The 72089-nt window shown below is 41.4% G+C and overlaps 4 protein-coding genes across 5 annotated transcripts in view; 2 read left to right on the forward strand and 2 right to left on the reverse strand.

The window, feature by feature from the left end:
• The first annotated feature begins 13978 nt into the window (after positions 1-13978).
• Positions 13979-16101, forward strand: six6a (SIX homeobox 6a). Its single transcript, XM_030771138.1, has 2 exons — positions 13979-14550; positions 15936-16101. The coding sequence occupies exons 1-2, from the start codon at positions 13979-13981 to the stop codon at positions 16099-16101; spliced, it is 738 nt and encodes a 245-aa protein (XP_030626998.1).
• A 16977-nt stretch (positions 16102-33078) lies between these two features.
• six1a (SIX homeobox 1a) lies at positions 33079-34838 on the reverse strand. The gene is made up of 2 exons (XM_030771127.1): positions 34279-34838; positions 33079-33373 (listed from the first exon to the last, which is right to left on the reverse strand). Exons 1-2 carry the CDS (start codon positions 34836-34838, stop codon positions 33079-33081), a joined length of 855 nt encoding a protein of 284 aa, XP_030626987.1.
• An 11403-nt stretch (positions 34839-46241) lies between these two features.
• On the reverse strand, positions 46242-52834 carry six4a (SIX homeobox 4a). Its single transcript, XM_030771015.1, is given in 3 exon segments — positions 46242-46873; positions 47814-48547; positions 52035-52834. Coding segments are annotated over 3 exon segments (2166 nt in total).
• Positions 52835-54123: 1289 nt separating this feature from the next.
• Positions 54124-72089, forward strand: part of mnat1 (MNAT1 component of CDK activating kinase) — a 23963-nt gene continuing 5997 nt past the window's right edge. Inside the window, exons 1-7 of one of the 2 annotated variants that reach the window (XM_030772730.1) lie at positions 54124-54240; positions 57766-57918; positions 58431-58504; positions 58648-58751; positions 58884-59024; positions 59131-59259; positions 67047-67168. In XM_030772730.1, the coding sequence (XP_030628590.1) occupies positions 54152-54240; positions 57766-57918; positions 58431-58504; positions 58648-58751; positions 58884-59024; positions 59131-59259; positions 67047-67168 (812 nt within the window). In that variant the 5' untranslated portion in view covers positions 54124-54151. The remainder of the gene's footprint in view (positions 54241-57765; positions 57919-58430; positions 58505-58647; positions 58752-58883; positions 59025-59130; positions 59260-67046; positions 67169-72089) is intronic. The other variant, XM_030772731.1, reaches the window with a different exon arrangement.

A 72089-nucleotide genomic window follows, 5' to 3' on the forward strand; every position in this document is an offset into this window, starting at 1 on the left:
CACACAAACACAGAAAAAAAGTCTTCTGATTTTCACTGTTATGAGAAATTTCAGTTGAAAGCCTTGAATCCATTTGTATTTCATCAGTTTTCTAAAGGATATGTGGTCTCTAGTGTTCTCTCAAACTGTATTTTTGCCAGTTCTAAGAGACAGTTATGAAGAGAGTGGTGTTATTTTATTCTTCTGACTGAATTTCAAATCTTTTCCTCAAAGAAAACTTGACTAAAGCAGGAGAGCTTGGGCAGATGGGAAAACTGAAGATTATCAGAGGGTGGATCTTACTAAAGCTCCCACATTCTGAAGGGGTTTTGTGTGTGTGTGTGTGTGTGTGTGTGTGTGTGTGTGTGTGTGTGTGTGTGTGTGCGCGTGTGTGTCTGTGCATGCACTTGTTTGTGTCTGAGAGAGAGAGAGATTGGCTTTGAGCGTAAATACGAGTAAGCTGACATGTTTATGTTTGTGAGCCTTATGTTTGTGTTGATTTGGTGACAGCCCCCTGAGTGGGGGAAGCAAAACAAACAGTGCCTGTCTCCCCCTTGTGCTCTGTCCTTGAGGACATGCACAAATGCACACACATACATACACACACACACATGCACACGCATGCACACACACACACACACACACACACACACACACACACACACATGCACACGCACACACGCACACACGCGCACGCACACACACATACACATACACAGAGACGCACACACAAACATATAGACACTACATAGAAGTGCTCATTTACTGTCCTTGTCAAGTAATGTCTGGGGTCTGCATGCTTTTGCTCTTTCTGAGCGGCTGCCCTCTTCCCCTAGGGGCTTTGTCCTGCTCACCATTATGGGGTACAGAGAAAAAGGATCCCTGGTCAATAGGCAGTGGAGTGGCATGAACCTGCCGGCCCCAATTCTTTACCGTACCCCACTCCTTAGTTTTCTACACACACACACACACACACACACACACACACACACACACACACACACACACAAGCTGCGCACACACACACACACACACACACACACACACACACACACACACACACACACACGCTGCACTAAGAGCCAAATATCCTGGTGTAGCAGCTGCACACACACACACACACACACACACACACATACACACACACACACAGCAGGCATGGTAAATTAGAGAGAAACTGCGGGAGGTGGAAATGGGCAGAGAAGGAGGGAGACCTGTTGCTAGGTGACTGACAGACAAGGGCTGCCAGTTTGATTTTTTTCATTCACTGCTGGATGCTTCAGGGCCCACTTGTTTCTGTTTTTGTGATTTCCTGTGTCTCTCTCTGTCTCTCTCTCTCTGTCTCTGCCCCCCCCTCTCTCTCTCTTTACCCTCCCTATGATGTATTGCTGTCTGTCAGTCATCTGCTATCTAGGTAGGATGTATGGAGAGAGAAATAGAAGTATGGAGTGATGCAAAAGCAGATTTGGTGAACTGGCTCTGCTCTGGCCTGTTTTCTGTTCCAAAAAAAACTTCAGAATAACAAAACCTCAGCACTGCCACTATTTTTGCCATTCTATGGTTTCAGGAGACCAATAATACTAGCAGAGGAGTCTACCTTCATTTTCCTTGCAGCACCTAACAGAGCAAGTAGGTTTTGACCAGACATTTCACAACCCAAGCAGATTCTGGAACCCCTCTCAGTTCTCTTAGCTCAGCTAAACAGAATAACACTACCAAGTTTAGGGATTCACATCGTCTCCTGCAGCTGAACGCTGATGCATGTGGACAGGACAAGTTTCATCCGCCTTCCCCATCCAGGGAGGTGCCGTTGGAAATCAGAGGCCTTCCCTTGCAGAAAAAAAGTAAAAATTTGAGTCTGTATGGTTGTTTTGCCTTGGGGCATGTATATTCTTCTCTCTGTGGATTTCTGTATGTGAGAAAGAGAGTGGGTATGTGTATTTTTGGGTGAGTGAGTTTAGAGAGGGCACAGTAATACCTAATGCATCCATCATTTTTACTGTGTGTGTGTGTGTGTGTTTCACTTCAACTCAACTCAGCAATTTAGTAAGCCATCCTGTCAACTCCAATTACCACAGTCCCACACAGCACCCACACAGTGACGACAGAGAGAGAAAGTGAGGGATGGAATGGAAGGGAAAAGTAGTCAAATGAAATGGACAGAAAAGAAAAGGTGGAGGAGGGAAGAGTGACTGAGGGAGGATGAAAAGTGATGAGTCAGGCCGAGTCAAAATGCAGCCAATTCTCCGAACTGGCCGCCAGTGAGCCGATCATCTTTTGCGAAGCTCACAGGGTCAGGGGTTATTAGTGGGGTTATTATTTTATGGGGGAGACGTCAACAAACAAAACACAACTAAAGATGTTGTCATCCACTTTATCAAAAGTCGTGTTTTGACCTTATTTTAAAAGAGCTCCAAGCACTAAAGGAAAACAGAGAGCGAGAAAGAAGGTGGCTGTTGAGAATAGTGCTCAGGGAGGTTTGAAAGTCTGAGTTCAGGTATATATTTAACAGTCTGTAAGTCTGAGACACATCTAAGCTCTGTCTTAAGATCAGAGGACCAGTGCCTGGGGACTTAGCAGATTCACTGATAGAACACAAACACACACACACACACACACATACACACACAGCTTATCCACTGCTAAAAGAGTGACCATGGGGAGGGGATTTCTGCTTTAAAACCGTTCACAGCACGTTATCCTCATGAAGCCACTATATTACTGATAAAAAAGAGTGAAATGGTAAACCTTCATATTTATGTATACGTATGTGTATGTGTGTGTTGGCAGTGGTGCGGGATGGGGGCAGGGGGTTGCGAGGGAAGGAGATCACAGTGACAGTTGATTGCCTCAGTGTAAAGTTTCCCTCAAAACAGATGGCTTTGCCTGTTATCTGATTGGATTAGCCTGTACATCTCTTTATACTGGGACAGGCTCAACTAAAGACTGCTTTAGAAATGCCAGAGTCACTTTATCCCCTCCCCTTCAACTTCTTCACGCTGACGGTTTGGAATCCTGTAAGATCTTTGTCTGTGCCATAGCCTCCATGTCATTTCTTCAACATGTTCTCCTTGATTAGAGGTATGAATGATGGAAGGACACGACTGAAAGAATGGTGTTAGCGATGGCTTAATACATTTATTCATTCACTGAGTGAGTTGGCATCATCAAGTCTGACTGAATTCGGTTGGCATAACTTGTAAAAAATATTGCCAAAGTAGCTATGAAATAGGGGTGCACGGTGATGCAGTAGGTAGTGCTGTTGCCTCACAGCAAGACGGTCCTGGGTTTGACTCTTGGCTTGGCGGCTGGGGTCTTTTCTATGTGGAGTTTGCATGGTCTCCATGTGTCTGCTTGGGTTTCCCTCGGGAACTCCGGTTTCCTCCCACAGTCCAAAGACATGCAGGTTGGGTGAACTGGAGATACTAAATTGCCTCTAGGTGTGAATGTGTTTGTCTGTGTGTCTGCCCTGCGATGGACTGGCAACCTGTCCAGGGTGTTCCCCCGCCTTTCGCCCAATGAATTCCTGGGATAGGCTCCAGCACCCCCGGCGACCCTAACTAGGATAACTGGCTTAGATAATGAGTTGACTGATGAGCCTTGAAATATTGTAAAATATACATTCATAAACCTTCAGCCCTTTACTCAAAAACATTGATAAATAGTTCAAAACATTTTTCATCATTTCTTTTTTGTAACTTTGAGCTGGATGTGTACCTTTGTGTGTATGTCTTTGTCATCTTTTGAGAAAGATTTTAGGTCAGTGAAGAGCAAAATCTCCCAGGTCGTGGCAAGCAAAACTACATAATTTGCAGTTGTTTGAACACATTTTCTATTCAGCGCGTTTCAGCTGAAATTTTATTGTATAGTACTTTTTTATAAAAGACATAGTCATCAGTCAGCTGTATATGATACAAGGCCCCCAAGAGCAAGAAAAACGTTCCCTTGGCTGAAAAAGAAAGCTTGAGAAAAAGCAAGGCCCAAAAAACCTCATCCTCTTTTGACTGGCACCAGGGATCTAGTTATGACTGTATTGCAGGGAGTAAGCAGACAAAAAAGTCTCGAATGAATTGCACTTATTTTTAGCATAAAGAAGATACATTGTAGGACATATGTTATGGAGGTGGAGTGAGAGTGAATCACACTTTAGCGGGGATGTTTAGGCTGGAGTTACAGTAAACGTTCATCCCGTCCCTTCGTGAGGATGCATCCAATCATTTTAATAGTTTAATCTGTAAATTGCTTATGCTTACAACAGTCTGTGAAGAAATGAAACTCTTTTGCTCTGGTGTTCCCTGCCTGTAAATGGGAGTACAGCCTGTCCTCTCCAGGCACTCAGATCTGTCAGAGTTGGCCGGTCATCTATGGCCACACTGTGCTGGCTGAGTCACTGCATTGTGGGCCTGCTCGTCTGTAGTCAGTCATCGTGGTACGCTGTCATTTTAGGGACACATAGTTTTCTGATTTGTTTTGGTATTTTGGTCGCATTAGAGATATTTTTATCTTGGGCTGTAATTTGGTTGGGTCTCATTTCTTGAGTCTGTCCTGAGGCTGTTGGTTGGTAATGTTATTAGGTATTAGTTCACTGAGCCCCATGATCAGCTGGGCTAGGGTCTTCCTTTCTCCGTTCAGCTCATGGCTGTTCAGAACTTTATAGTCATATGAAAGGGGGTAGCTCATTTTCGTGTGTTTCTACAAATTGATGGCTCTTTTTTTGATGTTTAGTTGAAGAGAATATTGGCCTAGTTCGTCTCTGTGGGCATTGTTTTCTGTTATTCTGTGTATTCTTAGAATGCTTCTGCAAAATTCCACACGGAAGGTCGGACGTTTTCTCTATTTCCATTTTCTATTTAAGTCCATTCACAGGCAAGCATTAAGTCTTTCTGAAGTGAATTTACGGTGAAACGTGTTAGTTTGTGTATCCAGTTGTAAATTTGTCACTTGCAATCCCTGTGATCTGGACAATTTTTTAGAAATATTTATGTTTGTGTTTTTTTGTTAGATTACTTTTCCAACATTCTTATTTGTGTTTTTTTTTTTTTTTGTCTGTCAGGACATGGGTCTGTGGGAGACGACAGAACAAGGTCATCTCTCTTTCTATCATCTCTCTCTTACCATCCATTCCTTCCCTTCTCGTGATCTCACCTCTACTCCACCAGTCTCCAGCTCAAAGTTCATTCGTCTGAATCTGCTATCGGTTGTCACACAGCAAGTTCTCTCGTGTTAAATGAATGTTTACGCTGCTTACATAATCTCCAGCAGTGAGCGTTGATATAAGTGTTCATATAATCGCTTTTCAGTGTTAATATACAGTAAATCAACACAGCAGTGTAAGCACAATTACGAATGCACTGGGAAACAGCAGCCCTGCATGAATGATTGGGCACTGTAGGTTTCAGGGACTGTAAAATAACAGAAATAAACTCTCTCATTGCATAGCTTTAAATTCAGGCTGCACTCTCTCTCTCTTTATGTGTTTTAATCGTTTCATGTCAGATGCTGCTGCTGCTGCTGCTGCTGCTGCTGCTATAGCCTATAGGTCGCTGTTTTATTTAGTCAATGCAGTATGTGTATGCCAGGATCTTTACCTCACGGGTTTTGGTCATTTGCACTATGTTGTACACTTGTCAGATACTTGTTAGCTGAGAGTAATAAACATTGGGGGATAAATAATCTTTTTATAGTCTGTTCAGTTTTTGCTGTGTTGTTTTAATGTTTCATGTTGCCCAGTCACTCAATGGTCAGATCACAAATCAGTGTTCATTCGCTTGACTGGTCTTAAGATACAGTACACCTTGTTAAGAAACTGTATATGTGTATTATGTTTAAATCTCAAGCCTGATCATACAAATAATATTCTATTTTAGTATTATAACAACACTACAATTAATTGTGATTTTTTTGGTGGTGGTGGTGGGGGGGGCATTACTTGTTAAACAAAATGTTACCTTCAAGATGTCATTCATTTAACAAAAACAGTTTGCATAAGGTATATCTACAACTGTAGTTTTCATCATAGGGTACCTACTTTGCTCATGTTTTCAATGCTAAGAACAAATCAGGAGGACCATAAGGAGAACCTTGGAGAGATATTTTGGGGAGACTTGAAGAGATATTTTTATTTTAGTTGAATCAACAATTTAGAAGGAATGTTGAGTCATTTTGGAAAAAGCTGAAGTCCCCAGATATGTAATGCAGCACCCATTGCTCTCTATCCATGCCTGCTACTGCACTACTCAGATTAATAATGAAACAGAAGAGGGGTGTGCTTGTGTGTGTGTGTGTGTGTGTGTGTGTGTGTGTGTGTATGTGTGTGTGTGCGTGTGCATGTGTGTGTGCATGCGTGTGTGTGTGTATGTGTGAGTGTGTGTAAAAAGAATGTTTGTGTGTTGCGGATGCCTGTAGGGTGAAAGTGAGATGACTCTTGACTGTCAGTTGTGATCACTGTCACGACATCACTCCCAAAGTCTGAGAAAGTCAGTCTGAGTCGCGCGCACGCACACACACACACACACGCACATACACTCACACACACAGACACACACACACACGCACACACACACACACACACACACACACGTCTGAGATAGAGAGAGGACCCATCAGATGGATTGTGACATCACCCTGATGGTGTGTGACGTGATGAAAGACAGACTGTACCCCCCCCCCCCCCGACTTTCCCTCCACAGAAATACAGACAAGCACCCACATTGACAGGACCTGTTACCAGTGACCCACATGTGGCTGCAATTGAGCAGCCCCGTATCCTGATAAACATACACACATGCTCACGCTGGGCAGCGGCCCTGTCTCCGTTCGTCTGTTTAGAATCCTCTGTTCTCATTCTAATGTGATGTGTCAGGCTGGCATTTGAAATAGGTGCTGAAAATGCCTCTGATGACAAACCACGAGAGGGAGGCTTAAAACCTCCTAAAGAAACGCAGCACAAGGAGAGCTGACCTTGTAATCCATACATACACATGCACACTTGTGAGTCTGGAGTGAAGCGTGTTGTCAGCTCTTTGTACAAATACAATAACACTTCATTAGTTCTATGCCATAGCTTTAGTGCACTGACTCATGAAGTGTAGCCTTAAAACTTAATGTCCGTATGACAGATGGGCGTGAATCAAACACACATTTGAAATATTTCACCAATTACCCAGACTCCAAGACGTGTCTTTCCTGTCCTCATCACAAGTCTTAAAGGATAGGATAAGTCATTGTTTGATTAATATGGGGCATGTATGATATAAATGGTTAATCATTAGTGCTGCTTTGTCATTCATTCTTATCGGCGCTTCAGTAACAAACACAAAGAGAGGAAAAAAAAAAGAAACAAACAATCAAACAAAACAGACCAGTCATTCATAATGCTCAAATCAAACTTGACCCTGACCCAGAGAGAGAAACACTCCTAGCTTCCGCTCTAAGAGTGTATGATTCAAACCATGTGTCCTGATATTTCATTTCAGCTTAATCTGTCGTCTTCTTGATGTGAACGGGGTTGCATTTTAAACAATCTCAGTGCCGTTGGGGTGTCAGTACCTCCTATTCGAAAAAGAAAATGAGAGAGCCCAATGGCTTCCATCAGAGGATTCACGACTCATTGTTCGGACTATAATCTCGTAATGAAGGATAAACTGTATTGTGTATATAGCCGGTGGACATTATAACCAAAGCAATTAAAAGGCTTGTGTGTGTCACTAAGGGGACTTTATAGAGTGATATCTGACTGCCAGATAACGGTAGGCTGTGAGAGAATTGAGCTTCACATACAACTTTCCTGTACGTTGAGCTAAGAAGATCCGCTGTCTCCGCTGTTGGCTCCATGCTGTCTCTCTGTGCTAAGATTGATCCTGCAAACACAGCCTCTGTGGAACAGTCCAAAAAGTATCATTGCTGGGTAACTGTTAAGAGTGAGGAAAAACTAGCTGCCAGTTTGCCTCTGTTTTGGCCCAGTGTTCTTCTCTACATGACTTTACTGTACATGCGTCAGTATTGAAGACCATCCAAAACCAACAGGGATGCTCATTCGTATAGTCACTGTTGTATTACACAGTTATTGCAGATATATTACATTCATCATATGGCAAACTGCCTGCGACTGGAGGTCCTGCCCCGGGAGAGAACTGTCACACAATGTATATGTGAGTGCGCGCTGTAGTAAACTCACTGTGGAGGAGGAGCAGTGAGATGCAGTCTGAGAAAGAGCAACCGTAGCTTAAGGACAGACCACCAGAGGACTGAGACAAGAGAACAGAGAGAATGAGAGTGATAAACATACAGCGATGGACAAGAAGGGAACTGATGTGAGAGGACGTTGAAAGATACATGTGAGTTTGTGTATGTGTGTGTGTGTGTGTATGTATGTGTGTGTGTGTGTGTGTCAGCGCGTGTGTGTGGGCGTGTGTGTGCGTACACTCGCCCTGACTGATATGGTTTGACTCCTGTCACCCGTTGGTGTCGTCAGAGTGCATGAGGCAGAGTGAAGGAGACAGCCTCAACTCAGCTTACTAAGGGACCACTTTCAGCATCGATAGGGCACAGACACACACATATACACTGTCAGACCATTTGACTTCCTAAGGACATTCAAAGCCCCAGTGAAGAAGGGATTTCAACACAAACCATTTTGGTTGTATTGTCGGTCACAAAGTGGTGTATTGATCCATTCTGCTTGACCTCCCACGTCAGTGAGTCCAACACCCCCATTTAATACTGTCTCAACTGACCATATGATACCAATGGGTGGAGCTCTGATACCCCTGATTCAACTGTAAACCAGTTATTGAGCATGATGTGCTGATGTGATGATAAGAATGATATATCTAGATGCTGGGACACGCCCTTTTGCGGTGTACTTAAACGGTGAGATTTTTCTGGTATGTTTGTCTTTTATGTACCATTTTCATGTGCTAGCACCAATATGTGCAATGTAAAACCCTCAAGTCTTTTGCTAGTTTTGTATTCAATTTGCTAGGGGAAGGCAGTCCTAGTGTTTTACTATTAAGACACTTTAGCTAAAATTTCACTGTAGCCCACATTAATGAGAACACAACTATGCAAACATTACAAAATTAAATCACTAGATAATTACTGTGCAACATATTTGTGAGTAACTATTCATTTTACACACACACACACACACACACACACCACAGTCACACACAATAAATTGTGCCAATATCAAATAAATACTTTTGTAAACTAAATCACATACAAGAAGGTAAACCAGATAACATGTCACTGGATGTATATGTGTGTAATCTTATTCTTTGATTAATTGTTCCAGCACAAAATGACAGTGAGGAAAAATCTAATTTTGTGCAGAAAATACATATCAGCCCTCATGTTATACAGCCCTTTTTTTTATCTGTCATAAACAAATTTGTGGATACTGTACTGTTTTCCACTCTGTGGCATCACCACTTTAGATGAAGCAGGTTGACAATTCTGAAGAGGCTGAAATCACCAGACTTGTAGTGCAGTACTCAACCCTCCTTACACAGAACTGCTGCTGCTCTGTTCAGACACCACGTGAATGAGTAATGAAGTAGTAGTAGTGGTGTGTGTGTGTGTGTGTGTGCGTGTGTGTGAGAGAGAGAGAGAGAGAGAAAGAAGGGGGGAGAGAGTAAAACCCTGAATGAAAGTATTCATCATTGTCTGTTGGCATGGATGCACTGCTAAGCTTTGCTGGATTTAGTTAGGAGGTTATCAGAGAGAGCAGGGTCACAGGGTCATTGGTCAAGAGGTCTACTCTGTTACCGCAAATCTGCAGATTACAAGATAACAGGCAATGACACCACTGAACTTGAATCTGATGGAACACCATACACACGTACACATAAACACACACATACGCACGCACGCAAGCATGCCCGCACGATAACTTGACCTGGGAATTTATCTCATCCCGTCTGAATGTGAATTCAAGAGACTCATGATCGTTTTGTGTCGCACACTTACGTATCTAGGCCACTAGAGTATTAGTAGTCAGAGACATGATATCTTAATTAGAAAGTTAATCCCTCGGCCATGGCAGACCAAGCAGACTCAACTCAAACTACTGCCGTGCACGATGACTTGGATTCAGTTCGATTATTCATACAGCCCTAAAGTAAACTGTAGCTCTGATGGCCTGCGTGGGATGTTTGTTTATGGCATGGTGATGAGGAGTCAGTGACTCTAGATTTTGAAATGAACGCGTGCTGTGGTGTGCTGCAGGGTGACCGATGGCTGTTTTGAAAACAGAGGACATGGTGATTCAGAGGTAGTGACTAGCAAAAAGTGGCAGCTCAGTTGCTGCACTATGTCTCCTAACACTGACTTTAAAAAAAAAAAAAAAAAAAAATTTCTCTTCTAATTTTTGGGGTGAAATACACATTCTCCATCTTAAAACTTATATTTTGCTTTCTTGATCTGGACAGTAGGTAGTTTGGTTTTGGTTAGTACTGATGTGTTGATGTAGACTAGGGGTTGGTGTTATCGTTTTAACGCCTTTTGTCACTGCAACAGTGCTTCGTAATGACATCGTCACATAGCACAAGACTGAAACACATATCTATTATTCTGTTAACGATAGGCCCATGTTATGAGCCACTCTTTACATAACGTAAGACGTTTACTTGAGATATGCACGCATGTATCGAGCAAGATAGCCCAGGCATTTAAACAGGCAACAAAATGCCCGAAAATAAAATGATCAAAACCGCTGTTTCATAAAAACATCAAACAACGATTACAGCCGTCGTATTTCTGTATTATGCTGTTTTGGTAGTCTCCAGATTAGCCGTGGCATCTGTCAAATTTGGCCTCTTCAGTTAGGTTACTCCATTTCTAAACCAATAAGCCCCTCAGAAAGACTAGCATCAGTCAGAGAGGAGGGTATCTCTCATAGACACTGTCGTGTGATTAGTGTTTGTAATTAATTAAATCATTTTCGTCTGTCAACTGTAGAACAGAAACTAACGGACATATGGGTGCCTTGGGGAGGGTGCGGGATTACGTGCGTCACATTATACTGTTAACCGGCCATCACATAAGCTTCAAATTATGCGAACCCAGAGCAGACAACCGTCATAAAACAGTGGCTGGATTTAACAGTTCGCGTGAAAGATAGCTTCTGATTTCGTATTTCGTCACACATTTAAAATGTGGTCTCTCTCTCTCTCTCTCTGTCTCTCTCTCTCTCTCTCTCTCTCTCTCTCTCGCTTTCACCACTGTGTGTGTGTGTTAGTTGACACTCGTTGCTGGAGTTGTAGAGAACAAACAAAAATAGTCGTCTTTGTATTGCGACTATCCTTTCTTTTTTCCTGTCTTGTGTGTGAGTATTTGTGTGTTTGTCCCAGTGTCGCCCGGGGATAGCGCTGTCAGGGGACAGGCGTTAGTTACATTATGTTCGTAATCCTTATGCTTTTTGGGCACTGTCCAACAGTCACCAGGGCTCACATGTTTGCACTTGTTTTACATGTCCCCCCCCCCCCCCCCCCCTCATTACATGTAAGTTCAGCGCAACAGAACACTGACATTTGTCGTAGTTTTTAATTACATGGAGTTAAGCATTCTACAGTATCCTCTCCTCAGTTTGTTAATCAACCTCAGTATGGCCAGGTGTAGGCTATACAAATTACCTTAGATTCATTGACTGTACAATTGTTAAAACCCTCCTTTGCGCAGCTTGTGTCGCAGGTTTCATATTTCCAGTGTAGTCGCCCCCGTGATCCTGACTCTCTCAAAACTTTCAAGTATGACAGTTTTTCTATTTACTTATATTCTTACCTCTTTACATATGGCAAGCTTTGTTTCGTGAGACCGTTATGCTGTAGGCACACGTAGAAATTCTTTGTGCGTGAATTTTTTCTTTTAAATCTACAGGTAGGCCCACATAAGTGTGATGTTGTGAACTAAGAACATATTTTCAGAGGTAAAAACGCTGAATATTCTCATAACTGTCATACTGAATTGGAAAAGCAGTGGATTATGCTTTATTGACAATACTCGTCGAGTGATATCCAGACACTTCGCTATTTTTTATTGATGCAGTCTTCTTGGAAGAAAAATATGTCTGTGTATATTTAGGTTAGGATAAGCCTACTCTATTAAATATTTACCGAAGTATGAATATTTCAGAGCTCCCACCTCACCCCTCTGCACCACAATACTGCCCCCCCCCCGCCCTTTTTTCTGCTGCTATTGGTTCGTTTTAATTTCGAGGCCGCTTGGAAATCCTTTATTTATGGTTATTTTTAATGCTCGGCGTTAAACCTGTAATGAAAGGGATTTATAAAGACCATTAATCGTCCTATAATGTCTTCCTCTTTCTCATTCAGAGTTTGAGCCATCTGTTTACTTTTCATCCTCAGATGGTCGAAGCATTAAGTAGCTCTACCTTAAAATGATTAATGACGACTAGTTACCAAACACGTTTATTCTTTTTGACACATAAAATGTAAAATCTCATGAATTTGATCCAGGGATGAAAAACTATTTTGAAAATTTCAAACCTTGCTCATTCTTCTAACGACTGTGATGCGTGCACACACCATAATAATTATCTATTCACAAATATAGTATGCATCTCGGTCCACGTTATTAATGTGGTAGAAGTCCATGTGGTTATTGCTGCGTTGCCTTGCTTTACATTGCGCATAATCCATGTGTAGCTTGTTATGCGTTTGAGGGCCCATAGGCTGTATAAAAAAATGAAAATGAGTTGCTTTCTCGCGCTAAAGGCAAAGGAGAGCAAGTTCCGTCTAACCACTGCCATGAGTCTCCCGTAAATCATGCAAAATCGCCCATGGCGAATTTCGGTTGAACTTGTGTGTGGATCTGTGAAAATAATATCAGGCTTTTCCGTCAGAATGAACTTTACTGATGTATTCACCCATACTATAATGTGACCCGACACTTCAAACCATCTGCGCTATCTATCCGCCTTCTTATTTACCGAATAAGCCAGCGCGCAAAGTGGAGTGTGTCTGATACTAAACCCGCAGAACACAACAGTTCACTGTAACTTATTCACAAAAAGTCCACTTTATAAGCTTTATAAGTACTAGCGTCTAAGAACGTCGCATCACGAAAATTAGAATGATACAACAGATTTACAAATAGCTTGCTGTTCTATATAGGTTAATTTTCGTTTTATGAGCATGATGTATTTCCCTTTCATCTACATAGTGAGAATAGTGGAACATAATGGAAATTATATTTGGATTCACTGGAGCTGTTATCTGGATGTGTCTGTATGTATTTACATTTTATGTTTTCGAGGATACATTTAGATTGCAACATGAAAATCATTTTTCATCGATTCAGAGAAATATCGTGCTTGAAATTTTAGCTGTTGCTGTTTCAGTTACATTTAAAGTACTCAAATTCCTTTTCAGCATTTGCTGACAGGTTATTTTATGGTACCTACATACTTCTGCCACTTAAACGGATGGACTTATGGCACTTTTCAATTATACATTTAAAAACGCCAACACTAAAATATTTATGACAATTAAACGTCTAACTCCGAAAACAAAAGAAGGTCATAATTTCGCTTGACTGTTCGTTTCTACAAATAGGCGCTGTCGCGCGCTGGGTGGTGCTGAAATCTCCTTGCACTGCTTCACGCGTGATTGGCAAACTTGACAGTGATTGACGTGTGTCCATGGCAACCACGCAGCCAGCGTGCCAAGTCCAATAGAAAATCGGGAGTGAAGCTAAATGTCCTTTTTCTCTCTTCTGAAAAACACCTCCGTGCTAGTTTCTATGCTCTCGTGCTTTCAAAGCAACCAGGTTTCACCGCCTTGGCTGCACTAGCCAGCCAGAGGGCACCGTTCCTCACTGGGCTTAACAACTGATCTGTTAACTTTTGGGATTTCCTTTTTGTTTGGATCTGACAGAGAGAGAGAGAGCAAGGGGGAGCAAGAGCGGCAGATAGGACGAACGAAAGAACGCAGTGTAAGTGCGCGAGCAAGAAAGGGTAGGGAGAGGAAGAGAAGCCTCCATGTTTCAGCTGCCCATACTGAATTTCAGCCCGCAGCAGGTTGCGGGGGTGTGTGAGACGCTGGAGGAAAGCGGCGACGTGGAACGACTTGGACGCTTTCTTTGGTCGCTTCCAGTGGCTCCCGCCGCCTGCGAGGTCCTCGGCAAAAATGAGTCGGTACTTCGCGCGCGCGCTGTAGTGGCCTTTCACACGGGCAACTTCCGCGAGCTTTATCATATACTGGAGAACCACAAGTTCACCAAAGAGTCGCACGCAAAGCTGCAGGCGCTTTGGCTGGAGGCGCACTACCAGGAGGCTGAGAAGCTTCGTGGTCGTCCGCTTGGTCCAGTAGACAAGTACCGCGTGCGCAAGAAGTTTCCTCTGCCAAGAACGATATGGGACGGCGAGCAGAAGACACACTGCTTTAAGGAGAGGACGCGACATTTGTTGAGGGAGTGGTACCTCCAGGACCCTTATCCGAATCCGAGCAAAAAGAGAGAGCTGGCGAACGCTACGGGACTAACGCCAACACAAGTGGGGAACTGGTTCAAAAATAGGAGACAAAGAGACCGAGCGGCGGCGGCGAAGAACAGGTAGGAGGGGGCCGTGGAGATAATGCGACGCCGCTCCTGTAAACCCGGACCTGGGCATAGCATGCAGTGTGTGTCTGCAGCAAATATTAGTACAAACACCGTTTATATCATGACAAGTGTGTGTTACAGTTTGTTATTGTGTTTTCAAACTACAGTGAATAACCTGTCCAGTTTGCAAAACAAATCTCATTTAATGTTGTCATCATCCTTTTGTAGCCTATGTTATAGTGTTCAAAATCTCTCCCTCGATCGTTCTCTCAGTGCATGTGCATATGATAAACATAAACATACATCGAGAGAAGGAAAGTGTACATATTTATGAAATCCTTTACGACGTTCGAGCATGATTATAATGACAGGAATGTAACTCATGTAATATTGTTATTCACAATACTTAACAAATAATCGGTACAATAGGTACTGATGTACATCTGAGATTCTTAAGACATATATTATGACATGAAATTCTTGCCAGTATTATCTGACTATATATTCTCCAAAGACGCAAACATTAATACTTGGAAATATGTGTAATAAAAAAAAACAAGCAAACAAACAAAACAAAACAAAACAAAACAACAAAAACAAACAAGCAAACAAAAAACAAAACAACTACAACAAAAAACAAATTTCTATTTGCAGTCATGTTCCATTTCGTATTTTAACCAAGCTTACGTATTTCACGTATTTAAAAACATCTTGTTGGTGGAAATCTCTTAAATCTTTCTTCCCTCGCCTAAATGTATGCATATGAACTAAGACCAATTTCATGTTGCGAAATAAAAGGAAAACAGCAAGTGATGAAATTTAATATAATTCAGATAAAATGTCCCTCTCAAATTGTTTTGTCAATGTTTCGATGATCTTTACTTAGCGCCGTAATAATCTTGATTTACTTGATCCATAATAATCTTTCCGTTGATTTTTTCGAGTTGCGTGTGTGTGTGCCTTTCTCTGTGAATATGTCTGTGTGACAAGGAGAGGAAGAAGAAGAGAGAGAGAAAACTGACATTCAGGGATCTGTGTCCCTGCTGTTTGTCTTTCTGACCGTAACTTTAAATAATCTCTCTGCCTCTTCGACCAGTGGCATGTTTTCGTTAGAAATAGTTCTAATCTCATTTTTTTCCTTAATACCGATTCAGCCAAGTTCGCATAATAATACACCAGTTTTGAGCTCAAGTCTGTTTTTATCATTCTAATTGTTCAATTTTTATTGTTTAGTTTAGCCTCGTAAAAATAATATTATTTTACTGGCTTTTACTTAAAATAGATTGTAACTTTTATTTACACTTAGCGGGCTGTCTTTCTCCCTTTTCTAAGGTTTTGATTCTCGTTGAATATAATCCTGTCCACTGACATATTCACCTGTCCGCTCTCTGTCGCAGGCTACAACAACAGGTCTTGTCCGGTGGGTCTGTTCGGTCGTTGGCAGATGATGACGGCGCCGTAGATCGACTGGGTCCAGCCTCAAGTCCCGAGGCAAGTCTCTCGAGCAAAGCCGCCACCTCCGCCATTTCCATCACCTCTAGCGACAGCGAATGTGACATCTAACGATAGCGTCACCGTCCGCGAAAAACAGCAAAGGGCAGTGACTTCAAATGAGCATACTTACTGTGGAATCCGTCAGAGACAATCTAACAAAAACAACTCTAGTGCCTGCCATTGATCGAGGATAAAGGACGTTTAGGAGTCTGCACAGAAGGGATGCACTGGAATGTCGAAGTTTAACCACGTTTCCTTTTTAAAGTCGTTTCGTTTTGTTTGTTTGGTTTTTTTATGTGGCTTTTTCATTGTTTATTTGATGACTTGCTGGTGAGCAAAATCGAGGTACAGTCCTGACCTGAACAAAGGCGAGAAGCAAGAAAATTCAGTAGCCTATTCAATCTTGCCCCTCTGACAGAGGGAGACTAAATTGAGGCCTCTAACCTCAGAAAAAGATATGTCGTGAGTGGGCCTTGTGTTATGTGTGGGTATTTCATGTTGAAAATACTTTGTATGATATTTTAATTTTACTTTGAGAGTTTTTTTTATAAATAATGTTTATTTACTTATTTAAAATATTGACTGCGTTTAGACTCGGTCTTGATTGCGTGATGTTTTTGATATTACCATTGTGCACAGATAAAGCAGTAAACATGTGCGTCGAGTGAAGGACGTGTCTCTCAGTAAAAGAAAAAAGAAAAAAAAACGTAAATACAACGTAAATAAATAACTGTTGGTCAAAATATTTTCAAACGCGACTGGTGATTTCATACAGTGATGAAGATTTATGAAATACTACGAGTATCAAATTAGACACATTGGGACTATGTAGAATATACACACAGAAGCTAAATATGCTCTCGACGACTGTGTTGTGGTAGCCATCTATATATAGATTCACAAATACCGTTTCGCTTTTTTCAGATTGATTTTTTTTGGAGATTAGTACCTTAAAATAAATATCCAGACAATACGAGGGATAACAGTCTTAGCTTCGCTGACATTTTGGGTCAAACGGAGATCAAATGTGTTGTATGTTTGTAATGCCACTCCATGTATCCTGACACACTGTTGTTGTAATTGGCCAACATGCTTCCCATCACGTAATGCAGTATGACAGCGCAAGGTCAGCAAAAGGCCATGACAGAAAACGCAACGCTCTCTATGACAAAAACCCAAGCAACGCCTCTACGTTTGCGGAAACAGGAGACCAGTAATGGATGCATTTTAAGGCCCCTTTTCCCGCCTTTGTGTACACCGAGCAAAGCCCGTAAATATTACAGTTTGATCTTATTTATCGCATTCATTTTCCGTTTTAAAATAACACCTAAACAGTCTGGTGTGTCTTAGGTCTGTCTGGAACAACAACTTCGCTCCAAGGGTTTTTTTTGTTTGTTTTGTTTTAGTTCTCTTAATTTTTTTGTATATTTTTTACACCCTGAACTTATTAAATTAGGCTCGAATAATTGCTGTGGGAGCGACATGGAAGCCTATTTACACAGCGCAGCCAAAATCAAACTGAAATTGTATGGAGTTCTTATGGGCCCATTACCGGCTGGGAATGCACATTGACTTGTGCTCTGCTTAATGGTCTATATACATGGATGTACATGTAATGTCTCTTTTCATTTTGTTTGGGCAATCGGGCAAAGAAGAGACTGCACAGCACAAATGGAATAGTACAACACAGCGCTTCTGTTTTTCCAACTGCCTCAAGAGTTCCGCCACAGCGGCGCACCTGGACTTAACCTCGCGCGCCATTAATTAGCGCGCCATATGAAAAGCGCAAGCTGTATTTTTCTAAAACCCCTTTCAGTCCAAACAACCGAGGCCAAAAGGAGTTTTTCACCCCGAGAAGAAAAAAAAGAAAAATAGAAAGCAAAGCAGGGGAATGGGATGGGGGAGTCCGAGGCTTCACTGAAAGAAGGGGCGCAAAATGGCTGAATATTTCCGTTTCTATTGAGTTGAGGGGCTAGCAGGGAGGGCTCGGAAGAAAACGTCTTTTTAGCAGTCAATAAGGTTGTCAAACTGGTCAACGATAATCAGCACTAATGATGAGGTTTAGAGTCCCCAAGAGAACAAAAGGCTCCTCCCGGTGTTTTGTGAGAGAAAGCGGCGGCCAATTCGCCCTTTCCCTCAAAGAAAGAACTTGGAGTCGGTGTAGTTTGCCCGAGATGCGAAAATCAAAACTTTCTTTGTTGTGTGTGTGTGTGTGTGTGTGTGTGTGTGCGCGCGCGCGCGCGCATATATGTATGTATACACGTATATGAACATACACGTGCACATATATAGATATACCCCTTGTCTTCATTGTCTATATCGGCCACATTCGTTCAGAGATAAAAATGCCCATATTTGCATCCGTTTGTATGGTATTTATTTTAATAGCTACGACATAATGCAACATAAACGCAGGCCAGATTACAACGCACAAATTCGTAAAGAACCCTATTTCAGGTACATAACCCTACATCAGTTAATGAATTAGTTAACTGGTTAATTACTTAACTAAGTAATGACTGTGATAATGGATGTCTCAACTGACCTGGTACTGTTGCCTTTTACTGTTACTGTTGTAGGAGCGACCTCAGTATTTTGACAATAATTCTTTGGTCTTTTTCATGAAATATGACTTATCAATTGATTGACTATCCAACTTCAAATTATACTGTTAGATATTTAAGGTGATCAGAAATCAATAAAGATATTTAAGATAAAGTTATTAGCAGCATTGTCGCACTGTCAATCGTTTTAAATCTAGCTACTATTAAACGTCCACTAAGACGGCGACTACTACTAAGTGGTACGATCATTTTTAGAATATAGTACATGGAGGGTTCAACGCATGGGTTATTACTGTAACTAATACTTTACCTTTTACATGAGCTACTGCTGCTGGGTCTGCTGCTGCTACTCCCTATCTCTACAAACTAAAGTAGAATAATAAATAGCCTTTATTAGCTCTAAGCCATGCAACGGAATAACTGTGGTAGCATGTAAAGCATGATGAAAAGACATTTTTAACCTCAACAGACAACAAATTGTACTGTTACAATATGCACAACAACAACAACAACAACAACAACAGAAAAGATTATAAAAGGACCATATCACGCACGAGCAACTGCAGGTTACACAAATCACCGACACAGAAACTTAAAATTCCTGTTTTAGATATGCAGTCCATATAATGTTAAAAAAATTGTATCTGTTCTAGGTGTGTTGTATTTCTGTATTTATTTCTGAAATTTTCTATAATTCTCATCCGACTCTTTCCCAGCGATGCTGGCTTTGTAGCTGTAACACGGTGCGCATGACATGAAGACAACAATAGCTTGTCTCCATCAAGCTAAATGGTGAGTAGAGAAACAGCCATAATAAAAACGTTATGGCAAAACGTTAAGTTATGGCAGCTGAATGATACATTTGCATATTTACTGAAGACGTGTGAACATCAGCACATCATTTTGTTGAAGGTTCTCGAAAGGATCAAGTTTCCTTTGCGAGACACGGCTCATCGAAACACGCGGCCCTATAAAGTCGCTACTTTTCCACAAATTGATATGATCAGAAAATTCACGTCATAGGCTACCGTCTCTACCTTGTACATCCCCAGATGTGCCTCTTCCTGGTTGACATGGGCCTTACCAGGCTCTTTAGAATAAGCGGTCAGAGGACGTTCTCCCACACATTTATTTCGATAACCCGCCTACTTTGTTTTGGATAGAAACAAGTGAATCTAAAGGTAACGACTATCACTTCTGCCTCGTCAGAATGCCCAAGTGACCTGTTTCAGTAACCGCTCTTGAGGAAGTTCAACGCACCCTGCTGAAAATTACATAAACTACCAAAAGGCATTACCATTTCAGAAATTAAAAAGTTGTGAGTTCATCCTGCTGTTTGGGGACTCTTAGAGAGTAGAGCAAAGGGGAGTTCAGTCCTTGTTTCATTTAGCCAGTAACCTAGTTTTCAAATGTACATTTTCCACTGCCCATTGAGGCAATGGTGACACCCAGAACAACTCACTGAGCCAACATGGACCAAACTGAAAAAGGACCGAGCTAATTAGGGCAGGAACATAAAAGGTTCCTGTCAAGTTCCGAAAAACGACAGTTCATCTCATTCTGTGTCAGGGATATTGACTACCTTTCCCCATTAAGGTCGGTATACAGGATTGTTCTCAGACAGGTCGTCCCAAAACTACTTTTCCGTACCAGGCGTTTTCATATAAGATTGACAGAGGAGAGCCGTAATCTGCTGTGCAGCGGCATTATTTTCAATGTGTACATGTCGACCTCTAGTGGCTAAATATGATGACGCATGACCTCCTTCCAAAATCGGGACGTTCACTGTTTAAATATTTAAGATGTCCGCACATTATATTCTAAAATAAAGTTTTAACCAAGGAGACAATCCGTGCATAATCTACCGCTATCTGTTACCTTTTATCTTCTCTATCTTAAAAATCACGCACTTCAGTAACCAGGTTTTCTGTTGGATAACAGCAAAATGGGTTACTGAAAGTAGGCTCTTTCACACCCCTCAATCATGTGCTTTAAAACACCTCAGGCCCCGGACACGATATATATGTTTCAGTGAAAAGGAGACCAGCTTCTTTAAACTGCAACCTGCATAAAACAGTCGTTTCAGCACCTTGGACAGAGGCACACGGCAACATTCTCTGTATTCAGTGGTGAGCAATTATGCAGCTTTGAACGCCCTTCATAGACGAATTGAAGTGCAAATGAAATACTTTCACATTTCCACAATATAGCCACAGTATAGCCTAATGCAAAACTTTAATGCTAATCTGTTACCATTGTCAAACTAGTCAAACTGAAGAAATTTCACTTGAGTGAATTGACTCCTAACTGGTCATTTTATAATACTTTAATATAATCTCTTGGAGACTGGTACAAAACAGAGGTCACGGTCATCAACATGAATAGGATTTCTCATTTCTCCTAGGTTGTCTCAGCTCCACTCGATCGTGTTCTGTGTTATTCCCGAGGTCGAAGCAAAAGTTTGTCTCGCATAATTGACTTCCCCACCTACTTTTAATCAAAATTTCATTCATTCAGTAGATTAGGCTTTGCATTTTTCCAGACGAATCAATTTTCCATGTCTAAAATCGTTTGCCTGACATCTTGCAAATCTATCACATGCTAAAGCATACAGTACCAGTGAGGATTGACAATTACCAATCCCCCGTGACGTCGAAACCGCGGGCTGATCAATGCAGACATCGTTAGGGGATTTTGTGCTACTCAAAGAAAGCTAATGTAAACTTTGATCCTCTGTAAATTTCGTCGATTCAAACAATTATTAGAGATAAGTATTCATTGTTTTGACAAGTGGTTGTCTTCAAAAGCGGTCTGGACAAATTGTGTGAGAGGAGATAATGTCACAAAGGAGCAATCAGGAGCCTGCAACTGGAATTACGGCACATATCGAGGGCACATATCGAAAAACGATAGCCAGCGCTCGCGGAGCGAATTAGGGTCATTTCGAAAAGTTTGAAGATTGTTGACATTTTAAGGCTAGACAGCATATCTCAAGGCGAAAGGAAAGCGAGGTTTATGTATAGCTCAAGTATTTCTCTCTACAGATGAGGGGGAAGGCCGATTTACAAGAAGCTTCTAACATATGAACGTGACTGCATATGTGGAGACAAAATAGCTTTGAGTTTACCGTGAAAATCGTCAGACCTTTAATCGACTCAAAAGTTGGTTAATCAACCATTAAAAAAGTAATTGTATTGGCTATAGCCCTGTCGTCGTGAAGAATAAATCAGTGCCATATTGAATGAATAGTAAGTGCCATTTTAAAAGATTTTTAAAACGATGTGGAATTATCATTATTATTATTATTATTATTATTATTCCAAATGTGTTCGAAATGTACTTTTTTTTTTTTTTTTACTAAAGCTACAGTGCTCTGTGTCAAGTACTTTTCATGGACAAGCGGTCTTTGAAAAAGAAATAAAGCTCGTCTTGCGATTATGAACCTTATTATGCTTTTATAGCGTCAGCGACACTTTGAAATATTCAAAAGATTCTAAACTGACAGTTATCTTTAGAGAAACCTGGTTTACAAAAACGCATATTGAAGTCATTCTAAAGCAGTAATTTAACGGGACGAAGTTTCAATTTCGGACCAGATATGGCCATTTGAGGCGGGGTGCAGAGGTCCACCCTAAAAGAAGATACAATATAAATGACATTTCGGGTATGTTAACGTCATTCAGCACAACTCACAACAGCTTCGGTAACCTAATGAAGGTGGTTTAAAGGGCAAACACAGAAACATTAAAGAACATGTATATTCTCTCCCGACAGTGAGGAGGCATTAGTGGATTTAGAGAGATAGTTGGCTGACTGCACATTGATCCTGTTTTAAAAACATCCTTTATGTCAGCAAAAGGACAGCCTCCAAGTTAGATCCACCACTGACAGGGTAAGCCACATATTACAGGATACTTCTGGAAGAAAGGAGAGGGAGGAAGACATACTGCATGGGGAGAGGGAATGAGTACAGTTCATAGCAGATGGTCAGACTTTAGAAGACTGATTTACTAAGCTTTTTTGGACAGGTAAAGAGGAGAGGAGTAGAGGGAAAGAGCAAAAGTGGGAGAGAGAGAAAAGTTATCAGTCTCTGTGTGCAGTATGGCACTTTGGTAGTGTGGCTGAGGCTACGACATTGTTTCTTACTAGAGGAGATGATTGGTGGACTTCAGACAGTAAAGAAACTATACCTTCAGTGGAGACATCAGGATAGGAACTGTGTGCATTTGTATTTTTGAGACAAAAGAAGATCATTTTCATTTACTTAAAATGTGAGTGATTTTCTACTTTCATGCTTCAACTTCCATTTCCTCCACACACTGTCTTGGCCTGATTACACGGTCTTTGAATTCCACTCCTTCCACCGGTAAAAACCCTGCATCTCTCTCTCTCTCTCTCTCTCTCTCTCTCTCTCAAGTCCACTTAATGATAATATTCAGCATAAATATCGTCATTAATCCACATAGAATCCGTTTCATGGGCTTGTAATGATGAAAGATGGACTCTAGAGGCGTCGTGAACAACATAATTCAGTTCTCTGAAAACTGAAGAGCAGTGGACATATTGGTACAGTAATGAGAAATACAACTACTTTAATCCACTGACTTTATTTACTTAACAAAGCTAATAGTGTCTTAGATGTAGGCAAACTGATCATCAGTTCAATGTAATTTACGAGTGTAAATCTTTCTTTCACTCTTTTAAGAATATGATAATTGAAAAAAAAATATTCCTGTGTTTAGGAATAGGAAGAGAATACATACCATGAACAAACAGGAAAAGAGAAGGTGACCTAAAAATCAACAGGTTCTTTGCTGTCACATACCATTACCAAAAGAAATTTTGACTTGTTACAACACTTTTGCTTGCAGTATGTTTCACCACAAGATGGCATAAGAGACCAGTTTATCTGACAATGCTGTAACTAGTGAGGCTGAGGCCATCTTGCTTTATTTTCACTCAACAATATTTCACCCAGTATATATACAAAGAAATATACATTTATACATTTCTCACACATAATCTGCTGAAACAGTGACTATGAGATTATAGTTGTTATTTCTAATAAAACGTCATACTCCCTGTGCATGAAAGTTGGTTGGCAAATGGAGCATAGCGGTCTTTCTGTTACCTCTGTTGCTGATTTCCAGAAACATTTTGGAAAAAGTCAATCATAAATCTCAACAGACCCTAAACAGCCCTTGATAGGTCCAATGTGTGTGTGTGTGTGTATGTATGTGTGTTTTCCTCATTCAGGCTTATTAAGGACACTAAATGTCAGTGCAGGCAGAATGTGGAGTTGTTTTGCCATGGGAGTAAACGGGGGAGGGGGCAAACTGCCGCCATAAACGGTGAGATGAGGTCAAACCCACAGATGTGTTGTCCATTAGCCGGCCCTCTTAACACCCTGACCCACGTGTCATCTGGGGATTGTGTGTGTTTGTGTACGTGTGTGTGTGTGTGTGTGTGTATGTGTGTCTTTGTGATCAAAGACTTACAGTTGGACCCAGTCTTATGGCCCTTTGCTGAGTGCTGAGTCTGTCATTGACATACAGTGTATATACCATACATTTGTCATTTGTGTGCTATTGTGTGTGGAGGGTTTGTATAGGCATATTTAAGAGGAAACTCATGTCATTATGTATGCATAGGTTTAGATCAGGGTCACTGTGTATAATACATCTATTAGTGGGAACAGTGATGGTGTGTGTGTGTGTGTTTGTCTGCATGGGAGTGTTTGTGAGTGTACACTACTACTTTAACAGCACCTTTTAAATGTACTGTATCTTTTCTCAGGATCATAACCATGATATATTACACAGATGTTGATGATGGTGTGTGTGTGTGTGTGTGTGTGTGTGTGTGTTTAGAACAGTGTAGAGCATGTAGTTGACAGGACTAAATATAACCTCAGGCCTCTGGTTTCTCCAGCTGTCTTGATGCTTAAGGCAGACACCTTCAGCCCATCCAATCTACTCATATGGCAAAGACAGAGATAGAGAGCACAGGAAAGCTTGGCCAGGGAGGAGAAGAGAGTTTAAAAGAGTCATATAGGAATAGAAACAGCCCTTAAATTGATATCAAATGCAAGTATGTTGGATGGCTAAGTTCAGCTGCATGTAAATGCATTAAAATCTGTTTATCTGATACTATCCCACTATCACAAAGATTGAAAACAGGTGGCGATTCTCTCTGAGGTCAATTTTTTTTTTTATCACACATTTCTGCAGAATTCATGACATGACTGGGGTCAAAGCTAAGATGCTCATGTACGTTTTAACAAACCTTTGTGCTCTGAAATCTGATGTCGATTCTCAGTTCAAAATTCTTGTGAGGACATTACAAATACGTACAGAGAACCATAAAAATACTGATAGAAGTGGGGGAAAAAAAGCAGTCTAGGTGCTGATCGCATTACAGTGATTGGTCATATCAGAGAGATCTCCCTTCTGTAGACTCCCATCTTTTGTGTTCACATACAGACTGAATGATGGAGTCCCCCCCCAAAAAAACACAGCATCCTTTTAATGCTTTCATGTCTTTTATGTGTTCAGACAGGCAACAAGTAGGCAAAAGTCAATAAAATGGAGTCCTTTAAGATTATTAATACAGGGTCAGCGCTTCACCTCTGTTTCAACAGCTGTGTGTATTCAAGTATCCAAGGTGCCCACTGAGATGCCAAATCTAATGCCCACCATGCCCATGAACTGGAGGTCCTTTATCCTGTAATCACAGAGATTAGCTGGCATTCCACACCGAGTGTGAACTTGGAATGTGATAACCCCAACAGAGCCGGGGAATTACGACCGGAACAGCAGCACATCCCAAAGGAAGCAGGGTATCAGTTTGTAGGACGAGGGTCCTCTCTTTGTGTGTGTGTGTGTGTGTGTGTGTGTGTGTGTGTGTGATTGTGTGTGTGTAAATCTCCTATGGTATTATGGGTGTTTGTGCATGTGCTGCTGGTGTATGTGTGTGTATGCATGTGCTTGTATGTGTGTGTGTGTGTGTGTGTGTGTGTGTGTGTGTGTGTATGTGGAGAAGGGGCTGAGAATGGAGTTTGGTGTATCTTGCCCTAGGGCTGTGAGGAAGAGTTAATATATCTGAAGGCTGATGTGTATAGAGCATATCTCCTGACCCTAACATAAGCCCAGTCTGTGAGACCACACACAGAGCTACTGTTCATCCATGATACTGTAAGGAATACAGGGAGGGAAGGAAGGACAGAGAGAGTGTTTTGGCTTTATGGAGCGATGGGGGAATATGTTAATAGGAGACAAAGGATGAATGAATGGTTGGATGGATGAATGAAGGGGATGAATACAGTTCACTGGCATTTGGCCAATTTATCAGGGACAGATTTGTCACTTCTTCTATGGACAGTTTTAATAAATAGAATATAAAGAGGATAAGAATAAACAATGGATTGAAAGAGGAATGGAGATAGTTGACTGAGACAAAAGTAGATCACACCGTTACGTTATAATGGATCAGAAGTTTTAATCAATGGACACTTAAAAATATTTGAGAGGAAGGTGCAGAGGACAAGAGTGTACAGAAAGATTGAAATTGAGAAAGAGACATGATAGGTCGCCTTCAGGCAGGTATGGAAAGATTTATAATGTGTCTGTAACTTCCACCCGTACTGCACATAATACCAGGCTCTCTGTATTCAGTATTCGCTCTGTTTCTGAATTCCACTCCCTTTCCTCCACCAAACCCCCTGCAGGTCTCTCTCTCTCACTCTCTCTCTCTCTCTCTCTCTCTCTCTCTCTCTCTCTCTCTCTCTCTCTCCCTCTCCCTCTTTCTTGGTCTCTCTCACTTTCTGAAAATAATCTGATCAGATTCCTGTGAGCAGTTTGTCTGTGTTCAGGGAGAGGTCCAACACAGAAGAGATCGTGTTACTATTTTCATTTCCTGAGTTTCTTTTTTTTTCCCTTCTTCTTTTTTTTTTCCAGCTATCTAGAGTTTTTATCCTGTTCTTGGGCACAAGGGTAGAGGAAGCGGGGGCAGAAAGAGTGGATGCGTATGTGTGGAGGGGAAGGCTCAACTTCTGGCTGCAGTTACTCATCCAACCCCAGAGGAAGGAGAAAAAGGACCAAAAAAAAAAAAAGAGGAGAATGAGAGAACGCACACATGTCATTTAAACACATAATGCTTCTGCAGAGGAACTACAAGAGTTTTTCAACTTAGATGGAAGCAATCTGTGCTGATCTTTGCAACCAAATCAAAAGCATTCATGAAATTACGTTCGCCCAAATGAATGATCAGTTTGGTGTTATGCTTTATTTTGTGCTTGCTCATACAGTAACATAAAAATAGCAGCACTACGTTGTCCTGCAGGGTCATACTGCCACACATGTCACTGTCAGTTTAACTAAATGAAGTACTAAGTCCGTGTAGACCGTCATAAAGATTTCATACATGGTTGTTCAGTTTCTAACTTACAGTGAAATGATCCCATCAGTGTGACGATGAAACAGTTAACATTGACAGCCTTGCCCCTTTTCTTTTTCTTTTTTTTTTTTTTGGATGGGACGGCCTTTTCTTTTTTCTTTTTTCTTTTTCTTTTTTTTTTTTTTTTTTTTTTTTTTGGAGGGGACAACCTTACCTTGATAGTCTCACAGAGACCGGTAGACAATGTGAATGTCTTTCACTCACTGCCAATAGCCTATCATTGTGTCAGTTCACAAAGCTTGAGTCTGATCTGCTGTTGGATTGCAAAACACATCTCCAAGGTCAGGGGGAGGTAAATATTCAGTTCCAGTATCCCAGACAGACATTCTCTGCTTATAAACTTAAATTTCGTCATAAAATATCTTCAGTAACGCTTTCCCATCCAAGCTTCCCAATTAAGATACCAAAGTCTCTCCTTTTTTTGGCTTAAGTCATCTGAGCTTCGGTCCTCAAAAAAATAAATGATTTTACCTGACACTTCCTTGAAAGTCACAGAATCTCATTGTCTGATTCTCCGGGGTTTTTCTCACCTGTTGAGGTATAAAATGACTCATTGTGCTTTGATGGATGTGTCTGAGTCATTGAGTGCCAAAACCTGTTCTCAAATAGAGCGCTCCATGATTTACTTTAATTCATAATTTCTCTTTTGTGTTCAAGGGTTAGTCACTATCCACTGATTCGGGAAGCTGTTTACACACTGGTGAATGCATAGTAATGATGAACCTACAACAAAGTTTGACAAGACCTGTCCCTATGATAAGCAATATGAATATATGATTCTAAACCCTAGTTTAAAGTTTCTCCGTCTGTTTCACTTCAGAAGCGCAATGATGCAGACAAAGGCTGAAATAATACAAATGGGGAGTGCTACAGTGGTTTAACTGGTTGTCTGTGGTGACGAAGGAAGATTGTGTATATTCAGATACAAACAAAAGTAATGCGGAGAAACTGCCTCCTGTCTATGTTTTCAGGCACTTCCTGTGAAAACACACATGCACACACACACACACACACAGACACACACACATACCCACATCTGTTGAAAGGTGAGTCAGTGCGTCTGAGTGAATATGTCCAACAGGGTAGACCTGCCACAGTTTTGTCTGGGAAAATGTTGCTAATGTACCTCTGATGTGTAACACACACCCACAGTCACGCACATACACATACACTCGTACACACACACACACACTCAAAGTGTTAGTCTGCCTCTAGGGTCTAGCTGGTTGAAGTGTTGTCAGATCCATGCATCATTGGTAACCAAATCTCTCCCCCTCCAACCCCCTCCCTCTTGCTCCCATGCGATCAACTTGAAAGGCTCCTTTTGTGCCTCACCCCCCCCCAAAACCCCCACTTTTCAAACCAGCTCCCTCACCTCCATATACCCTCTCTGGACTAGTCATAGATCTGTATGTTTGACTCACATGATTCATGTTTGGGGCTGTGGATATTTGCAGCCAGGTACTGAGGACACCTGTATATTTATGGTTTCTTATGATATGTTAGTTTTTCTTCCTCCATAAAAATATAATCAGCGTCAACAAACCACTGAAAATGACAGGTTCTTGCTGAACATTTCTGACCCCCCCCCCCCCCCACGAACACACACACAAACACACAAACACACAAACACACAAACACAGAGTAGCCTCAAGAAAAAAATCATCCTGGAGAAAGCATATAGATTCCATTCATATTGAGAAATATTGATGCGGTGTTTTCATAACCCTACAATGAATTCCTGTCATAGAAATGTAATGCTTAAGAGTCAAAAGTTACTGTATCAGAGTACCTCATATTTCATATATCTCAGCAAGATTCAGAATACCAATGAACTACAATTAAATGCTAAAAATATTATTAGCAAGAGAGTTTTGACAGCACAGTATTTGATACTCTTCATCAAGCTATTTTTTTTTTCACTTTTGAGTTTTTACCTTCAAACTGCTCTGTCAGTGAGTATGAAGTGTATTCCACTAACTATGACAGTTGAGCTTTTTGGGGTTTTTTTGAGGAAAAAAAGGGTATGGCTGGAAACAATGAGAGCTTGTAGACTCTTAACCATGGCCTCATGTACTCCTGGTTTATCCAGCTAAAGATGCAAAGCGTCAAATCTTTAAACTTACTTATCATAACCAGTGGAACACGTGAAATAAATGAGCTGTTTTTTTAGGGTGAAAACTCAATGGTTAAAAAATGGTGAACATTTTTTAGGGTTGAAAATGACGAGCTCTAAAAGGGGAATGCTGACAGTTTCTCAATTGCTATGACACTGTGGCCAGTATACCTGAGAGAAAATTTTGATTCCAAATCCTATTATGACAAAAATATCTTATCCAACCGTGCTGAAGACCAGCTAAACCGATTTCAGAGTGTACAATCAAACTTGTTGCCGTATGCATTTCTACTTCAAACAAAACAAGCCTTACTGAAGTTCCTAGTGGAATAGTATACTGGGTGCCTCCTGAGTGAGATCTCTTCAGCTATGTTTAGCTGTTTCCTTTGTCCTGTTTATCTGATTGACAGCCAGCAAAAGTCAACAAAAACACCTTGATCATTGGACTTATACTAAAGCTGTTAAGCTCCTAGAGAAAACATGTTTTTTTTCCCCCTGCCAAATCAGAACCAGCTTACAGTGTAAGTTCATCATGTGACACGTACCGTACAGCATCCAGTGTAAGTAGAGCTCACAAGAACTCTTGTTACATTCAACCTTTCAAACTGGCTCACAGATGACTTTCAACTCTGAACTTCATCACCATAAGTAAGTCAAGCTGAGCCAGAAGTCCTTGTTTACAGTGTTATACGGCAACAACATCAAGTGTTGTTTCATGTATTTGCTATCATTTTCTATTTACCAACAGCACAGACTGCTCTCTGAAATGAATATAAGAAATCAGCTACACATTAAACAAAACTAAATTTTTTAAAACCAAAAATTTTTGGTGAGGACCAGGTGATTTTTTTTCTGGCTCAAATTCTGCCCGTGCATCAGCTGTCAGGCTTAAACAGTAAATTTGTAGGTGCATGTCAAGGACAAAACCTGTCGAGTTATTCTATGTGATTTGCCAAGGGCTGGAATTGGGGGTTACAAAGTATAAGAATTTGCAAGTATATTCTACTTTGTCTTTTAGCATTAATTCGTTAGTATATGATTACTCAACACAACCCAGTTATTTTGTGTTTATGTTATTTACGATTTTTGATTGTATATATCACGATCATACCATTCAAATTTTAGACGTTCGCGCGGATTCTTGTCCATAATGCATATTATAAAGTTATTTAGCTATATTCTCCACATCATCAGCCTACCTCTATTGCTCAGAAAGTCCTTATAAGGAAAGTAGACATTTTGAAATGTGTTTTGGTTTGTTCTTTGTGACTCATTTCTCCTATAAAAAGAGACTGGCATTATAGCCAGGCGTTCTAGGCCTTTGGCCTCGGCGAAGGCCACATGAACGTGGTTTTCCAAGGTCGTTATGAGTTTCACAAACGATGGGCAGCCTGATGACTGTCCGGAGATCCGCGCGGTCAGGCGCAGTCTCAGGACATTGGATGCCTCACGCGAATCCATCATCACCGTAACACACGACCTACTGTCTAATCAGGGAAGAGTGTTCTTTTTTAAACATTGTGGTTTTCAGATTTGCTGCCTTTGTCTACAGTTATTTAAAGAGCATCTTTTTTTTTCAAGTGGAATTAATCGATTTCGGTTACACAAGGTTGCGTAAAGTGACTAAAATAAAAGGTGTTTGATTCATCCAATGTCGGTTGCTGACATTTATTGAGTTTGATATCTGTCGTTACTTATTTATTTTTAAAAATAAATTTCATTGAGTATCGTTTTTAAATCGGACAGTAAGACTGTCCTGGGATTTATTGAGTGGAAGTGGGCAAGGCCCTCCTTGCCTCCGCAATCAGGCCTTAATTCGAGCAAAGACTGGTTCCGATTAAAGGCCGGAAATCCTCAGTGCTCTCTGTTCAAAACAATTTACCCTGACACGAGGCGACTGAGGAGGGAGCTAGGCAGAAATAAAATGGGGTGACGAGGGGCTCACCACTTGGGTACGAATACCGTCAAATCACGTGAGAAAATATGTTGTGAAACACTGTACAGATTTTCTTAGTGCTACTATTCAACTGACCAGGCCCTTTCTGATTATATCTAAAAGTTACAGCTCTGGCCATACACATACATTTGTGAAGAAATAGCAGATTGTAGGTGATTACCGAATTTCGATATTTTAGAATATTTAAAGCTGTTCTACATCTAATTAATTGGGGCTGTAATGATGACGACGATAATAATAATAATAATAATAATAATAATAATAATAATAATAATAATAATAAGAGTAATGTTAACAATAATAATGTTGCTGGCATTTTTAGTAGAACTGTCTTTTACTAGCAGTTGAATTAACGAGTACTGATTGTTATTTTGATCGTCTGTGCTTTCGTCGATGATGTAATTTTTTTTTAATGATCTGATAGATATTGTAAATTCCGATTTACATATTCATAGAAAAATGCACGATAAGCCACACAATACGAACTAAACAAGAGGAGGATATCAGAGCAGCAAATATTTCATTAATTTATTAAACTACAGCATCATGCAGCATCAGAAAACAGCCGCTCTCAGATTGAGATATGCCTTCAGCACTTTTTCAGCTGCCAAAAGATTATTATTATTATTATTATTATTATTATTATTATTATTATTATTATTATTATCATTATTATCATTATTAATATTATAAGCGTATTATTATTATTATGAGTAGTAGTTGTGTTAAAGAAAGAACTTAAAATATTTCCAATGTAAGACCCCTCTAGTGTGTGCATCCTGCAGATGGTGTCAGTCACCGGTGGCCCAGAACCGACAGAATAAGCGGAGAGAGAACAAAGTAAACACACACACACACACACACACACACACCGGCTTAGGCTCTCACTCACACAATGCTTACCAGTGCTCACGGCTTCATGGACGAAACGCCTATAAACATTCTCCCAACTAGGCCAGACTATCAACGCTGAATTTATTTTTTCATGCAGGTCGTAGCTGAGTTGAAAGGCCACAATACTGTTATTGGTTCAGATTACCAAATCCTACTTATTCACCTCAATTCTGAAGCTACTCGTCTCCAAGTCTTCTTAGATTCTGATTGTAGCATATGGGCAGAGAATAGTCGCAGAGTTTAAAGATGGCAGCTCCTAGGCCTCAAAAGACCCCTGCTTACAAGTCCATCATTTTTCTTGTCGACATTTCAGACATTTCCATTTTTCACTGGAGTCATACACGCTTCCTTCAGGGCCAATGCTGAAAACTGACGTAAGGAACATAGATTAATTGTTGCTCTGTGTAGATAGCCTGAGGTAAAATTTGCCAAGAGGTCGTGTTACAGGCATTGTAAGAATCCCTTTCCTATAGTCTTGAATTTACAACTTTAGATATATAGGCGCAACACGTTTTTCATGACGAAAATCTCAGCTTGTGTTTTACACCTGAAGTGGTCGAATGATTATCGGCGGTGCGCAAGTTTTAAAGTGGAACACGTGGAATGATTTTAATAGAATACTAATAAATTCTGAACTAGTAAAGTATAAAATGAAGCATAATACATATTCGTCGTCTTGTACACTTTTTATTAGAAATGACCTGACGCCGAAACTGTTCCTCAGAAGATAATGTACCTGTCCTATGGACGCCAAAGCAAGACATTTTGTATAAACTTAACATTGAATTTTTAAATTACGCAGATAGATGGCATGTCCAGTTACATATAGCAGAATGATAAGCACCCTCTCAAGTGTTGCCTTCAATGATAGCAGATATTTCATGCATTTATTCGACCTGTAATCTCACATTTATAAGCACGGAGAAGCGCGGCTTTCGTAAGTATCGCGATTAACCACTTTCCCAACAGAAAGTCCGTCTTAATGTTAAGATAATTTCATAGATATATTAATAGTAGACATACGGATCAGTCTTTTCCCTTAAGAACATTTTAAAAGCGTCCTAGGACCCCAGGTCGACGAGGCTTGACGTTAGAGGCCCCAATAGAGAGTCCTGGAGCTGGTGCGGGTGTCCTTGCATGCCGTGTACCGACTGTGCGCCACTAAGGCTGTGCAGAGGGTAGGAGGGAGCACTGGGATGGTTCATATTTCCCTGGAGCAAAAGCACAGAGTTCTGGTCTGGACTTTGCGGTGGAGAGAATTCATCCTCTGAGCTGGACATGAGAGATTTCCCGCCGTCGAGCGGAGAAAGCTGGTTCTGTTTATTGTTGCTGGTGTTGTTGTTTTCGCTGTTCTCTCTGAGGGTGAGACAATTGAAAATCAGAAGCTGTTTGCCTTTTTAACCTCATTCCTGTCTAATAGCACATTTCTTGCTCAGCACTCATTTCAAACAACTCAAATGATTTGCTGTAGTCTAAAAAGTTACCCCAAATGATAATTATCACTCTGACCGTCTTAACTTTACATCAGACAAAATACCTCACGTAATTGCAGCGTTGGCTGACATAACTCAATACAACAGCCCTACTATAAACATTCATTGTTCAACAGATATTCCTTATGTCTCTCCAAAAATATCTTTTTATTTTTATTTTAATTTTCAAGGACACGTCATTTTTACGAGGTTTTTATTATAAACTGTGTTCCCGATTTTAGAAGTTGCCTCAAAAATGCAAGCTATTTGATGTCAAATAAGAGATGGGTGTCCTTTCTACTATTTCCATTCGCTATGCAGTTATTGCTAAGTTCCCTTTCAGAGTGCAATTCTTCTGGATTTTTCTAGACCTGACTTTGGGCTTTCTCTCCGTTGCGATTAAAATACATTTGAAGTGACGAGGAGATGTTCCAGTAAGTAAATAACTTACACGTTTGTTCAATTATTTAAAAACAAATTTCTGTTGCTTCAGTTCAGAGCATAGCCCAATACAGTACAGCTTTGCAGGGACAACATATGGACAAAACCAGAGGAAGAAGAAACACTCCGTAATACGATCAGAATTCTCTTTTTGACAAATACATAAATGCACAGCTGGACTTCGGTGTAGTATATATTTAGACACATTTGAAATGGGTTTTTTTCGTATCGATGCTTTTAAATATCTTGCAATTTCCCTCAAGCATGACAACCATATTGCGGAATTTTAAGCTAAATTATTCCTTATGTATTGTCTTATGTTCATTTTTCAAATGCAAACCAGCCTACCTTTCTTTGGCCTCGGCAGCCCGGTCTCTCTGTCTCCTGTTTTTGAACCAGTTGCTGACCTGTGTTGTGGTCAGCCCTGTAGCCTCGGCTAGCTCTCGTTTTTCCCGTGGGGACGGATAGGGATTGTGGGTGTACCACTCCCGCAACACGCCCCGGGATTTCTCCTTGAAGCAGTAACTGGTCTCTTCTCCGTCCCAAATAGTCCTTGGCAACGGAAATTTCCGCCGGACACGGTACTTGCCCACAGCTCCCAGCGGCCGGCCACGGAGCTTTTCTGCCTCTATGTAATGCGCTTTAAGCCACAGCTGCTGCAATTTGGGGTGGTTGTGCGGGGAAAACTGGTGACTCTCAAGTATCTTGTAGAGCTCACGAAAGTTGCCTCGATGAAAGGCCACAACGGCCTTGGCTTTCAAGACACTCTCGTTCTTATGGAGGTGATCGCAAGCAGGCAGGGACCAGAGGAAGCGACCGAGCCTCTCCAGGTTCCCTCCTTGCTGTAGTACCTCGCACACGCAGGCGACCTGCTCTTGTGTGAACCCGAAGGAAGGGAGGATTGACATGCCGTTCGACCACCAGTTACGCTTCACAATCCAAGATGCGATATTCCTTTCGAAACGAGATACGGACAAGACCACTTTGTTTTGGGGGCTTCTTGTATCTCCTTATTCGGAAATTGTTTTCTGAATTTGACACTGCGGTCCGCCCGGGCGATATCCACTCTACCGACCTTGCTCATGAGGAGATACGGATGTTGATTGTTGGGACAATTTGTTCCTGTTGGAGGTATGACAGGCTCAAAGACAGCACAGCGCCATTCGGTGATTGGCTCGCCCTGGTCTGCCCTATAACCGGGCAGCGGAGCAGAACTGCGTCTACAGCTTCGTTTCCTCCCCGGAGGACGGACGTCAAGGCCTGAAACCGGAGACCCTCTTAAAAGACACACACACACACACACACCCTTCTAAAACCACCTACACATCACGTCCCTTTTTTCTTACCTGTGGGATTTAAGCACAAACTAATCAATTATTACAAGTCCTTAAGGGCCATTTTCATTGCGTTTATCAAGACCCTCACGGGTTTTGCATAGTTAGTGCCCACATTCATCCATGCTTATTCTCTCCGTTAATTATTTATGATTGTTAAAGCTTTTAGCTCATAGCATACACACACACACACACACACACACACACACACACACACACACACACACACACACACACACACACACACAGCCTTTACATTTTTAATATTTTTTAAATTACATTTCACGCATTTACAAGATATGATGAATCCAAATGTTCCTTGGATACATTCAGACAAGCAATGGTCGAGTAGGCAACTTAATTTCAGGAGATGTCAACATAACGTCTGATGTTATTGTTCGCCATCATATTCAGACATACATCCAGATTACATATGCGTGGGAAAAGTTGATGCAGATCAGATTAATAAAATTAAAGGTGGTTTGGTTCTCATGGGTGATTGAAGACGTGCTTGAAATGTCTGCAGTATTTATAGTATCGTATTATTAGCCTATCTTTGCCTTCGCATTTATTGACATTTTGTTTCGGAAGTTGTGTCTGAAATTATAATGTCACAAACAAAACTAGTCAGTGGTCAATAAAAATGAAGCATAGAACTAGTAACAGATTGCTCCTCTCCTAAGTAAAGCAAGGTATTTTAATAGACAGAATTTTCTGTGCCCTGATTTGAGAGAAACACGCCTCTCTCTCAAAAAATACGTATCTACTTTCACAGGCTTACATCACATGTCAGCGTTTAAGCCTATTTGAGGAAAGACATGCACAGATTTAATTTAGGCTATTTGGCATAGGAGCGTTTTATTTCCTGAAACAGATTTGATATTCTCCGTTTAACTGTTTCAAATACTTTAAAGTAAACCCCAAGTTTAAGACATCTCTGTCTTGTTTTCTAGACACAGACGAAGCCTGTTCATGGACTTTCATACTTCATACCAATTTCTCACAGAAAATCCATTTTCTCCTGCTCTGAATTTGATCCTTGTCCAGCAAACCGGACCCGTTCTGTACCTGTCACAAGAAAATCAATGAAATGTTACTATAAATACGACAGAACAGAAGCATCCAGAGATATAAGCCCAGCACCTTCAATCTATGGGATCATCAAACAGCAGGAAGTCCAGTCATATTTGTCGTGCAAATAGGAGTCCACTTCGCAAATTTCTGTTTAATTTCGATTTCATTTAAAACTGTAGTTTATTTTGGTGTTAAGTTTTGTGTGAAATATTTATCAGGTAGATTCTTTCACCTTACAATAATTTCATACTGAATTACAACATTAACTGGATTACATTTTGTGTTTTGGTTTCTTTCTTTCTTTTTTTTTTTTTATATTGCTTTTCCAATTTTTTCCGATAATTTTTGTTAGAGGTTGATTTTAAGATTTGGTCCTGAAAACCGTACAATACAGCTAATCCCATTAGCCTATTGAGATGAGAGACAGACCTGTATATTGAATATTGTATTGTTAGAGCCTTTTGGCAGTGTAAGGGTGTCTAGTCTGGAGTTCGTGGACAGGCGGGAGTGGGAGAAATCGTTTTCACTAGTGCTGAAACATAAAACCGGTCCATTAGCGAATGACTTTTTGTGAGTGGCAAGGTCTTTGCTGCCCATTCGCTGTTTTGAAGAATAGATCATGTGTCTTTATCTCGACCAATATCGGTAACGTGACACCATGGCAACACACACAACTGGAAGAAACGGCCAGAGGCTATTGCCTCTTTGTCAAATTATTTAGGCTACTTCCCTGTCGAATCTTTATTTATCTGCTCGTAATTCAATTGAATTGATGAATATCCCACTTGCCCCACCACTTATTATTGTTTAGCGTAATCTTTAATTTGTGCTCTGTGGTCTCGGACACCTGTAAAAACAGACGAATAAGCGCGTGTCTCTAAAAGGATCTCCTCTCTCTCTCTCTCTCTCTCTCTCTCTCTCTCTCTCTCTCTCCTTGTTCTAATGGTTTATTTATTTTGTTCCGCCCGTCCGGACAGCAGCCACAGTTTATTCACTTGCAGATGTGAAATGAAACGTAGGATGATTTATCTGCTAAAGCCAAACGTTTCCTCTTCATCCGAATGTTTCAATTCGCCACAAAATTGAAAAAGCAGTCGGCTACAGATAAAAAGTGCGGCGTGAAAAGCGTTTGATAAACAAATAAACTTGTGTGTTGATTTGTTTTCCTGTTAACGTATTAAACTATATCACTTTATGACCTTAATCTCATTCCTGTGGCATTTTACCATGTTTCTAAGTTTACAATGCTCCAAACATCATTAAAGTCAGGCCTTGCGTTTTCTAAGCGCGTAACCTAGAATTTTCTCAAAATCCGTGCCCTCTGCCCCGAGCAATAAACGGGGACTCCGCGCAGTGCACCTCTCGGGTTTCGGTAATATCTACCACCACATTTTACGCTTCCCTAGCCCCGTACGCCACCCCCGCAAAATCAAACTCCTGCACAACTTGCCCCCAATTCCACCGCCCCACCCCCGCCCCTGACTGGAGAAGCCAAGGCGACGTGCCCGAGCTCAGGTTGTGATCATTTCAAGATGTGCTTGTGGACACACACATACACTCCCCCCCTCCCACACACACACACACACACAGAGACACGCGTACGCGCGCGCGCCGCTTTGCCCCAAAAGTTGCAAGTGAGTGGCGAGGTGCCTGCTACTGCATATACAACCCCTTCAAGACAAAATAAGATGAAGAGCGATGCATAGAAGAAAAAGAGACACAAATATATCCTAAGCAAGCACTTCATAAAAATGTCACCATCGCTCATGGCCAATCACCCGTGGGCCGCTGTGGAGGTGTACATTTTTCATTAAGAAAGGAGAGAGGGCGTGGGCTGAAATACACGAAGTCGTCAAACCCGAGGCCTAGTTTTCATACATGCAGCAGCAGATGGTTTTTACTAAATCGCAACTGCTTTTTCAGCTGTTACCTGAACAATGCTGATACTGTTCAAATAAGTGCAAATATACGGAATGTGAGAAACACGTTGAGGCTTTCAAAGTGAATTTAAGTACTAAACTTGGGCGAGGAATAAACGGCGATTTTCCAAGAAAATAGAGATTCCAGGCATATTTACAGAGGGCTCCAAAACAACACTTCTTCTTCTTCTTTTTTATTATTATTATTATTATTATTATTATTATTATTATTATTATTTGACATCATCCAGAGTAACTATTGTTCTGCATAAACAATTGAATACCTCTATATTTCTTTCTAAAAAAATAATAAGTTTAAATAACTTTAAAGAGATCTTCCGAACACCATGCAGTGTTTGTAAACGAAATGTTTTAAAACCAACGAAAACGTAAAGTGCGGGCTGAGATGAGTTTAATGCAAGGAGAGTTGTAATTATCTGCTTAGCTAAATGTTTCCTCATGTTTGAAAAATGAAACGGTGTTTCTGAACGTCACACACACACACACACACACACACACAGGTCTATACTATATTATGGCCACTTACAAGCCTCACTCACCCACCAAGTAAATATTAAAAGCCTAAAATATGAAACTATATTTTTGACCAATTATTAATACGTGTTAATTTCTCTTTAGTTAAAATATACATAAAATTACTAGCATGCCTCCTTACTTGTGAAAAACAGATAAAATTGTTAATATAAATATGCAGTTATGTATTTGCTCCATTAATTTTATGTATTCCCTGAGACACCTTACATTAGTCTTAATTTATGATAATTCAGCTCATTTAAAAAATGACATATTGTATCACAGAGAGAGGGCGCCAGTTATTAACAACAGCGACACTTCTGTAGCGAGTAGAAGACATTTGAATGCATTCGAAATACTTAATGGTTAGAAAATTTCTTTATTGGTCCGACAAAATAAGGGGCAGGCACACTCAAATTTCAGTTTTAAAGACTCACATTTAAGTTCTTGCAGACTACTCTGTAGCAGTTGGCTTGCACATTACTTTCTGATTATGGCTGGCTACTCCTCTCATGGAGCAGTCGGTCTCCGAATCATCTGCCGACAGCGTAAATGTCAAAGAATCGTATCAGTGTTTCTGCTGCTACTATATGGTGTGTGTGTGTGTGTGTACGCGCGCGCGCGCGTGTATTTGTGTGTGTGTGTGTGCGTGTGTGAGAAAGATGTCCGGGAAATCCCTCTCTGTCAGGCCTCGGCATGGCCCTGCCCAGCTGTTGAGTCTCTCTCACCACAATCCAGTTTCACAGGGGCAACAATCTCTCTCTCTCTCTCTCTCTCTCTCGCTCTCTCTGTGCGTGGTAATTATGGCACGCTTTAAGGTCCACGGTCGGTCGTTTAAACGCATATGTTACACATTGCTCACAGTTGAGAGAGCAGACCGTTAAACTATCCGCGGCCGCATATATTTCTTCTCTTTTTCACTCTTTCACACGAGAGAGAGAACGTGTCTACGTACCGGTACACGACTGATAACGTCTCAATCATCTGAGACAACGGCAAAAGATCCAGGCTCGGGACACTGTCGGCTTAAATAAATTACGGTTGTATGGTAGGCTTTACATAGTTTACGGTTAATTTATTTTGACCGTTCTATGGGAAGGTTCTACCTAGAGGAAGTATTTGATGTCTCACCATTCAAAGCAACAATAAACCGATTGTCAAGCTCTTAACCAGAAATGTGATGAGTGAGCTTTATTTTCATACCCGCCGTCTTCTGACCTCCTCCAGGTTTCAGAATTACAGTGGTTGGTCTGAGTAGAGTATTAAATAACATTTTTTTTTAATTTTATTGATTTATTTCTTTACTGTCACTGGCTTAGCAATACAAGGTGTTCTGTTATATGTTGTTCTTGTCCTTTACACTGATTTTGATTGACCGTAAACGACTCTAATCTACTGTTTTGGTTGATGAACAGCATTTGGATGATGTGCGGCAGGATTTTGTTTGTTTAAATTATTTTAAGTGTTTTTCAGATACCGCAGGCACTGTGGGATATGTATCCCTGGCAATGACAATAATGACAATTCAATACCAATAATCTTAAGAAAGATTGGTCGGTGATTGAGACTGAACCAATCACATAGCCCAATAAACATTAAATGACAAATTACCCAGCAGGCTCCTTGATGGGAACTTACATGAAATAATTAAGAAAACAGAGATTGGGATTTCAAACATTCAACATTTGCTCAGAGACGTGGGAATAATCTAATATAACGTCTCCTTCCCTCATCGAGTCACCTTTGACTGAGAAAAATCGTTCTCACTCTTGTAAATAAAAGGAAGAGTTGATTTTCTTTTAATGTTTTGTCTGAAAGTATTAGTGAAAAATACCAGAGCTGAGCTCTCTTCATCTGGTAACAGTCTGTTATTTGTTTTCTTTTCCCTTGTTGTGGTAGTCTGAGTTTTTCTACTTGTACTCCATACCACAGCCCTGACTTACTTTTCTCTCACATATTTCCACCCAAGCATGTTTTAAATGAGATGGAGTCATTTATAAACATACATGACAGGAAGGAGCTCTCTTAAATGAAAACACACACACACACACATGTACGCACACACACACACACACACACACACACACACACACGTACACACACACACACACACACACACGTACACACATACATACACACACACACACGCACACACACACACACACACACACACACACACACACACGTACACACATACATACATACACACACACACGCACACACACACACACACACACACACACACACACGTACACACATACATACACACACACACACACACACACACACACACACACACACACACACACACACACACACACACACACACGCACATGCACATTTTTTTTGAGTAGTGGTGGGTCTGTGGAGCATTGCAGTGCTCCCAGTGACCCTTGACCTCCCATTAGTGGGGGGACGTGGGATGTTGGAGGACTGCAGTGCTCAGGAGGTCAGGTTACATATGGTGGGCAGTCTGCTGCTCCGCATTAAATTTCGACTTTGAAAATCCTTGCAAAGGTCAAAGGTCAGTGTTTTTAATAAGCCTCAGTTCTGGGGGGTTTACTTTTTTTTTATGACCACTCACTTACTATCTGAATATGTTTCACTGTGTGTATGTGTGTGTATGTGAGTGTGTGTGTGTGTGTGTGTGTGTGTTATGGTCAGAGGGTATATATGCATGTTCCATATTTCTGATATATGATAAAAAGGAAGGGCTTGTTTCAGTTGTATTGTTCCCTGTGTATGTGACAAGATCTTTTTTTTTTTGATAACCTGATGTCGGTTCAATTAAAGTGATAATGTTCATATTAAATGTGGCCAGTTGCTTCTTTCAACCCACTGTCAAAGTATAAATGTTTGTTTTGCTAAAAATGGATTTACTTTGCTTAATATTTGCTGTTGGTTTCTGCTAAAAAAAAACATTTGTAATTTATGTCCTTTTAATTTAAAGTAAAACTGAGGTTTCGTCTTTGGTGGTTGCATTTTCTTTAACCATGGAGGAGTGTGTGTGTGTGTGTGTGTGTGTGTGTGTGTTTGTGTGTGTGTGTGTATGTGTGTGCATGTATGTGTATGTCTGTGTTTTCATACGCAGACTGTTTAGTCCCTGTGCGCACGGAATTGTTTATCTGCCAGCAATGCATTTCTCTCTCTTAAATATTACAGGAGGTGCCACCTGATACCTAGCAATCAACTCAGCCATCGTCCTTGGCAACAGGGTCACCTGTGTCAGGTGATAATGCTCCTATTACCGCTCTTTCTGTTTCTTACTTGCTTTTCTCCTTCTTTCTTGCCTTTAACCCTTTGTCTGATAACCCTTTGCCTTCTACTTTTACGCACTCTTTCTTTGTCCCTCTGTCTCTCTCTCTCTCTCTCTCTCTTATACTTTCTGCTTCATTCATTCTGCCTAATACTGCTGTATGTTCTTTCTCCTTTCATGATGCCATAGAAACAAGATCAAGTTTCCCAGTCTCCTCCTTTCTCTAGCTGACTGACTGTCCACCTTTCCATCGTCTGTCTATCCATTTGTCTGTCCATCCATTCACCCACTGTTTTTTTTTTTTTTCATCAGCTCAGATCAAAACTATCCCCAAACTATTCGCTTTTCTTTGGGTCTTACCACAAATTATAAACGACTACGTAACTGGGAAGAAAATGCCAGAATCCACACCAAACCAGCCAAGAACTGCCTTCCACATACTTACAGCGGAGGGGAAGATATTACGGGAAGGTTTTTTGGGGAAGAGGGTTAAGGGTTGATCTGGGCCTGAGCCAATGGGATCAGTTTCGCTTGTGAGAGTATCATTCATTGATTTAATGAAGCAGAGGCGGGGAGACAGCGATAGCAGATAGATCCTACACCTGAAATGAGAACCAACATTGATTTTGTGATTCAGGAAATACAAAAAAGATTGGGATAAAGCAAATCATTTATTATACTACTGCATAGATGCTCCATTTTACAAGAGGGGGTAAAAAACAATTACCTGTAAAATCTAAAAGAGCTGAAACGATTAACTACTATTCACCCTTATCATTTAAGATATTTCTTCCATAAATAGGTCTGATATGTTTTTTTTTTTTTTTTAATTTGTTATCCATATTCTCAGTGTACACGGCAGAATACTCTAGTGTGGGATGGAGACTTACAGGACCCCCCTAATAGAGGAGCCTCAGACATTGGTGCCTGCAGCTGGGCCTCTGGAAATCACATCGCTGTTTATTTGAATTAAGGGGCCTGAGATGAGAGTGAGCCACTAACGAGCACCAGGTTGCCAGGCATGTGCAAACGATCACCGTTGATTTTCCAGAGCCCAGGCCGGCCTTGCTGGATCAGTGCATGCTAGTTATGGCCCATCCCCACACCGTTGGGCTACTTAAGCCTTTTATACATGGGCAAAAGGAGCATGTTTCCTGTCCGGGGGAATTTTTTAAACATCCACCGTAGACATAACATTAAAATCCAAACACGCAGCCAAGACTACAGACCGAGGAAATATATTCAATTATACTGGCTACAGTCGTCGAATTTATCAAAGTCAAGCAAGGTTACAAAAATAATGACATGGACAGACCTTTGTATGTATAAATATAAAGATTTAATGGAGCACTGACTTTACAAAAATACATTCACCTCGTTTGAGAATTCAGACACATTTTTCAAGCAAAAAAAAAAAAAAAAGTAATCCACCCCCTTTCACCACTTATAAAAACCCCAAAACATATGTTTATGGCTGATTTTATTGTTCAGTTTGTTGTCTGGTGAGTGCCCATCCCGCCATCCCGTTAAAGTACCGTATCAAGCTTTTTACCGACAGCTGTAAATTTTAGAGATAAATTAGCTTCAAACTGCACTTTGTCACTTTTGATCAATGCTTAAGATGTCTTTAATGTAGTGATCTAAAAGTGTGACATTTGTTTTTAAATTGAGAGATACATTGTTTGGGGGAGGAGGAGGGGGGGTATGGCATCAGTGGTGATGTAAATAAATTGATATATTATTCTGAACATGCACTGTTGCCTTTGCGTGAGGCACATTCAAGAGAGAGGGGGGAAACCTGGCTTGTCTCCATCAGGAGATTTGAAAATTTTGTGACAGACCAGCCCCTGTGTAATTTGGATCATATGCCACAAGTTTTATTCGGTCACCAGTAAAAAAAAGAAAATAAACAAACAAACAAACAAAAACCGCAACATAACAGGGCACTTGTCATTCAGTTCAAGAGTCTTGTATGGAAAAATCATTCTTCCATTATACTCACTATGCAATGGACTTGGACAATTACAATTACACATGAATAAGGTATAAATACAACACTATTAGCATGTCTCTTTAAATACATATGTACACAACTCACTCACGCTCTCTCTCTCTCTCTCTCTCTCTCTCACACACACACACACACACTCACATGCACACACACAGACAAAGACAACAAATAGACTGTACATTTATATGTACTGCATCTACATATGTGGTTGTATGTTCTTTTGTAGAGTAACTATTAGTAACCTGGTGCTTTGATATGTACCTTTTTTATTTGTTTGTCTGTTTTGTAGATGTAAGAAAGACATAAGACGGCTGACAGACAATACATTAAAAACATTTCCGACCCAATACTTGAGTTAAACTGCTAAGAGTACAAAATAATTATTTTCCTTTAACAGAAATGTGAATCACAGGTTTCTTGGGAGTTCCACAGATCAAAAGGCAAAAGCCAGGCAGCACCATTCTTCCACTTCAATCTTATATCTATATTATGTCAGTGCTAAAAGTACCTGCCACACATGTACACTAGCATACCACCCATGATTTCCTATTGGCTGACAGGGATGTCATTCATTGTCTTTACGTATTGCTTCAGTATAGCTGACATCATAACATCACTAATGATTCCCAAGTGCTCAACTGCAACTGAGCAGTTTTAGTGACACATAACAGATCATGTTATTTAGTAGACTGGAAGGCCAACAAATGCATACCTTCATTCAGATATGCCAAAGGCACATGTAGCAACAGAATTCACAGAAGAGCAGCACTGGTCTTATTGCTGTGAAAGGATATCATTGTTTGTAAATTGTGGAGGTCTGCTCATTGATAAAGTGACTTGATCACTGTTTAAGTGGGTCACATCGTTCATTAAAAAAAGAAATACTAGTGAATATTTCTTACCATACATAGCGTACATCCGCTGAACCTCACAACTCCCATTAATATGCATAAGCTTCTTATATAAGATAAATTACATTAATCAAGCACAGTGATGTTATAATTTAGGTCGTGTTATTAGCAGTGCCATGAAGCCCTTTGCTGTAGGAGTTATATTAAGCTTGCTAATGAATTTTGTAGTTAAATGTAAAGCAAAACCAGCCTGGTCTAATAAATTTCTGTATGAAATCATACAAACATGTGAGAAAAAAGGTAAAAGTTATGTGAAGTACGGCAAACGATATCGTTACGAAAAGTTATGAATGGTTATGTCAGCCCCTGACACTAACCTTAACCGTTTATGACTACTCATATGACCTTGTCCTTAGCATTTCATACAAACATCAAATTTTGCAATTATATTGTACAAAACATGTCAACATTACAGTTAGCAGAGCTAGAACCATTCCTAAGGCACAGTATAAACAACACGTCACACCTGGATGAAGTGTGTGCCACCTCATCGACAAAAGAAATAAATTAAAGTCTCGACAAAAAGAAACTCAAACTTTGAAACTTTTTCCCAGGCCTAATGTAACCCTATACATAATAATACAGATACTTTTCAAAGCCTCCTTATACTGTTATTGATCAATTATTAAATCCTTTTTACGTAGTTTCATTCACTGTGCACATATACAAAAGCTTCTCTTTCCTCTATGGCCTTCAGTGCAGCAGTTGTAGTTGGTGATGATATGGTAGCGGGGATTGTAACCCCCCGCCCACCCCCCATCCCCGCTCTCTACACCTCCCACCTCCCCCCTTTAAGGTGACCTTTTAGGTTTGACCCAGATGACATGGTGGGATTGGAGAACATGGCGGTCACATGAGTGAGGCCAAGCTGCCACCTGTTTGCCCTGCTCAGCTTCTCTCAACAGCACACGGCAGGTGTTGGCCGTAAAAATGCACACTTGGGCTTCACATGGATGCATGATGGATAGTGTGGTATTTAAAAATAAACAGGCGACATTAGTCACTGTGAGAGTGGAGAGAGATTATTGTTCAGGAAAAATATAGAAAGCGTATACTCCCTGTGTTTGTTACGTTAATCCGACTCAGTTACAATCACGCTTCGTTTGCATTTGGACACCGTGCTCCAAAAAAAAAAAAAAAAAAAAAGAATAATTTAACACTTATTGTATAGCGATAATATTTAATGGTTCAACACACAAAAAAAGATAACAACCAAATAAAAAATACATTTTTTTTCCCCCAAAATAATAGCCACTAGCCACAGTTCATAGGTCACATATTAGAAATATCCTCGTCCATATGCACTGTCTGTAGTTTGGCTAGCTCTTTTTCTTCAGCAGCTTCCATTTCTTCACACATTACCCTCATCATGTCATTAACCTCACCTGCATCCACCTTTTCTCCTTCTGAAACCTCAGACAGGAAGTCTCTGTTTAGGGCTGGGGCGAGCACATGTTCTGAGGGGGTCAGCTGAGGGTTGTGACCTCCATACTCACCAACTGCATGATGGAGTCTAGTCGGGTCTGTCTGCACCAAGAGGGGTGTGCTGACTGTTAGGGTGGTGTAGACCTGGGAGGTGGTTGCTGTGGTAACTTCAGACGGACTGTGGGAAGAGGGTGGTGGAGTTGGGGTGGAGTTAGAGTTTAAAGGTGTGGAAGTATAGATTAGTTCCCCACTTTGTTGGAGGTGGACAACTGGATTGTAGGCATAAGCTCCACCATTTTCTTCCTCTCCAACCTCAAGGGGTTCCTGTTTGATAGGGGTTGGTGTTTGTGGGTTACCCAGGTTGTAGAGAACCGTACTGGGCTGCAGGGGAGCCAGGGTCAGCCTATCCTGGTGTTGGGACTGGAGGTTGCAGAGAGAGTCAGCAGAGCTAACTGCTATGCTGGTCAGTGAAACAGCCTCTAGAGAAAAAAAGAGATGAGTGAGATTTTCAGTTTGTTTACAGTGGTAAAAGATGTCAGGAAAGGAGATCTGACTGTCAACTGTAATTTGAATTGACTGGTTGAAGAAAACAAAAACAAATGGTACCCAGTGACTTAAGAACCTGGATTTAATAAGATAGCTTGTTGGACAAAGAACCTTATGTTTTCCTTGACCCCAACTCAGGTTTTCATGATTCAAACTTTATGGCTGTAGTGACAAACATACCCCAGCAAGCCTGGAAATTACTCACTAGTTTAGCTAAATAAGCTTTCATAATCATTTCTCCCAATGCATGCTTTGAAGTGTCAAAGGTGGTAGCAACTACTACAGGTTTCCCATTGTCCCCCTCCCTCCCGACTCCAGTCCTACGCTTCCTCTCTCTCTCTCTCTCTCTCTCTCTCTCCGTCTTTCGCTCACAACAACTGTCTGAAGCATTACCAAGTCATTACAAATGGAAAACAAAAGTCACCTTCAGACTGGCAATGTCCCAGCTACCGACATGTTGTCACCATGTTATATGCTGAGCTATATTTACACAGGTTTACAAAGGATGCTCATACTGAGGCTACTACAAGTGTACCACGCCTGTGTATGTCTGTGTGTGTTTGTTGGGTGTGGTTGTTCTGTGCACTATGCTTTGTCCTAATACACTCAGTTATAATGCACACATCCCCACACAGTGAGGCCCGTAAGCACATATAAAGAAATTCTCAGTCGTTTAAGATGGCAGATCTCTGTTGCTCTTTGTTCTTGGTGTATCATCGAAAGTCTGCGTTTTTTGTTACACTGAAAAAGTGATAATTGCTTTCTCCAGCATGAGAACAGTATTTCTGATGACTGGTTCAGGGGTTCAGGAGTTATTCTAGATGTCTGTCACTGTCAATTTCTAGATGTCTGTCACTGCTCCTTTATATATACAGGAAGATGACCCACCTTGTGACAGTGAAGAAGGTGAGGAAGAAGAGGGGAGCTGCAGAGATGGAAGTCCAATGTTCCCACCGACTAGTGGCACTCCATTGCTATCTGTAACCCCACCTAGCATAGGTACCAAGCTGTACCCACCCAAATGCAGCACTCCAGAGGGGGCAGACGAGTAGGCAAGCAACGATGATGAGTCTTTTTCCTGGGCCACAGCGTTCTGGGTCATCCCTTCCATCTTAACTTCCACCCCTGTCCCATTCATATTGCTCTGGAAGGAGGGGTATGACAGGGCAGGGTCTGTTCCTCCTGCTGAACCGTTTAATTCTTTCTCCACTGCAGCTCCATCCACTGTTGATCCACCTAGCAAGACTCCTGTGCCAGACCTAGGACCTAATGACTGCAGTCCAAGGTTCAGCCCATTGAAGAGGATGTTTCCTTGTGATGGGAGGTAAGCTGAGGTGCCGTTGTGGAAGGCGGTGGTTGAGAGGCTGGCAGATACCCCAAGGTTTCCGTTAAAGACCACACCAGAACAGGGCACGCTGCTGGTTGAAGGCATTTTGATATCGCCGATCTGCTGGATGACCACTGTGCCCTCCAAGGCACCAGAGGAGGAGAGGGCGAGGGGTACATGGGACACCACCCCATCTGAGGAGGAGGATAATGGACGTGGAGACACCTCTTCCTGTCCTTTGCTGCACTCATCCTCTGTGCTATGGTTCCCATCAGATTCACTGAAAAGGAAGTGGGAGGGGCAAATGGAGTTGGGGAAGTGGTAAGTGGGGTAGACAAGGAGGTGGCAGAGAGGGAAAAAAATAGTAAATTCAGAAATGTAATGTAAAATGGAAAAAGTAATTATGTCATGCTTTTTCTATAAGAAGCACAGATCCAAGATACCAAGGAGCCCATTAAAATGCCACAAACCACAGGGCTATGCTGAAAACAACAGATTAGAGTGATGCAATGTATAACTACAGTGCTGAGCTTTTTGTGGGAGGCTAAAAATAATAGCACTCTCGTTTAAAAACCCTTCAGTTTAATTATTAATGACATAATAATGGCAATAAGTATGTTTTGTACATACTTCTCAAAATGACAAGTGGATAAACAGGATTTTTTTTTTTGGTGTGTGTGTGTGTGTGTGTGTGTGTGTGTGTGTGTGTGTGTGTGTGTGTGTGTGCGCTTTTGGGGTAGGGTTAGACATAGGCAAGGAATTACTATTAGACCTCGGACCAGTGAAAAGGGGAGACACCTCTCAGGGGAAAGAGTTAAAAAACCCTCCATTTTCTGCTATTTATAAGTCACAAGAACACAACCTGTAAACCTAGCCAAAATCTCTCCCTCCTGTATGCTGTTGGTTCTGCTATGCTGCTCTTTCATAAAGACAGGAAGTTGCAGACATACTGAAGTGCAGAGAAGACTGGTATCCTTGGCATAAATTTTCCTTATCTGGGGAACGTTGAATATTTTTACACAACTTAGTAAATCTACTGACCTTCATGTAAAATTTAAGAACTATCAGACTGCATAAAATGCTCTGTGAAATATTGGTATTGAATTTGAATTGGTTCTTACAGTTTTTTGAACAAAAGTCCTATTTCTGAACACAACTTTGAAAGCAGCTTGAAAATCACTGAAGAAACATCGTACTCATACACATGATTGCCATTAAAAAGTTCCTAAGTACTCTAACAACCATGAATGATAACTACAGTGATAGAGCCAAAGGCTACTAATGATTCAAATTATTGTTGCTCAATATATAATTTTAGGACTGTTTTAATAAACTGTTAAAATATCCACTGTTGTCAAACATTCCACAATATTTTTAGTATGCTTAGCATTGCATATCCAGCTGTTTTCCTGCCTGTTATGAGAGTACTAAGAATGTAGATAAACCAATAACCCATAAACCAAGTCATAATACAGTGTTTAAATGCTCATCAATCTGAATAAATATGCTATTATTCCATTGTCCGAAACATCTGTATGTGTGGTTAAAATAGATCAAATTATTTGTTCTTTTATGAAACAACTGCTTCAAATTATACACAATAATTTAAGTTCAAATGAGCGCAGGACTAATTTGTACTGTGTAACTTGACACTGTAGCACCCAAAGTCATTGTTGAGTGAGTTATAAAGAATTGATCAGAAAGGAATATATATCCAACATCATACAGATCTTATACTTAAGATCGTATACTTAAATCTGACAGCAGTTATAAGACGCCTCAGAAAGCCTAATTTGCCTATAAGAAAGGGAGGAGCATTGTAGGAGGGCTAAAACCACAAATTGCAGAATTACAGCATGTCCCTTGGTCCCTTTCGGCGTTTTTCAGTCCTAAATAAGAACGGCTATAGGATATAAAGATTCAGACTTCAAAGGGAGGGTAAAGGCGGGCACATGTTAAAAAAAATCCCTGTTGTTTACTAAAAATAAGATCGGCCAGGACCTGTTTTGGAGACGTGCCGAGGCGGACTTCAGTTGCTGTTGTTTTTGCTTAAATTCGAATGTCCAAAATACATGTTTCTTCGCTGTGAAGGAGCAGACCGCTTTGGCTGATTTAATCCAAACAGCATAGACCAAACCATTTAAATCGCTGAAGGTATGGCAGAATTTTGTACTGATGAGGTGAGAAATATGTATAAAGCGCGCCTTCACCCCGCGGAGAGCAAATTAGATTACAGCCTTAATTTCTGACAGCGTTTATCTTAACTAGGCCCTATCGTCTTTACTACCCTAAACTCACACACACACACACACACACACACACACGGAGAGAGAGAGAGAGAGAGAGAGAGAGAGAGAGAGAGCACCATTTGGCGCAATAAATCCCGCGGAGAAGCATGTTAACGATCACAGCATGACTGCACAAATGGTCAGGTTTATTTGAACCATCTTCAACTGAGCTCCAAGTTGCAGTTGACCAAGAAGTTTTCTATACTATTTTTTTTTTTTTTTTTTACTTTTGCGCGCACTTAAACATCGTTCTCAACACGTTTAACGTCCTTCCGATAACTAAGTGATACTGGACCTATGGAACTTCTGCAGTTTTAAGTCAGCTTAAAGAAATGTATCTCTGTTTGCTAAAGAACTATACGTAATCAAACAACTAAAGGCTCGCTTCAGTTTCAGTGCGCTTTCAGATATCACTAAGACAAACTGATATTTGGTTCATTTGTTTTCCTCCAAGTGTTTACCATCTAGCCCTCCTCGCGTCCTTTCTAGCTTTACAATTTTAACAGTTTTTTCCAAGAGGCAAAATTACAGGCACCAAGCCTGAAAAAAGCCCAAGGACAGTGCATTTTCTCTGACTACGTTCTTTGGCGAACACGAGCAACGTATGACATCAGCTTTCTGGGAGTGTAAAAAGTCGTGTGTGTGCGTCTCTCTCTCTCTCTCTCTCTCTCTCTGTGTGTGTGTGTGTGTGTGTGTGTGAGAGAGAGAGAGAGGTCACCTCTTCCTACCAGGTGCACTTGTGCTTTGTTCACTAAAGATAAAACATTAAAGGAATACCTGGTTTGAGCTGAGGCAGGGTGTGTGTGTGTGTGTGTGTGTGTGTGCGTGCGGAGGTGGGCTTGGGGGTGTTTTAAAATGAAGTGCTGAAGTGGAGTTTTCCTATTCCCCCCCGGCTAAGAGGAAAAGTAAATAGTCAGAATGATTTATATGGTGAAGCAAAGCTATGGGCTGAAGCAAACCAAACGAGTCAATGGATCCTGAACACTCAAAATAAACACGCGCGCAGACATACAATGAGCCTTCATATTTGACTAGCAATAGGCTACTTGCAATGTAAATCCAACACTGAAACTATGAGCTTACATTTAAACAACTAACACACAACAAACCAGCGCACAAAATGCCATGTTGGTTTTTGGACAACACCATAGGACAGAATTGGAACCCGATATACCTTGAGCTTCATATTTCAAAACATTAGTAGTACGTACGCTACCTGATTTTCCTCCTTTCTTTTTTTCACTCCAGCTAACTGTATGGAGTCATGTTAATCATTACCTCTGTCATACAAAAAACAAACACACACGCAACGCCGCAGACACAGACACGCTGAAGGAGTCCACAGGTGTGTGGGAAGTCGAATCAACTTTGCAGAGAAAGAAAAGAAGGATGATTTTCATTTACAGTTTATCACCGTTTCAAATGACAGAACTGACATAACAAATATGCTTGGGTTCAATACTTTCAAAATGAATTTACCTTTTCGACAGCGCCTCGGACGGGTTTCTATCCCGTTGTCTCCTATTTTTGAACCAGTTGCTGACCTGCGTGAGGGACAGTCCTGTAATTTTGGCCAAATTCCTCTTCTCCGCGGGAGACGGATATCGGTTCTGTTTGTAAAGGTCTTTCAGTGCGTTCCTTGACCGCTCTTTAAAGCAGTATACCGTCTCTTCGCCGTCCCAGATCGTCCGGGGCAACGGATACTTCCTCCGCAGGCGGTACTTATCCACGGCGCCCAGTGGTCTACCCCGCGCCTTCTCCGCCTCCGTGTACCGAGCCTTGTACCATAGGTCTTGCAAGGCAGAATGACATGACGGGCTGAAACTGTGGTTCTCCAATATACTGTAGAGTTCCTGGTACCGTGCCTGATGGAAAGCCACCAATGCTTGGGCTTTAAGGATACTTTCGTTGCCCCTCAGCAAGTCACTTTGCGGGAGTGACCAAAGGAACCTAGCGAGGCGGTCCACATTGCCACCTTGCTGAAGAGCCTCGCAGACGCACGCCACTTGCTCAGGAGAAAAAGCAAGCGAAGAAGTCGCAGCAGCTACCGCTGCACTCGTGAGGAGGTCGGTATGCGCTGCGACTGAATCCGCCAGAGGAGTCGCGCGTTCCATAGGTGACAACGGCTGTTGCCCTGCGAGCATCCCCACTGTGGTGTCAAGAGCCAACAGTTTGATGCGCTCGTGATTTGGCGAAGAGGACCCATATGTGTCCGCTTGCCTTACATTTTCCTTTTTGATGTCATTCGAAAGTCTGACTTCACTCGAAGAAGAGGACATTCTTTTTTCCCTCTCCAAGCTTCTTGAGTAAGTCACTCCTCCTGGTTTTTGGTGAAGCCGATCAAGTTACCCGTTTGCCATGCGACTGCTATCGGGTGTCTCGCAGTGGACGATAAGTGAATAGGTCTCCGCTTTCGTCCCAACGTGACTTTTACTCTGCGGGATTGTATAGCAAGAAAGGAGAGATGAGTTCTGTGCCAGAGACGCGTGATTGGTTAAACAGGGACTCGTTGGGGAGGGGCGAGCGCGATTCAAAGACAAATGTTTGAAAGTAAGCTGTCTGTCAGAAATGACGTACAAGCTTTACCACTGCTCACCTGCATAAGGTGAACATATTCTGGAAGCAGCGGGCGAAACAACGCTATTATCTGCTCTGCACGATTTGATGTTTGCAATGACTTTTAAGGAGGTAGTCATTCATACAATCAACCAGGCAAGTAGATATTCCTTGACACAGAACAATGCGAACATGTCAGCATGTGGTCTTTGGATGAATGCTCTTTTATAGAGCTTAGCCAAAAACATACATTCAAAGAATATGAATAGGGGAACTGAGTCGATGTTACTCCATATTTTGTTTGCACAGAACAAAACAAACATTAAACATTACTGTTTTTTTCCATTTACAGCTACTCGTGGTCACTACGATTTCCCCTACCAGGCAACTACTATTGGCACCACTAATGGAAGACTAACATTAGAATTTTATTATGTTGATTGTGTAATTTAACATTGTCTGAAGTGCTTTTTGAGAGAGCAAATCGCTTACTTGTTTTTACAGCCTGATGACACGACAATTGTTTACAATATGCTTAAATCAGTAAATTTCCATTTAGTTTTGTGTTTGCAGAGTTGTTTTGTAGAGTCAGTGCAATTTTAGTATTTAACCTATTTTATTTCTGGGAAATGATTATGCCCGTTGCATGGCCAACACGGGTAACGCCAAACTAACATCAGTGGCTCCACCGATTCTTTAAAGTCCTTTTATTTGGTTCGAGGTTAATTTATGTAATTTACGTAAGTAAATTATATAGGTTTGCTTGCTGCTGAAAAGAATATGTAGGTTATATTAAAATTCCATAGGCCTACCCAACATAAGCGCATACGGGAGGGAAAATACCCTACAAACTGAACGTAACGTTGCAACGAAATATACCGGAACTTTTCTTAACTCGACTAGTTTTCAGCCGGAAGAGATTGAAAAAGGTACTGCCTTGCTTGAAACTTCTTTAGCTGTTTAATGTGATTTATGTGTAGCCTACATCGATTGTTCCTTTTCTCTAGACTGCGATTTAGACATTTGTGGTGGATTGGACAATGGACGACCAAGGCTGCCCGAGATGCAAGACAACGAAATACAGAAACCCATCCCTAAAATTGATGGTCAATGTGTGCGGCCATACACTGTAAGTACTTACGGATGTGGCTAACAGAGGTTAGCTGAATGTCTGTACAGTTTATTAAGTGCTTTTAATCTTATTTATCAGTGAATATCTGCTAAGCTGAGCTGCATGGCAACTTACTCTTTATATAGCACAAAACGTCATTTTCTCTTGCATGATTGTATTATTTTGCATGCTCTCACTAAGCTTCACTTTAGTAGTTAGCAGTGCAGGAATGCACGAATGTATCGCTATCTCAATAACGGCCTCTTTTTATTGATACTGGGACAGCGACAGCACAAAACCGGTTATTAAGAATGAAGCACTCCGTTTTTTATTTATTTTGTGTGTGTGTGTGTGTGTGTGTGTTTCTGTCCTCTGTTGTTGCATTGTGGCAGACCGTGGTGTGCCGAATATTACAGCCTGAAAGCACATTTTTTCCTTTTCATTTTTCGCTTGTTCCCTCCCTCTTCCTCATAAGTTAGATTATTGTCCAGAGAGCAGGGCGGGGATGAGAATGCTGAGATATTTTTCTCATCAGATAATTTAATAGGGCACAGCCAAGACTGGTCACTGTAATCTTCTTTGGAATGCTTTCCCTTTGCTGTCAACATCAGGAGACCAAGATAGGCACTTGTCCCATAAACATATGCTACTGTGTTTTAAATCTGCTACATTTTCCCCCTGACATCTGTCTCCTACATGTTCTTAGAAACTTTAACATGATCTGGAATGTAAAAATGAGTATCTCTTCTGAAAGGACTAACTGGTGCTTTCCAGTGTTCTTATCTCTCTCCCCAAACTGTGAGAATTCCTTAGAAACTCTTGATTTTTGGTCCAAATTATTTTAGCAGTGAGTACTAGACTTGGAATAAGTCAAACCTCTTTATCATCTTATGCAGTGTGGATGAAGATATTATATGCATACACAGAATATATGAATATATAGATATTATGGTCTATTACTCAGTATTTCTGAAAATTATATTATGCTGACTTTTGCGTGCTTGTAGCTTTGGGATTCATCAAAAATTGCAATACAAAAGCCTTCATTCCAGACCAGAGCCTGACTGATGTATGATTTTTCAGACCGCTACCGATTTTGATATTTGATGATTTAGAAATCTGATTTTTTCCAGAAACACATGACATAAACATAAAAAAGATTTTCCCTAACATTTATTATGTGTAGTTATGTAAGAGTTCTCATCAAGATAACATGACATAATACAGTTTAAAAATAAACTTGTTTTATTGTCAGAAGTAGTACTTTGAACAAAGGTACAACAAAATATATAAAATTTTTTATAATAGTGCAGTAAACTGATACAGTGTGCTAGAGTAAACGCTGCTGTTGAATGCATCTAATACTAGATGACTGTAGTCTTGTCATATCGGGGATTTGCAACTTTGGGATTCCACACTACACGTTTGAAAGAGAAACTAACTTTGTGTGGCTACCAAGCCATGTTAGATACTTGTTCAGCTAATGTTTATTTACGTGTCCCTTCTGGTTTAATAATTTCCAATGCACCGACTATACCTACAGACATGCGAATCGCAGATATATTTACCATTGCCTCATTTAGGCAGAATACGTTAAACACTGCAGTTTAATCACTCATTAACGTCAGCGGTCTTCCACTGATAAACATGGCATTAACTTGCTTTGTTGGTGACCTAATATAGCAATGGACAGCGTTATAAGCTGCTATAAGCGATGTTGCCAGAGAAAATTTTTAGAAGAAGCGAGGGAGAAATGACAGGACCGTTGTTTGTTTACTTGTAAACTTACAATCAAGTTTGTCAACAGCTTAGTCTACACCACTCAACTATCGTAACATTAAATGTAATTTTGATGTTTGACTGATTGTACCGGCTCTCACGTCACTGCAGCCAAACCAGGCATGGCCGACACGAATGTCGTACCATGGGTGAAGGATCCATCTTCCGTCTCTTTTTTTTAGTTTTCATTTATCGGTTGTTATAAATGCTGATACCGATTTATCTGCAGTTAGCTCATATCGGCCGATAATATCGGCATGTCGATTTATCGGTCGGCCTCTATTCCAGACATTCACAGTTTTGGCTTGTAGAGGGCTGAATAAATTTACACACACACACACACACACACACACACACACACACACATAGATAGATAACATATTGGCTTTTGTAACCTGTGCTTCTAGTCTCTACTTTGTCTCAGAGGAGGTGTTGTGTTGCCAGACTGACAGGTGCTGTATTTGACTAGACTGGAATTGCTGTCTGCTACTGACTAAAATTAAACCTGTGTGTGTGTGTGTGTTTATAGGTTACACAGGGCAGTAGACTGTTTTCTGGTATTTACAATGGCAAGATATAGAAGGGACCAGAGACATAGGCTCTGCATTTTTGGGAGTATACACTGTGTGTGTGTGTGTGTGTGTGTGTGTGTGTGCGCATTACAGGATGGCACATTCTTCTTTGCTGAGAGAAAGAAGTGAAACATTGCTATCTCACTATATTGTGCTGACTATTGTCTGTAGGTGTTACAGTAGAGTTAGGCTGATTAAAGAATGGAATACTTGTTCCAAAAAAGTGGTGTCATGGTATATTATGGTTTATTCAAAATGTTTTCTAAAAGTTTGACAGCTGTAGATTTTCTCTCTCTCTCTCTATTGATCTATCTATCTGTCTGTCTGTCTGTATATCTATCTATCTGTCTATCTATCTATCTGTCGGTTTGTCTGTCTGTCTGTCTGTTGCTAAAAGGCATGAACTTCGATTTGCATCACTGAGCCCAAAACCCATTAGTGTTTTCAGGTACATAATTGTAGAGCATAAAAATCATAGTGCTATGGTTTTTGGGTTATGGTTTGGTATATTTTTAGTACAGTAAAAAAAAAGACATAGTGATTATAATTTTTTTTTTGACCGACAATCACTTTCTCCATTTTGCCAGAGTGGAATTCTGTATTAGGATAATATTCTGGACCAATGTTTGGTTAAAGCTTGTCAAGTAAGTGAGAATAAGTTTGAAGGTACTTAACGAAATAATGTGATGACTAGTGTAAAGTAGTATGCGTGGCATAAACCCTTCAGCTGAACATCATTTGGTTAGTGGTGCATGCAGAGCTGGAAGCCCTCTCTAACATGTTTCACTGTGTTCTCGTGGGTTTGCTCTCTTAGGTGTGAGAGCTGGAAGTCCTGCCTAACATGTTTCACTGTGTTCTGGTGGGTTGGTTCTTTTAGGTGTGAGAGCTGGAAGTCCTCCCTAACATGTTTCACTGTGTTCTCGTGGGTTTGCTCTCTTAGGTGTGAGAGCTGGAAGTCCTGCCTAACATGTTTCACTGTGTTCTGGTGGGTTGGTTCTTTAAGGTGTGAGAGCTGGAAGTCCTCCCTAACATGTTTCACTGTGTTCTGGTGGGTTGGTTCTTTTAGGTGTGAGAGCTGGAAGTCCTCCCTAACATGTTTCACTGTGTTCTGGTGGGTTGGTTCTTTTAGGTGTGAGAGCTGGAAGTCCTCCCTAACATGTTTCACTGTGTTCTGGTGGGTTGGTTCTTTTAGGTGTGAGAGCTGTGTGGACATGCTGTTTGTCCGAGGCTCCGGTAACTGCGTTCAGTGTGATACTCCGCTCAGAAAAAGTAACTTCCGTGTTCAGCTCTTTGAAGACCCAGCCATTGATAAAGAAGTAGAGATCCGTAAGAAGGTCCTAAAAATGTGAGTGAAAAGCTGACTCTGTGTGTGTGTGTGTCTGTCTGTGTGTGTCTGTGTGTGTGTGTCTGTGTGTGTGTGTCTGTGTGTGTGTGTCTGTCTGTGTGTGTCTGTCTGTCTGTCTGTCTGTCTGTCTGTGTGTGTGTGTGTGTGTGTGTGTGTGTGTGCGTGCATGCGCGCGCGCGTGGGCGCTTATGTATACAGATTTTTCAGGCCATTTATTTGTTTGCATATGCAAGTGGACGTGAAAAACTTTGCCCTTGGTTGTGGGAGTATGTGTGTATTTGTGTGTGTGTGTGTGTGTGTATACGTGTGAGAGTGTTGGTGTTTATGTACCATCTGGATACGTTCTGTACTTCCTCTGGTTAAGACTTCTGTTTCAGCACTGTAATAATGTTGTGGGTGCTAATTAGGTAATTATTGCCTATTGGGTAATGAGGCAATTATGTAATTGTGCGTGCAGATGAATAAACTGTAAACTTTACCCCCTCCTCCACCCCGTCCACCCCTCTTCTCAGTTACAATAAGCGAGACACTGACTTTCCCAGCCCCAGAGAATACAACGATTACCTGGAGCAAGTGGAAGAGATTGGTGAGAGATTTTGTGCTTCTTCTTTGTATTTGTCTCTTGGTTTCATGTTATTTTTGTTTACATGTGTTTATATGTGTCTTGTTTTACAAATAAGTGGACCGACTCTCTCACTCTTATTCGTTTTTGTTTTTATCTGCATGTAGTCTTTAACTTAACGAATAACATTGATGTGGAAAACACCAAACAGATGATGGAACAGTACCAGAGAGAGAACAGAGACATTATCCAGAGAAACAAAGCCAAACTGGTGAGTGAGACTGCGCGTGGTACCAGAGTGTCACTGAAGTCCTTCTTGGAGGAGAACCGATACCGATGTGTTGTGGTCAAGCACGTTTGATATAGTGTTTTGTGTGTGTGTGTGCGTCTGTGTGTGTGTTAGACACGAGAACAGGAAGAGCTGGAGGAGTTGCTTTTGTTAGAGCAGAAAGGCAATGAACAGAGGAGACTGGAGACTCTAGAAGAGGAACGGAGACAGTTACAAGCCAAGAGGAAGAACAAACAGGCCCTGCTCGATGAGCTGGTGAGAAACACATACAGGCATTATTACTACATGAATCTGTTCTCCTGACATATATTCAAACACAGTCTTTGTGTGTGTGCGTGCGTGCGTGCGTGTGTGTGTGTAGGAGAGTTCCCAGCTGCCTGCGTCACTCCTGTTGGCCCAGCATAAAGACAGAGCTGCCCAGTCAGAGACACAAATTGAGAGACAGAAACAAGTTGTCAAACCCACCATTTTCTCCACCGGCATCCTTAAGGTGAGCACACATACATACAGATGGAGAAACATGTATCCATTTCACACGTAAAGCTGAGAACAACGTTTAAGGACTTAAACATGTGATACGACTGGTTAATTAATAAGTAAGCTTATAACTGCCACTAACTACTGCTATTTCTTAGTGCTGTAGAAGTAGCTGTGGACTGTGTGTTGATGCTGTTGCCGGATAAATGTTGATCATGTGTGTGTGAAAGACAGTCATCCAAATCCCTCTAGAGTTAAAGAGATGACAGATTCACTTGGTTTCTTTCCATCACTCCTTTGATGTTGGACTGTACCCTCATCCTTTCCTAATGGTGACTATATGGGCTTTCTCCTCTCTTCTCCTCTCCTCTCTTCTCTTCTCTTCTCTGCTCTTCTCTGCTCTTCTTCTCTTCTCTGCTCCTCTTCTCTGCTCCTCTTCTCTTCTCCTCTTCTCTTCTCTTCTCTTCTCTTCTCTTCTCTTCTCTTCTCTTCTCTTCTCTTCTCTTCTCTTCTCTTCTCCTCTTCTCTTCTCTTTTTCTTCACTGCTCTTCTGCTCTTCTCTTCTCTTCTCTTCTCTTCTCTTCTCTTCTCTTCTCTTCTCTTCTCTTTCTCTTCTCTTCTCTTCTCTTTCTCTTCCCCTCTCTTTCTCTTCCCCTCTCTTCTCTTGCACAATACAGAGAACCAGAGGGGTTTTCTTATGTGTTCCACATGGCTTGTGTGGAATGGCAGATGAAAGTGGGTTAAGTCAGGTAGAGGCATGTTGTCCTTTCACTTGGGAAAGGATGACTGATGGCATTAGCATTACCATGACCACCATCATTTTTCAGCAGTGGTGAAATTTTCTCATAGATGCCGATCACTCTTTCTCTTTCTCGCTTCCTCTCTCTCTCTCTCTCTCTCTTGCTTTTTTCTTTCTTTCTTTCTTTCTTTCTTTTTTTCTCTCTCTCTCTCTCTCACTCACACACACACACACACACACACATGCACGCACGCTCTCTCCTCTGACTGAGGAGTCATTAAACACAGACATTGTCAGAGATAAAAGAAGAAACATGGGGGTTGAATGAACTGAATGGATTGTTGAATGGACTGAAGGGGAAAAAGGGGAAGAATGAGGTCAGCAGTGTTGTGTTCTTTTTAGTCAGGTCTTTCTCACTGTGTTAATAGCAAAACCTCAGAGTGTGTTTAGATGTCGGACATGTGAATGTTGTGAATGTATTCAAGTACATTCTGTGTGTGTGTGTGTGTGTGTGTGTGTGTGTTTGTGTGTGTGTGAGAGAGAGAGCTGTCATTGCAGATGACTTATCTGTGTTTTTTCCAGTTGGGGAACGTGAAAGCCTTTACATCTCTGTCTCTGTGGGTGTGAGTGGGGCAGTTGTATTGATATTCTGTGGAATGTGGTACTGTTATGTTATTAACCAATGGCAGTGCGGCTTGTGACGTAATGAACAGGACGAGACATGCTGCATTTGGTCACAGGTACCTGGAATGAATCCTGACAATTCTGCATGCCACTGCACACACACACACACACATACACACACACATACATGCAGAGCATGTTGCCTCAGGTTTGTGTCCTTTTTGGTGACCGCTCTTAGGCTTCTCAGCACTCAGAGACCTGTTCAACCTGTTACATAGAGCACACACACACACACACACATACCCCCACACCCACACACCACACACCACACATAAATTTTCCACAGGCGCATCACTCCTTGTTAACGTGACCATTGCTTTTAGCTTCAGGGCTTGTGTGTCTGTGTCTGTGTGTGTGTGTGTGTGTGTGTGTGTGACAGAGAGAGAGACTATGTCAGAGTGACCATGAATGTGAATGTGTGTGTGGAACTGTGACTATGATTGTGAGTGTGTGAGAGAGAGAGAGAGAGAGAGAGACTGTGACTATGAATGTGTGTGTGTGTGTGTATAGACAGTTGAAGTTAGAGTTGGGTGAATCAAGCGTCTGTGGGCCCTGACCGGCCTCAGCAGGTGGCGTGAGACTTGTCTGTCTCTCTGGCCCTGGCATGTGTTTAATGTGTGTGTGTGTGAGCGTGTGTGTAAGCGTGCGTGCGTGCGTGTGTGTGTGTGTGTGTCCCTGCTGTTGGCACAGGCCTTGGCACATTCAGGGTGGGGTTGTCGGACTTAAAGGGCTTCACACTGTCAGACAGCTGCTACCTCTATAAGGTTGTGTGAGAGAGAGAGAGAGAGAGAGAGTGTGTGTTTGGGGGGGTGGGGGAACAAGAGGCTAGATGGGTATAGTGACTGTGTGTGTATGTAGGAGTATCATGAGAATGTGTGATTGAATGAATGAATGTTATGAGTGTGTGTGTGTGTGTGTTTGTTGATGTGTATGTGTGAATGTGTGTATGTGAGTGTGTTTTTATTGGTGAAGGGGGCACAGACTTTCACACTTGCTACTTGAGCTGCATATTAAGGAAAGGAGAGAAGTTCTAAAGCTCTTCATCCATACAGAAGCCTGTGTGTGTGTGTGTGTGTGTGTGTGTATTATAATTAAAACAGGTTGTTTGTGTGGACAGAGCAGGAGTGGATGTATATCTCAGTTAAGAAAGGTGCTGATAGAGGATTTGTCTCGTGTGTGTGTGTGTGTATGTGTGTGTATGTGTGTGTGCACGTGCGCGCGCGTGTGTGTGTGTGTCAAGGTCAGAAGAGGTGCTGATAGTGAGTTTGTTTTTAGGTGACCTTGGCCAGCCCACAGAGTTGCACAGTCAGAGTTGTGCTGGTGTGTGTGTGTGTATGTGTGTGTGTGTATGTGTATATACTTTTGACAAGGATGTGCAGATTTTGAGCTGGAAAAGGCAGACAAGCTTCTGACTGCCTCTCTCTCTCTCTCTCTCTCTCTCTCTCTCTCTTTCTCTCTCTCCTTTTGTATTAGTTTCCTCTTTTTTGTTTCTCATTATACTGATGTTCTTTTAAGTTTCCAAATCTTTTTTTCTTTCAATCTCTCTCCTGGTCTTTGTCCTGATCCGTGATAACAAAGCAGCATAGCTTGTTCTATGGTCTTTTTCTAACTTATATGATGTACTGAGCCTCTCTCAGGTTGAATTTTCAAAGCAGAAATGATTGTGTGTGTGTGTGTGTGTGTGTGTGTATCTGTGTGTGATTTGTGGTTCTCTTTGCTTTTCTTTATGGTGTTATTTAAAGTGGATGGATTGAGGAGTTTCTCTTTAAGCGTCACATGGGGGATGTTTTGTGTCTCTCTTCCCTCTTGAACATAAGTAATGTAGAACTTTTTTATAAGAACCCTTCACATTCCATTACTTAACTAGCTCCTGCCTCAGTTCTCCTCCGTTTCTCCTTGACTCCAGAGTTCAAGAAAATGAATAGGAATAAAAATCATATTAACATGGTTCATGCACTCTATCTCTCCCTCTCTCTCTCTCACACACTCACGCACGCACACACACAAAAAATGCAAGTAGGCACATGCCCTCGTCTTCGGTCCTTGCAATAACTTTCCACCTGTTTCAGGATATCTGGGTGAAACAAAGTGCTAAGTTATCAGCATTTTTCTCTGTTTGTAAATGTCATTTTGCGAAAAATAACTTGCTGTTTACCAGCAAATGAACTAAGTAACCAAAAACAAATTTCATATAACTTTTGGGTGACTGGATTTTGACACTGAATAAATGCTGACAGTGCCGAAGACAGATGCTGGGTTGGTATCCTTCCATACTGCATGGCTGTGGTGTGTGTGGGTGTGTGTGTGTGTGTATGCGTGTTACGTGGAGTCACACACATTCGGGATTTCCACGGAAGAACACTGTAGCCGTGGTGATGACAGGCTAATCTTGGGAGTGATGGAGGATAGGGACAGAGGGTTTGGAGAACTGTAGATCCCTTTAATCCTCTATGGCTGTTTATAGAACCTGCTGAGTTTATGACTGGATGGCCTAAATGGCCTGTATTTAGGATGGCCACTACAAAACTTTTTATACACACACATTTTTACACTGCCGTTTTCAGTAGGTTTGAAATAATGGAGGAGTGAGTTGAGACTAACATAATGGTTTGCTAATGATTCTTAAAATTAAGTTTGATGGGAGTAATGGTATAGAGTGATGGGAGTAATGGTATTGGGTGATGGGAGAGTAAGTTGAGTTTGATGGGAGTAATGGTATAGAGTGATGGGAGAGTAAGTTGAGTTTGATGGGAGTAATGGTATAGAGTGATGGGAGAGTAAGTTGAGTTTGATGGGAGTAATGGTATAGAGTGATGGGAGTAATGGTATAGAGTGATGGGAGAGTAAGTAGAGTTTGATGGGAGTAATGGTATAGAGAGATGGGGGAGTAAGTAGAGTTTGATGGGAGTAATGGTATAGAGTGATGGGAGAGTAAGCTGAGTTTGATGGGAGTAATGGTATAGAGTGATGGGAGTAATGGTATTGGGTGATGGGAGAGTAAGTAGAGATTGATGGGAGTAATGGTATAGAGTGATGGGAGAGTAAGTAGAGTTTGATGGGAGTAATGGTATAGAGTGATGGGAGAGTAAGTAGAGTTTGATGGGAGTAATGGTATAGAGTGATGGGAGAGTAAGCTGAGTTTGATGGGAGTAATGGTATAGAGAGATGGGGGAGTAAGTAGAGTTTGATGGGAGTAATGGTATAGAGTGATGGGAGTAATGGTATTGGGTGATGGGAGAGTAAGTAGAGATTGATGGGAGTAATGGTATAGAGTGATGGGAGAGTAAGTAGAATTTGATGGGAGTAATGGTATAGAGTGATGGGAGAGTAAGTAGAGTTTGATGGGAGTAATGGTATAGAGTGATGGGAGAGTAAGCTGAGTTTGATGGGAGTAATGGTATAGAGAGATGGGGGAGTAAGTAGAGTTTGATGGGAGTAATGGTATAGAGTGATGGGAGTAATGGTATTGGGTGATGGGAGAGTAAGTAGAGATTGATGGGAGTAATGGTATAGAGTGATGGGAGTAATGGTATTGGGTGATGGGAGAGTAAGTAGAGATTGATGGGAGTAATGGTATAGAGTGATGGGAGAGTAAGTAGAGTTTGATGGGAGTAATGGTATAGAGAGATGGGGGAGTAAGTAGAGTTTGCTGGGAGTAATGGTATAGAGTGATGGGAGAGTAAGTTGAGTTTGATGGGAGTAATGGTATAGAGAGATGGGGGAGTAAGTAGAGTTTGCTGGGAGTAATGGTATAGAGTGATGGGAGAGTAAGTTGAGTTTGATGGGAGTAATGGTATAGAGTGATGGGAGAGTAAGCTGAGTTTGATGGGAGTAATGGTATAGAGTGATGGGAGAGTAAGTAGAGATTGATGGGAGTAATGGTATAGAGTGATGGGAGAGTAAGTAGAGTTTGATGGGAGTAATGGTATAGGGTGATGGGAGGGTAAGTAGAGTTTGATGGGAGTAATGGTATAGAGTGATGGGAGAGTAAGTAATGGTAAAGAGTGATGGGAGAGTAAGTTGAGTTTGATGGGAGTAATGGTATAGAGTGATGGGAGAGTAAGTAGAGTTTGATGGGAGTAATGGTATAGAGTGATGGGAGAGTAAGTTGAGTTTGATGGGAGTAATGGTATAGAGTGATGGGAGAGTAAGTAGAGTTTGCTGGGTACAGGCCTTGCCAAGTGCCTGAATGAACATAATAACAAGACAGTTGAAAACTGGTTTGAGTTGATCAGGAGTTTCTCACTGCACACCACACACACACACACACACACACACACACACACACACACACACACACACTTGTGTGCACAGTCATTCACCTTGGCTTGCCTTTTGGTGTAAAGGTGAGAGGATGATGTTATTATTCAAACAGTAAGCTCAGGAGTTTGGCTGGAACATTGTGGTGCTGGAACACTACACTAACAGATCAATACATTTGCATTTAGACACAGAACACAATGCTGGCGACATTTTTCCACTCAACATCAGGAATGTGTGAGAGATCTTCTGTATAGGAAGATCTGTCATGCTTAAAGTAGTTGGTGTTGACGTGTGTGTGTGTGTTATGGGAGTATACAGTCTGTGTATAAAATTTGTGTGTCAGTGTCTTTGTCTGCCAGATTTCAAGGTGCCCTTGCTGAAGAATGCTAGATGTGCTAGATGAACTCTTGGATATGCATGTGAGCTTTACTGTCTAAGTTTAAGATTGTGCTCCTCCCCACCAACAAACCAGCTCAGGCACTTTGGACACAAAACTCTTCTTTTGCCTCTCTCTCTCTCGCTCTCTCTCGCTCTCTCTCGCTCTCTCTCGCTCTCTCTCGCTCTCTCTCTCTCTCTCTCTCTCTCTCGCTCTCTCGCTTTCTTTTGATGCTTGGTTAATTTCCTTGTCCTTCGAATCCTGTGTATTGTAATACCTGAAGAAAGGGCCGAGGGTCTGTGGAAATCCCCACTCTAAATGCACTATGGCCAAACCCCTAAACCCTGAGGAAAACGTCCTCCAAAAACAATGGGACTGAGACTTGAAGCGAGATCAGATTTCCAGTAGGTACTCAGGGACCACGCCCCTAGCTGATTGTCCATATAGAGAGTTAGGTCTCACTGGCAAAACTCCTCAGAACTCAGTGTAATTGATTAGAGCTGAGAGGGTTGGTCTTTTGATGTTTTCTTTGATTAAAGTTCATCCTATTTGGAAGTGAAACTAATGGTAGAATGAGTCGTGTAATATTGAAAGCTGTTTTGACATTACACGTGAAAACGTGTGTCTAGTCTCACTCTTGCATACACAGTCTCTCACTTGCGTAGTTACACAAACTCATGCACTCTCGCACAGATCCTCTCCCTTACTGACTCACTTTTTCACCCTCACTCCCTTTCACCCACTATTTAACTCACCCTACCCTTTCACTCACTCACTCACTCACTCACTCACTCACTCACTCACTCACTCATTCTCTCACTCATTCTCTCACTCATTCTCTCACTCATTCTCTCACTCACTCACTCACTCACTCACTCACTCACTCTCTCACTCACTGGCAGAAGCCACCCTGGTCTTTTCCCCTCTCTCTTTCTCTGCACAGTTAATCTCTCTCATGAGTTATTGGTCTGTATTTGGCATGCTGTGTTCTGTATTAATGCATCATTACTACCTGCTGCTATGCTGGCTTTCGTTTGGCCTGTTATTGGTATTTGCTTTGGGAAATCTGGTTGGAGTCTTTTGGAGATGACTTTTAAAACTCCTAGGATCTTCCCACCTCAAAGCAGGGCCTGCTGACTCCAAGTTTTCTTCGCTGGCTCAGTTTAACTCTTCGCAGCACGGCTCAAAAACTTTTCTGCGGTATTGCTTAAATCGTTTCAGATTGTCTTGCACTTTGCTATTGTAATCTAACACCAGTTGTTGAACTCTTTGTAACGGAATACTTACGTGGTGTTTATTGATAACAAAATTACCAGTGTTCTTTCATGAACTATGATATCGTTAATTTATGGCAGTACAAACAGTTGAAAAATACAGGTCTGCTGTAAGTAAGAATATCTAAAAATATATGTTAATATTGTAATTCAGCCGTCATTTTCTACGAATTTTTATTTTTTTCAAAACTTATTTTAAAACAAACATACACAGACATGCTTTTATGTTTAGTTTGTGTATTCATTATATTTTTGTGCTTCAGTTATTTTCAGCTGATGTTGAAAGTGACTGAACTTAATAGACCTAATTCCCTGGCCATCGTGTAACGCAGCTTTCTGTACACCGACACAACTATGTCACATGCTCAGTTTTGCACTAGACTGACATAAAGCGAAATGAGAAAACTAAATTATACAAATCTATTTCTCTCTCTCTCTCTCTCTCTCTCTCTTGTCTTTCTTAGGGTCAGACGGTGTCTCTGGCCCCAGTGGCTCGGGTAGAGGAGGTGTTGTACCTCTATGAGCCCCTGCATATTGACACACACGGACCTCCTGTGCCACAACTGGAGCAACTGGGCAGACAGGGGTAAGGAGTTACCTATGATGTTATTACAGTTTTATAAACGGTTTATTACATAACTATAAGCCAAAAACATTGGAAATGTAATAAAGTAGCACCTCAGGCACAGTCCTGTAATTAAACATGCATAAAACTGTTCTTCATCGTGACAAGATATTTTATGGAGACTATAAAGTTTGTTCGTTACACGTGAAGTTTTCTGCGCTCCGTGTATCTGGTGTGAAGGTCTGATTGGTGTCCTGGTTTTGCTCACTGTGAGGCCTACCATTCTATTAAAGCAAGTCTCTGTGAGCTGTAATGGGGCTGCCCGTGTGTGTGTGTGTGTGTGTGTGTGTGTGTGAGTGGGGAAAGCAATTAATTTTCATTGACCTCTGCCATGTTCTCTGTTTTCCTTGAGTCCCAGTCCTTCCATTGGACAGTCTGTCCACTCACACACAGAGGAAATACCCCTTGAGGCACACACACACACACACACTCACAATTAAAAAAAAAAGGCAACTTTGCTGCTGAGCCATTTTGAATTTGCTCAAGATGCAGACAGAGAAGTTCTCCAAAAAAGAAATATTGCTCAAAAGTTAAGCAAACTGAAAAAGGCCATGCAGTGGCTTGCCTTCAAACTGGTTTTAATGATGCAGAAGCAGTGTATTAATCTAGTTCTGTGTTGTTTCACTACCCCTCATTCACCGCTTTCATCCATCATATTAACCCAGTGGCTCACTCATGCCACAGACTGACGCAAAAGCTTTATGTGCAGTAGGTTCATTCTCTCTCTCTCTCTCTCTCTCTCTCTCTCTCTCTCTCTCACTCTCTCACTCTCTCACTCTCTCTTTCTTTCTCTCTCTCTCTCTCTCTCTCTCTCTCTCTCTTGCGCTCTCTCTCTCTCTCTCTCTCTCTGTCTCTGTCTCTCTCTCTGTGTGTGTGTGCATATTTAAGGTTACTGGATGTGGCCTCAGAGATATTGGTAATGGAATTTGGGGTGTAAGCAGTGAAAGCAGTAAGCAAGTGAAAGTCTTCTTACTGCTTAGTTGTGAAATTTGTGAATTTGGGCGTGTGTTGCGTCCCGAGTGAGTGAGTGAATGAGTGAGTGTGCGCGTGTGCATGTATCCATGTTTTTGGGAGCTTGATGCCCTCTGCTATATGTATGTGTATGTGGTTTGTGTATGTGCACTCAGCAGGGCAAAAACTGTCACATTTATATAGATGATTCTCCCTAACACAGACAAATCAACCACAACTCTCAGGGTGCATCTTGTGAGACAGGAAATGTGCTTACCTTTTCTGCCATGTATGCACTTTCATGCCTCAGCTGAGCGTAGTTCATTCACATAGACACGCGCGCATACGCACACGCACACACACACGCACACACACACGTGCGCGCGCACATTCTGATACATGCACGTAAACCTCATTTCTATTCAGTCACAGAATAACGCGATACACACACAGAAATCTGAACAATCACTCTCATCTACAAAGTCTCACAGGTCTCCCACCTCAAAACAAACACACAATGTGTTTTATTCATGTGGCCTGGGTACACGGAAATCCTCAAATCCACTAGGAACGCACACACACACATACACACAACACACACTCTCACGCATTCTCTCTTGGACTCACACATTCACTCCTTGTGACTCCTGCCCGGTAGAAGTGTGTGTGATGTGGTGGCAGTTGAAAAGCCCGTTTAAAGAGGAGGAGAATGAAAAGAGGCATCTGGGTGGATCGCTCTCCCTTCTCCCTTTCTCTTTACCCCTCTGTTTCTTTCATCTTTTATTTTTTACCTCTCATCTTTTCATTTCAGACCGTGACTTTTGCTCCAGTCTGTCTCCCTGTCTTTTGAACCATGGAGAACAGGGGTGTGTGTGTGTGTGTGTGTGTGTGTGTGTGTGAGAGAGAGAAAGAGCGAGCGAGGGACAGAGAGCATGGTTATTTTAAATAGTGCTGTTTGTCTTGGTCAGAGTTGTAGCTGACAGCTGTGCCTGTGGGGCTGTGTGTGTGTGTGTGTGAGTTTATGTATGTTTTAGTCAGCGAGTGCTTGCGTTACATTTGTGTGTGGGTGTGTGTTTTGGTCAGAGCTCAGGTTGACAGTCAAGCCTAGAGTGATTTATCTTGGATGGGACAGTGTTTTTTTGAAAGTGGGTGGGGATGGGGGTGGGGGGGTGTGTGTATTACAAACGTCCCTGCTCCCAAACCCCCAGCCCCCAGAACTAACCTCTCTCTCTCTCCCCCTCTCCCCCTCTCCCCCTCTCTCCTCTGTACCTGTATAAATAAGGGTTGGGTTGAGTTCTTTATTAAAGACAGCTGTGTCAGTATTGGGGGAGGAAGGCAAAAAAAATGTCCATTCAGCTTCTCTGATGCCCCTACCCCCATCTAAAACTCTTTCTAGTCACCTTCCCTTGGAGTATGTGTATGTGTATGTGTGTACGTGTACGAGTGTATATGTGTGTGTGTTGTAGCTGCAAACTCACGTTGACAGGGATCAGATCAGTATTGCTTTTTTCCTGCCAGCCCATGTCACAGAATATTTCCTGTGATAGTCTGGTTGTGTTTAGTTGTGTGTGAACATGGGGGAGAGAGAGAGAAAGTGACATGATATAGGAAAGCGTTATCCAGCAGATTACAATGTCTTTTTCTTTTTTTCTTTTCCTTTTTTTTTTTTTTTGCTTTTTTTAATTGTCTTCAGATATTAATATGTGTATTTTGCACATGTAAGAATATGAGCCCTTGCGTGTGCCCTTGGACATGCGTGTGAGTCTGGGTGTGTGAGTGTGAACATTCTGAAGCGTGTGAGTTATACACACTAACGTTTCGAAGTGTGTGAGTTTGTGCTCACCCCTGTCTACACTCAGAGTGTGTGTGCAGGCCATTAAAGACCAAAAGTTGTCAGCAATCTTGAAGAAAGAGTGGAGGATGAATTCTTGGGACAGAGGAATGTAACTAGGAGGGGAAAAAAAAAGGAAGAAATTGGCGTTAGGGAACCCAACCCACACAGATACACACACGCGCACACACACAAATTCCCTCAAAAACCTCAAGTGCTGACAATGAGAATGAAGCAGTGAGGTTGTTTTGGTTGGCACAACTGCTCTGAAATTAGCTTCGCCTTCCAGACAGAACCAAGCTAAAAAGCATTTACGCAACGTGCCAATGCGGATCATGTGTTTGAGATTTTTGGGGGTTTTCTTTCCCCCTTTTATTTCTCTCTATCTTTTCATCCTTCTTTAATTATTGGAAAAAGTGAGGTTGGTGTCAGGAAGCTATCATCGGGGTGCGCGGTAAGAGTTCGTCTCTCGTCGCCGTGGCAATGTTTAGGCTGGAGGCGGGGCGAAAACTCAAGAGAATCCCTCTCTGTTGCTATGCAGGAAATTATCGAAAGCTCGGACTCAACGCGAACGGGAAGGGATCTTTCAGCAGGCCATGGAGGGCTAGCAAGTGTGTGTGTGTGTGTGTGTGTGTGTGTGTGGCAGGAGAAATTGTGTGTGCTGAGAGGAATTGGGGAGAGGGGGTTTTCAGCTGGCTTAGGGATAAGCCACGTATGGTAAAGTTGTGATTTTTCATTCAGCTGATGTGTTGTAGCTGTGAGAATTATTTGATTTGTTAAACTTGTGTATACAGTCACACTCTAGCTCATCTGTTCTCTCACACACAAACACAGGCATATACACATAACTACACAGGACTATATACATAACTACACAGGCATACACACATAACTACACAGCCATATACGTAACTACGCAGTGATGTGGTGAATGAGTTACTTACCGAAAGAGAACAAAAATGAATATGTAACCTTAACATAGTTCATGTTTCTTAACCATCTAATGAATATATACACAAACATGTACACCCGCGGGGTTGCCTTTGACTGGACCATCAGTCCTGCTATATGTAGTCACAGCACTCTCCTTAATACACACACCCACACACACAGATTCCCTGGAGTGTGTTTATGGTGGGTTCATCACTTTAATTTACTGACACAGTTTGTGTTTCTTCACTCAGTATTTTTTCTTCACCCTCTTCCAGGAGAGTGAAAGTACAATAAATCACTTCAGCCTGCTTACTGCTCTATGACTCAAACACACACACACACACACACACACACACACACACACACACACACGCACCAACATTCTCACATGTAGTAATTCCTTAAGTATTGTGAGAGAAAGAACAGAGTATACACTCAAACGCATGCACTCTGACAGGCACGCCGTGACACACTCAGTGTGACGGGTGTTTTGCTGACAGTCAGGGCTGTGTGAATGTGTGTTTGACAGGGGGAGAGGTGCTTGCTGGGTGGGTGTGGGTTGTAGGGAAGACTCCCTGGAGGCTTTTCTTTAGGTCTTCAGTTGAAATGACTTTAGCATATGGTCACACACGCACAAGCACACACTTATCTTAACTCTGCAGTCTTTGTGGAATGAAGCAGATGGAACTTTATGGCATTAATAGTCATGTTTCTGACCAGAACCAGTATGTAACAGGGTGGAGTGTGTGTGTGTGTGTGTGTGTTTGTGTGGAGCTGATTAGCTGTGAGGACTTGAGATACCTCACCTGTGATGATCTGGAGCGTATCCACATGCTCCCTTATGTGGTTGCACCGCAGTGTGTGTGTGTCTGTCTCTGGGCTACAGGTCACCGAGTCAGCTTGGAATGAAACACAGAAAAATGTCTGCCTCTTACATTGTGTTAGCCTTCACTAGGATTATTCTATTCCACTTCTTTCAAGGTATTACAAATTTCTACAGTTGCACATTTCAGTAAAGACCAAGCTAAACGTGAGTGGGCATTCTTCATTAGAGAGGGGTAAGGAGACTCTTATTTTTCTGCTTCAAAGCTTTTTCAGTTGAGATAAACCTCTGTGTTCAGAGAACGTCGGGCCAACACTTTCTAATAACTCTAATACGTTTTATGA

The sequence above is a fragment of the Chanos chanos genome, chromosome 4 (genome assembly GCF_902362185.1).
Source record: "Chanos chanos chromosome 4, fChaCha1.1, whole genome shotgun sequence".
NCBI lineage: Eukaryota > Metazoa > Chordata > Actinopteri > Gonorynchiformes > Chanidae > Chanos > Chanos chanos.

What these genes read in the sequence shown, in the direction of transcription:
- six1a (XM_030771127.1), bottom strand. Translation starts at nt 34,838, where the DNA reads ATGTCAATCCTCCCTTCCTTCGGGTTCACACAAGAGCAGGTCGCCTGC. An exon ending in GCTGCCGAGGCCAAAGAAAG is followed by an intron (nt 33,374 to 34,278) that starts GTAGGCTGGTTT and finishes TCTCACCCTCAG; the next exon opens with AGAGAACAGCGAAAACAACA.
- six6a (XM_030771138.1), top strand. Translation starts at nt 13,979, where the DNA reads ATGTTTCAGCTGCCCATACTGAATTTCAGCCCGCAGCAGGTTGCGGGG. An exon ending in GCGGCGGCGGCGAAGAACAG is followed by an intron (nt 14,551 to 15,935) that starts GTAGGAGGGGGC and finishes TCTCTGTCGCAG; the next exon opens with GCTACAACAACAGGTCTTGT.